The sequence below is a fragment of the Myotis nattereri genome, assembly GCF_964212035.1.
Source record: "Myotis nattereri genome assembly, chromosome: 4".
NCBI classification, from domain to species: Eukaryota; Metazoa; Chordata; class Mammalia; order Chiroptera; family Vespertilionidae; genus Myotis; species Myotis nattereri.
In genome coordinates, this window is record NC_138079.1 from 67995867 (window position 1) to 68067955 (window position 72089).

The 72089-nt window shown below is 43.0% G+C and overlaps 1 protein-coding gene and 1 pseudogene across 2 annotated transcripts; both read left to right on the forward strand.

Moving 5' to 3' along the window:
* Nucleotides 1-2979: 2979 nt before the first annotated feature.
* On the forward strand, nt 2980-3678 carry LOC308517622 (GTP:AMP phosphotransferase AK3, mitochondrial-like; the record flags this gene model as incomplete). The annotated part of the gene is made up of 1 exon (XM_081088839.1): nt 2980-3678. The coding sequence occupies one exon, from the start codon at nt 2980-2982 to the stop codon at nt 3676-3678; it is 699 nt and encodes a 232-aa protein (XP_080944965.1).
* A 1949-nt stretch (nt 3679-5627) lies between these two features.
* Nucleotides 5628-50847, forward strand: LOC308518519 (keratin, type I cytoskeletal 18-like; annotated as a pseudogene). The gene is made up of 2 exons: nt 5628-5704; nt 49596-50847. The product of its transcript is annotated as a keratin, type I cytoskeletal 18-like (transcript).
* Nucleotides 50848-72089: the final 21242 nt, after the last annotated feature.

Consider the following 72089-nt stretch of genomic DNA (forward strand, 5'->3'; position numbering starts at 1 on the left):
CACTTGGGCAACACTGGCCTATAATGCCCACTAGAAAGTCACCAACACTCACGCTTCAGTATTTCCCATGCGCTTCGTCCCCTGTGCTCAGAACAACTAGCCACCTAGATAAATGCCCGTTGAAAGTTTGCTGAACCAATGAATGAATGATGCTCTCACCTGCTACCCTACTTGCAGCTCTTAGCTCTGTTTCCTTGGATGCCTTAAACTACTAACTCTCCCTTAGGGAGTGGGCAAGAAATTAACTTAGAAATTTTCACCTCAAAATGATTAGTAATGTAAAACTAGGCCTAATCTGAGAAGCACTGCTATTTTTATTTTACTGCTCTGCCATTTGGCTTCTGCTACCGTAAAGAAATACCTAGAAAATGTCAATAAACTTTTGAGTTGGCATTGGACTTATTTTTTTTTTCTTTTGCTAAATGAGGTCAAATGTATTGGATGATAGTACTTGGCTACTGGTTATGTTTTTTTGTCTAAGAATCTCTCATCAGATGCTATCAAGACCAAGTTTCATAACCATTTTTCTCAAACAGCTTACGTGACGTCAGTTTGGAAAAGGAGGAAGAGGCGAGGTGGTTTCAGGAACCAGAATGACTCAGTGTTCTTAGGGTCTGACAGGTCCCAGCAGGCCCACGTGGAGTGTGCCTTCCCTATGCTACTCTGGAGCCCATGCTCTCCCACTCACACCTGGAGACAAATAAATGATACCCACTCTCTGCAGATAGGCTCTCTCTGGGATATTCTGGGATCAGAGTCTGGTACCAAATTAGATACCTCAAGTAAAGGTTGAATGTAAGATGTCTAGATCTATCCAGGATAGAAAGGCCTTGGTGGGATCCCTTTTTTGTATATAATTAATTATCCTAAAGGACAACCATAGCATGCAAATCAACTAGTATTATAAAAAATACCGTTTCAAATTATAACATCTTTTCTTTTCCCTTGGGTGCAGGATGTAGGCCAAATTTCTATGAAATATCCATCTATCTACCTTTTGAATCTTCTTAGGTATTCAGTGTAAACTTTTTTGGATACAGAAACAATAAAAGAGATTATATCACTATTTAAAGACTGAAAATAGAGAACTAATAAAAAAGAAGTCTGAGAAATTAGAGCAGCAGTGCTACTCTGCTGCCACAAAACACAAATACAGAAATTAGGCTTGTGCTCCCAAAATCTGTCTTCTGGAAATAGCTCTCCCTTGTTTATAGAATGAGAACAGCCCATCAGATTATTTTTATGGATCTTTTTTAGAAATGAAGCTGCCCAAGAATGGAAGAGAATGAAGTGGATGCGGGGTTGGTGGCTCAGCAGCCTCCAATTAGCATTAGCACCATGTGATGCAAAGCCTGATGCTGTATTAAGCCAGTGCAATCGGACTCCCCAAGACAAAGAAAGGGTCTTGCACAGCTCATGGAGTAAACGAAACCTAAAACATTTTTCCAAGGAAGTAATTGAAGCCCGTAATTATCATTTTAAGAATTTTACAAATGCAAATGGTCCAAAAACAAATGAGAAGATTCTCAATCTCACTCATACTGGAGGAATTAAATTTAAACAGTACTTTCTTTTTCTATATCTACTAGAGGCACAGTGCACGAATTCGTGCATGGGTAGAGGTCCCTCGGTCTGGCCAGGGGAGAGGGACTGCGGGAGGTTGGCTGTGGGAGCACACTGACCACCAGAGTGCAGCTCCTGCATTGAGCTTCTGCCCCCGGTGGTCAGTGCATGTCATAGCTACAGTCATCCGGTTGTCCGGTTGTCTGGTCGTCCAGTCATAAAGGTCGCTTAAGCTTTTATATATATAGATATACAAATGTATTTTTATTGATTTCAGAGAGGAAAGGAAAGGGAGAGATAGAAACATCAATGATGAGAGAATCATTGATTGGCTACTTCCTGCATGCCCCTACCCTGGGGACTGAGCCTGCAACGCAGGCATGTGCCCTGACTGGGAATCGAACCATGACCTCCTGGTTCATAGGTAGAAGCTCAACCACTGAGCCACACCGGTTGGGCTAACCAGTACTTCCTTACCTCTCTGCTGGCCTGTTGAAATAGCCTCCTGAGAGCTCCCCCTGCTTCTATTCTTGCAGACAAGCAATCTTTTAAAAACAAAAATTAAGTCATGTCTTTCCACTGCTTGAAACTTGGTTTCCCAGTTTACTTAGCAGGTATATTTAAACATAAGTTACATCACACTTTAACACAAACTGAACACAAATTATATCACTCTGCAACTCTTTGCAGTTATGTCTTAGAAATCTTTTCATGTTACCTTACAGAAATCTGCCTCTGTCTTTTTAGCTGCTGCCTGACATTCCACAGTACGGCTATGATTCGCTTATCCATTCTCTTAGCAGTGAACATTTCTGTTGTTAACAATTTTTCAGTTAAAAATAAGCTGAAGTGAACATCTTATATGTACCTTCTTGTTGGAAAGTGTTTGTCTAAGGAAGATTCTGAGAAGTCTTTTCAAAAAATTATTAGCCACTGCCAAGTTGCCTTCCAACCTAGCCGTGGGGACACCCCGGGGCAGAAACCTCTTTTCTCACACCTCTCTGCCCATATGTGCTCCGAGATGCAGTCTGGACTGTTTCACTGTCCATTCTTACAACTCGTATCATTCTTTAATTCTGGGAAATTCTTGTCTCCTCTTTAATTATGTCTTGAAATACTGCATCCCTCCATCCTCTTCATTTTCTACCTGTGAAAACGCTGCATCTTTATGCTGCATCGTGGGAGGATTTATTGTCTCAATCTTTCAACTCGTGAATTGGCTCTTCGGTAGTGTCTACTTTTTAATTCCATTTCCTCTGCAGGCTGCATGCTCATGGCGCGTGTCCCATGCGTGTCCTCGCCGCGCTGCCGAGCCTCCAGCCGGGAGTCGGGAGCCGGGAGCCGGGAGCTGGGAGCCGGGAGCGCGCAGGCCGGGCCGGGGCCCAACTGTCAGCGCGGCGGGCCTGGCTGCCAGCCATGGGGGTGGCCGAGCAGCTCCTGCGCGCGGTGATCATGGGCTCCCCAGGCTCCGGCAAGCACACCCTGTCATTGCGCATCGCCAGGCACTTCGAGCTGAAGAAGCTCTCCAGCGGGGAACTGCTCCGAGACAACATACTGAGGGACACAAAAACTGGTGTGCTGGCCCGGCCTTTCATGAGGCAGGGGGAGCTCATCCCGGACGACATCATGACTCCGCTGACCCTTCAGGAGCTGAAAAACCTCGCTCAGTACAGCTGGCTGCTGTGTGGTTTCCCCAGGACACTCCCACAAGCGGAAGCCCTGGAGAGAGCGTGTCAGACACACCTGGGGCTGCACCTGAACGTGCCCTTTGAGGCCATCATGCAACGCCTCTCTGCTCGCTGGGTCCACCCAGCCAGTGGCCACGTCTACAACCTCGAATTCAATCCTCCCAAAGTGGTGGGCGTGGATGATCTGATGGGGGAGCCTCTCATTAAGCGCGAGGACGACAGGCCGGAGATACTCATCAAGAGAATGAAGGCTTACGAAGACCAAACAAAGCCGGTCCTGGAATATTACCAGGAAAAGGGCGTGTTGGAAACCTTCTCTGGAACAGAAACCAACAAGCTCTGGCCCTACATACATGCTTGCCTGCAAACCAAAGTTCCCCATGCCCACTGGAAGCATTGGTTTTTCCATGAGGAAAAATGCTCGTAATTAGCGAGATGAGCATCTCTACCTCCCTTCATTGAGAAGTTCCTCCTTCTAAGACTCCACCATGTATGAATTCTTTGAAAATTATATTCGTATTATTTCTACGGATTTTATTCTGGGTGGTAAAGATATGCCAAATGAGCCAGATAGTAAGACTTATCTTTTGAAATTGTCTGGTGTGTTTTATCCAGCTATCTTCTATATGTAACTCAAGATCGTCAGAGATGGCGAGACTCTAAAAAAATTCTTCTAGAGCCAAATTCAAAGAGCAATTGGCAGTAATCTAACTTTTGTTCAGTAAAAATAGGTGTTTGATAAGGTTGCCATATTTTTCTTGGGGATGTTGCTGGTCTGAATTGCCCTCTGGCCTATTCCTAGTGAAGAGGGATAAGTCACTGGGTGAGATTTCAATGTGTTCAGTTCTGGTACCCCGTTCCTCTGGCAACAGCCAGCCTCATGACCCATGGCCATGCCTGTCTAATTTGGGCTCCCTACCTGGAGACTGACTCTGTCACTGCTGTTTGGTGCAAGGGTAGATGAAAGGGCGTCACTGGAAGATGAATCTCTGGTCCCTCCTGCAGCAGTGCCCCAGGGACCTACATGTCCATGATCCTTAATGCTCTCATGCTTCTGGTGTTTGCCATCTTTGGGGATGGAGTAGCCTTGGTGGCCCCTTCACCTTTGTGGCAATAGTCTTCTGTGTACATTGTAGAACGGGTTTTCTGTTTTTGCATCAATCCGGTCGACATCCCACACCTTAGGATTTATCCACGTTTCTGGTTCACTGGAAGTGTCACTTCTTCTTTAGGGTCTTCAGTTGAGGCTCTTGCTGCAGGAATGAAGAAGCTGTAGAATATACTTAGTCCACCGTCCTGAAAGGAAACTAGATTTCCCTGTTCACCCTCAGTATACAAAGTCATCAGACCTCTTCGAGCTGCCACTTTCAATTCTGGCTGTACAGCAGAATCATCTTGGAGCTTTAAGACTGAATACCCTGATAACTTTGACTTAGTTATCAGGGTGGGGGCTATGCTTATTGCTATGTTTGCTGTATTATAAAAGCTTCCCAGCTTTTGCAAACCACCATGGGATTACCTCTAGAGGGCCAGCCTTCAAAACAGGGTCCATCGGGAGCTCAGAACCACCTGGCAGTCTCACCAGTGGGGACTTTCATACAAAAGGCTCTGCCCTCCTTGTCACCTCTTTTCTCCCACACAGATATTTAAGCAATAGGTAGTTTATCATTATTGTATCATTAGTCATCACAATGTCTAACTAACAATTTTTCATTTGATCTGTGTTGCTCACCCAATGCCACATCAAATGTCATTCTAGTTACTGATTTTTAGAAGCTTGTTCAAACAGCCTTTCCTGTGTGGCTGGTTTTTAAATTCTCTGATATCTCTATTGTATTTAAACTCAGCTAATGATGTTCACTTCAAGTGTGGTGGTTGAGAAATCAACGAGCAATAAGATCATGATGTAGTTACTTTGTTTTCTAGTCTTCAATAGCTTTGGCTGGGTCCAAATTAAAAATCTGAAATATGCTTGTTAAATGGATTTGGAAGACGAGGTGACCCAAAACACAATGCATTTCTCTAAACAGCTACCTTTTATATTAGTGACTTACTTATGCTGAACTGGGAACCTGTTTATGTGCAAATTGTGGGTTGTCCTATTCTCCAATTAGGCCTACAGTCTAGATTCAGGCCTATGGTCTTGTGAGGTCCTTGCATATTTTTGGTGGTCGATCATCTAGACAACATTACAGCAGTGCCTTCTCCAGCGATGGGTAGGGAAACACCAGGTAAGCAGAATGAATATTGAATTTGAATAGAGTGCAGGTGGGGAGTCAGAATTAGGAAGAGAATTGGGGAAGTATGTGAGAGGACTTTGAATATCATGACATGGTGGCACCACCCTCCCTTCAGCAAGCGTAGAAAATTGTCATAATGTCAGGAGATTGGAAGAAATATTCAAAATTGGTGGTGGTCGTTAAGGACGCCAAAGGGGCTAGGATTATCGACAGGTAATCAGAATGGTGTGTTAAATGAAAAGGACGGCAGGCCACGCGGATACAGAATTTAGCTACTGCCAAACTGTAAGGCTTTGGGAATTTATCAGATATCCCACTGAGCCAGTGTTGCATGGGTGGCAGATGCCCACCCAATTGTGATTTTATGAGGAAGAAATCATGAAGTAGAGGAAATGAGGAGGGTGTAAGGTTAAATGTTGACGGGAAAGACTCTGGGATGAGAATAGAAAATCCATTATTGGGGAATTTGAGAGTGAAATAAATTAGAAGAAAACCTTTAGGACTAAGAAAGAAATGAGAAAATATTAGCAAGAGAAGTGATGGAATTGTGATAGGAGAAAAAAAGCCAGACCTACACTCAGAGGGAACATGCTCTAGTTCTGCCTTCTTAATTTTTTAAAATTTCTCCTTATAAAAAATGAAAAATATTCCTACTGCATTCCTTGAGCATTGAACATTGATGAGACCCATTAACTAGGGTAAGTCAAGAGGTCCAGGTAAATTACTTTGAAGCAAATGAAGTCTTATTGGGGTTTTTATCTAGCAAGAATAGGATCTACTTCCTGGAGTCATTACCATTTGAAATGGCCATTTCATGGGGCTATAACAGGTGGATACATTGCATAGGATATGCCTCCAAAAGTGATCATTTCAGAAATAATTTGGGAATCAGTGAAAATCATTAGCAAGTTTAACAATCCTAGAATCTTTCTTTTCTTAGTCTCCATGACATTGCTTTCAAAAGTTAGCAAATTTAAGCAATAAAGCAATCAAATGATATTTTTGTATTTATATGGAGCTTGGGCTCTGGGTTAGCTTTTGCAAGTGACAACAAGGCGAGATTCAAGCTATAATAACTATAGTCTGAAAGCAAAGTTTTCAACTCATTGTACTTTGTTAGTAGCTCTCTTGTCACTTAAAATGTCCTCATAAATAAAGTGGACAGGGATCCTCAGATTAAATTCTTAACTGGAAGCTGTAATGACTAGTCAGTCCCAAAGCGATACCAAGTGCCAGCCAGTGTTGCTGCTGAATGTGTGAGCACCAAAGGAGGAGAAATGTTCTAAAAAAAAAAAAAAAAGCAGCAATACCTAGCAACAACCCTAATCCCTTTCAGGGACACTGTTGTTCTATTTGGATGGCTTTATGCTTCTGGTCTCCAGCTGGATATGCAGTTTACCATTTTCTTTGCCTTAAGTAGAGCTTGCCTTAAACCATGATTTGTGGTTTCAAGAAAGTAAAAAAAGTCCACTTATTATCCACAGGTCCTTCCTCTTCTGATGATAGTCACTAAAAGGGGGGACACATTTTTCTATTTCATAGTTAATAATAATCTTAGAATCATCTCAGAAAACTCAACACAATGGCTAATACTTATTCCAGGATTAAAATGAGGGATATAAGAGGGCAGAGAGAGTGGTGATTGCCTAAAGCATGGGTGATGGTGAGGTGGGATGCGTGAGAGCCAGGAGGGATGCCAAGAAAATGGTACTGGCCCAACCGGCATGGCTCAGTGGTTGTATGCTGACCTATGACCCAGGAGATCATGGTTTGATTCCCAGTCAGGGCACATGACTGGGTTGCAGGCTCAACCCCAGTTGGAGGCGTGCAGGAGGCAGCCAATCAATGGTTCTCTTTCATCATGGATGTTTCTATTGCTCTCTTCCTCTCCCTTCCTCTCTGAAATCAATAAAAATATATTTAAAAAAATAAAAAGAAAATGGTACTAAAAGGGAAGCTGAAGGAAAACCCTCAGTCACATATCTGCCTAATGCAAGGCTAGGTGGTAATGAAATATTTCTTAGTCCAGCAAACCTTCCTCCTAGCCCACTATAGAGCAATCTCTAAAAGTTTTCTCTAACACAACAGGTACTTGCCACATGTAATCCGTGGACATGGCTCAGCATTTGCTGCACTGATATTTTGCAATACTTTTAACAACTACTTCTCCTTGCATGGCCACTGCTACTTCTGGGAAAGGGTGTCCATTCTGTGCTCGGATGCATTACAGCTGTGGCTTGCCTGGAGTTTGCTCATCACCACATGGCCTTTTCAAGTCAGAAGCCTTCTTTCATCATGTCTCACATGTGTTGGCTAATAGTCATGTGATTACCCTTTCAGTGATCTAAAGCAGAACAGCCAGCTGAGCATTACAGGCCCCAGGTAGATTTAGAACTTAGCCCTTGGTCCTACAATCAGCATGAGCCATTGGGTGAACACTCACGGGAACAGCACAATAATACGTCCACACAAGCGTATGTGGTGAGAGGAGGGTGCCATATCAGCAAATACATGTTCTAAAAATGCAGAAATCCCAAACATGTCTGAGTCTTGAACTGCATTCGTGAGTTTATGCATTGTTAGGTAACCACACACTCTGTGCAGTTTATTGGGGAAGCCCAGCCGCAAGTATGGGCCTGCTTAGTGCTAGACACCTGGTCAAATCTACTTGCTTCCAACTCCCTAAAGACACAGCGTACAGGGCAAGTGTGGGTCTTCAAGGTTGAGCTGCACCAGTCAGCTCAATGGGAATGCTTAATCTGACCCTTACAACGGCCATACGGAGCCTCACTGAGGCTTTGGATGAGGGGCACAGTCTCCCTGGGAATAAATTTGATGAGTTGCTATTATGTTTGGATTGCCCTGCCCACACTCACCAACTATTTTAGATAACACATGACTCTGACTCACAGAAAAGAGCAAAGAACTGCACCGTGGCTCTAAAACATGCTGCTCACCCACTCCCCTGGGCAAGAGCCAGAAAACACTCAGGTCTCTAAGTGCTGGCCGTGAGGACCCTGCTCTCTCTCTCTCTCTCTCTCTCTCTCTCTCTCTCAAGCAAGGTCATCAAAATTCACCAAAACACAAGCACACATTTAAAAATATCTCCTAAATATACAAATGGACAACTTGAGTAAGAATGTGGGGGCTAAAGAAATAAAGTAAAGGCCTTTTATAGCTTGATGTCTTCTATGATCTAGTAAGCTCTGCCCAGAGGCTGTGGGTGGGATGAAGCCTAAAAGTGTCTACATCAACAGGGGTTCTGGGCCACCAACATGCTAGATGCAGGGCCTTCTTAAAGGGACCAACAGCTCCAGGTGATGTCATGGAAATTAAGCCACACAGTCTGGTTTCATTCCCCATGGCATCTTGCCTTTGCTAGGTTAATTTTCAGAGGTTGTTTTAGTTGAGCTCCTTTGGCTACCAGGTCTGATGCCCCTCAAATTTGCTCAAATAAATTGTGTATTGTGTGGGGATAGCAGGCAGAAGGGACAGTGCACACTCTAGGTATGAAAAACCTTGGGAATTCAGGAATTGTTAACAACCAGACCTCAGCCAGGGCAGGAACTGGGACCCCTCAGAAGCCCTCCTGAGCTGAGCTCCCTCATTTAGTGCAAGCTCACAGGCTCCACGCCTGTGGGGCTCATACACATGAAATAGTGGGTCCAAAATGAAAACTGCACGTGTCCCTCAGGCTCAGGGTCAGAGTCTGGGTAACAAAACTGAGTAGTGGGGACTGTGGGCCACCTATATAAAGCAGAATTCTGCATTCATCTTGTCTCCTGTAAGTTTTCTGAAAGTTCTTTATTCACTCTGAGTAGAACCCCACAGGCAGCAGGTGAATCTGCAATGTGCCCATTAATGCTCCTGAATGGATACTCATGGGAACATATGTGCAGGTGAGCTCCAATGGTGTCTGAATGTATGCTTTAAAAATCTGATAAGACCCAAACACACCTCAAGTCTGGCTTCTATGTTATCACCTTAGGTAGTCATAATTCCCATGCAGTTTGCTCTGGAAGCTCATCCATTTTCAAGTGTGAAATATTCCATTGTTTATGTGTTGGCAATCATTTAAAATTTAAACACCTGTAAGCCAGACAAAACATGTTGTGAATTAGATATGTCCTGTGGGTGGCTGATTTGCAGAAGCTGGTGCCCTAACGCCTCAGCTTACATTGCACATATCTGTTCCCTTATGTTCCTTAACCATATTGGCAAATTCTATCTACATCTCCCAGTTCAGACTCCCTAAAGAGTAATTTAATTGGTTCTGACTTGGGTAGGAGCCATTTCTGGCCTAATCACACAAAAGTTGTAGGTGAGGAAGTAGGTGTGGCAGATAAACTGAGGAACCATTGTTGACATTTCCAGTTTGTTTCCTCTTTGGGTCATGTTCTTGAACTGAGAAGGGAGCAGAGGATTTGTCTTACTTGAACTTCCTGAACTTTCCTAAATAAAAGAAGCTGGCAATGATCAGATGCCCTGTGAAAATGGCCTAGCATGCTTAGAGGCGGCAATCTAACCCTGACAGGGTGCCTTCTCCACCAATTACTTCTCAGTCAGTTTCTGAGAACAGAGATGACTGTGGGCCATCACCCAAGCTTTTCCTTTGGCCAAAATTGACTTCTTTGTCTCTTTTCTTCATATTTCTAAACAACACCACTCTTCTTTACTAATGTTTGCTTGGAAATAGGTCTATGCCTGATTACCTTGCATATAGGAAGTTCCAGAATACGCTCTCCCTAGTGAGAAAAGGAATCGGCAGGTGTCAGTTTCTGAGGTGAGCTACTTGTCTTCACACTGTCCTTATTTTTTTTTTTTAATGGTAACAAGCTCTGGTAATGATGTATTTTTCTCTGCTTGCTTGACCTGATCATATAATCTGCATTCTGATCCAGCATTTTCCAAGTCTCTGTAGACTCCACTCAATCTGTGTATTATGAAAGACAACATTTCTGTCTTACAAAAATATCTTTTCAAACTTCACATTTCTGGAAGGTAGCACTGACATTCTTTGCTGCTCTACCCACAGCAGACACAGAAGAGCTCCCCTTGCTTTGGGATCAGAATGCCTAAGTATGGGTCCAGCTTGTCACTGATTGGCTGCTCTGAAATGTTTTAAAAACAGAGGCAATCATGGAATAAAAATAAATTAGGCTGGCTCCCTTAGGTTTGGGGGAGGAATTATAAAGCTCTTTGGAAAACTTTTGAATTATTTTACCTCTCTTGGGGAAATCTAGACCAGGAATCCATCCAGGTTTGGGAATACTCCTAAGAGCATGTATGTCTTTTTTTGGTCCCAATCTGTTTTCAACCCCAATATTTGGGATAATGACAAATTACTCAAAGACTCTAGAGTCAGCACCAAAGCCTTAGGTTATGGTCAGGGAGCCTCTAATCTCTAACACTTCAAAGAAGGGGGTCTCGGGAAGGATTGGTAAGCTCCTTTCTCCCTTTCACTTGCTACTGGGAGCTTAAAGCTTGGAAGTCTATACTGGTGTAGTGGACATTTAATTTTCTGTTGACTCTCTCCTCCTGAGTCTGATAACAACACACTCATTTTCCTGTGAACCTCCTCTTGAACTCTACTCTCCCACCCCCAATCTGGTGTGACTCTAATCAGGGGTGGGCAAACTTTTTGACTTGAGGGCCACAATGGGTTCTTAAACTGGACCGGAGGGCCAGAACAAAAGCATGGATGGAGTGTTTGTGTGAACTAATATAAATTCAAAGTAAACATCATTACATAAAAGGGTACGGTCTTTTTTTTTTTAGTTTTATTCATTTCAAACTGGCTGGATCCGGCCCGCGGGCCGTAGTTTGCCCACGGCTGCTTCAGGCCTGGGTACCAGGTCTGGGCCTAGAAGATCACAGGGGCCATGATTGGTTCAGAGACAGACACATGTCCCAAACTAGACCAGGAAAACCATAAAACCATAAAACTATAGAGAAAGAGGTACCTGACACTGGGGTTGCTGAGCTGGTGGGCAGAGCCCTTGGTAACATCTTTACCACCATGTAGGCAATGAAACCAGCACTAACAAAAGCATGGCTAAAGGAGAGAAGCAGTGGCAATGTCCTTGTACTATTGAAAGCCCTGGATCTAACTGTGCCTGAAATCACCCACCCAACTTCCCAGTTACACAGATCAATAAGTCCTGGTTTTTCTTTAAGTTGGCTTAAATGGGACATCTACTTAATGATTACAATGGTTGGGACAAATACACCTGGTCTAGTGACAACTTCCTAGATCCCATATTTCCCACATACTCCTCCCTTCATCTTGCTGATTTTATCAACTCATATTAACCTACATGAGATTCCAGCTTTACAAGGTGGAACTTGCCACTCTTTAGACCCAAGTTTTCTTAACATCCTATAGTAATCCTTTCTGGACCATGGGGTTGTCGGGGTTCAGATTTTATCATCAAAGTATGCAGCCAGCCGCTAAGGTTACTTCCCATAAAAATAACTGTCCTACAATTGAAGCACCAATTGAGCTGCTCTTGGGAGTTTCACCTTGAGATCCTTTGGAAACAAATGTCACCTTTTCTGCCATCTGCCTTGTGGTGCATGGCTGTCGTGCTGCTATCTCCCTGCTGTGTCCTCATCCCACTCTCATTAGTAGAGGAAAGAGTCAAAATAAACCTTTGCTTTCATTTGACGCCTGAGTAAATAAACTCCCGGACACATGCCAAGTACTGTCAGAGCACATGTGTCCTCACTCATCTGTAAGAAACACAACCTGCCGAAAACCACTTGGAGGCCCTGAGTGTTCCCAGGACTCTGTGTTCAGGCAGAATATCGGTATTGTCCCCAGTGCTGGTCACAGAATGCCTTCATGGCCCAGCCATTCCTGGGAGGTTCTTTCCTATGTTCTGGTCTCCCTCATCTTCTATAGGGGATCTGGGAAGACTTTGGTCATGGAGAGGCCATAACATTACACATTTATGGGAGGGGAGAAGCAGGAGGAAGGAGTAGGAGTAGGAGTGGGGGGAAGAGGGAGGGGAGGACAGGGACAGGGAGATGGGAGCAGGACAACACCACCTTTATTATAACCATTTAAATTAGTACAGACTAGAAATTAGACTGTACCTTATATGTTAAGAGAGTGATATCGAAGAAAATTTGATAAGTGAAAACTCTTTGTGCTATTAATTTATAAAATTAGACTTTGAGCAAATGTGTGCTACTGGAAGTAATTTTTTATTAATATAGAGAAAGACAGACAGTAGAGAGAAAATTCAATCTATACAAAAATATATACAGTGTCTAATAAAAGCCTCCCTCCACACTAACTCCCAAGCACTCTCTCCCTTTGGTTAACAGGTTTTTGTTTTCTGCTAGGGAAAAAAATATATATGTTTATATAAAAATTATATAAATAAATATATATACATATATATTTGTTTACACAAAAGAGGTCAAACCACATGCTCTTTTGTAACTTACTCCTTTTCACTCAACAGTATGAACTGAAACTCATTCAATGCAAACAACTCTATCACATTCTCTGAATCGCTGCCTGCTAGCCTGCTGAAGGCTCATTTGTGTAACTAGTTCCCATGCATGGATGCTTAGCTTATCTACAGTGTTTGCTCTTGCAAACAATACTATTTCTTGGTGTACATGATAAAATTCCAAATGAATTTTCTGAGGCAATGACTCAATACCCTTTGACATTTGGTTAGTTAATATCAAATTGACAGTGCTTTATTTATTACCAATAAATACTCAGTTGCCTATATCAATTAGCATTAAGGCTCTGGGCATATACATGAAAAATCTTATGTAATTTTGACTCACTCACATGAAGATTTATTCTCACTTTGTAAAATACATCCAGATAAAGACAGTTCGGAGAGTTGTCAGCGACTGGGCTCCTCTCTTCCTGCTCTGCCACATCAGGCCTGTGGCTTCCTTCCTCAAGGTCCCCTGGTGGCCCAGTATGCTTGCTGGAACGCTACACCTCACATCTGCCGTCCAGGAGCAGACAAACGAGAGAGGAGAAGGGAGGAGGAGACACCTAGAAGAGTCAGTTCCTTTTAAGGAACCTTCCAGAAAGTCCCATATAACATTCCTGCTCACATTTCATTGGCCAGAACTAAATCACATGACCACACCTCATGATAAAGAGTCTGGAAAATGTTTGGGTGGCAGTGAAGCCTGCCAACCAATTAGTATTAAGCTTCTGAGGAAGGGAAAGAGAAGGGGGCAACTAGCCTCTCCCACATCACTCAGCTTGATAACTTCTAAAATGCTGCTCCTTTTCAGTTTTTAGTGGAAAGAACGGGCTATGCGTACATTTAAAATAAACAAAAATGCTGCTCTGCAACTCCCACCTTTTTGTGGCTCTATTTCATCTCTCCTGCCATGTGCACTTTTGGATGTCTTCATCCTAGAGCAATAGAACGTTCACCTACAGGAGCAGAGACACAGAGCTCTGAAAACTTTCCTCACGCAGCACGCGGCTGGAATCACAAGGAAAGCACTGGCTTCATATATAAGGAACCAATAATCTGCTTTAACAAGTATCAACTCAGAGTCAAGCTTGTTTTAACTAACTCTTTCCCATTCCCCCCAATTTTTTTTAAAACTCCTATCATATAATTTCATCTATAAACTAGAGGCCTGGTGCATGAATTTGTGCACAGATGGGGTCCCTCAGCCAAAACCAGCTCTCCAGCATCCCCCGAGGGGTCCCAGATTGTGAGAGGGCGGTTCTTGGGTGACACACCCTGGAATCGGGCTCCCTCCTCTCTGGTTTTGGGTGTGTCACCTGAGAACCGCAGCTGCCAGGTCACTGCAGCTCGGCAGCTCCTGCATTGAGTGTCTGCCCACTGGTGGTCAGTGCATGTCATAGCGACTGGTCATCTGGTCGTTCAGTCACTTAGGCTTTTATATACTAGTATATATAAATAGATATATCAGCATATATCTCTAAAAGGTTTGAAAAAAAATACCACAATGCAATTATCATATGTAAAAATAGTAATCCCTTAATACAAAAAGTCAGTGTTTATCTTTGCAAATTTCATAAACCTTTTAACAATTTGCTTAAACCAAAAATCCAAATAAGATCCCTACATTGCAACTGGTAGATGTGTTTAGTCTCTTTTAACTTATAGATTTCCCCTCCATCTCCTGTTTTCTTACATTTAAAGGAAATTTATTATAGAAAATTTTAAACACATACAAAAGCCTGTAGGCATTTCCATTTGCAACTGGTGGTTTAACTGGTACTCAAATCTCCCCCCTTTTCTGCACCTTGGGGCTTCAGGAATGTCCTGGGTTTTGTCAAAGCCCAGTCTCCTGGTTCACATTCTCTACCCTTTCCTGCTGTGGGGGAGCCCTTTCCTGATCGGGTTCCTGCCTTCTGGATCTGTCCTTGCTCACATGCTTCAGCGTCCCTGCTTTCAGTGTGCCTTGGTTGCTAGTTGCTACCTTATGTTCCTAGATACCAGCTTGGCTCTCTCTCTCCCAGCTTTGAGCCCAACCCCTTTCAAAGTGTCATTTCAAATAGACTCCACACACCCATTTCACTAAGACACACACACACACACACACTGCCACCCTCAACGACATAGGAGTTCAGATATTTTTTCCTTAATCAGCCACATTAAATTATCACCATACCTCCTACTTCCTTCTGTCCTGACTGAATTTACCACCTAGTGAGACAGCAGAACAGATTAAGTGCACACACTAACAGTGTCCCTTCCCACAACCTGAATGCAAAAGCCAATGTCTAGCCTAGCCTGGGGACCTGGTATTTAGACTTACAGAGATTCCCCAGGTTGTTGAATAATCAGAATGTACTGTATTTATTGATGTATCATGTATATCCAAATGTAAGTTTAGGTTGGTGCCAAAGACAAAATCATTGTCTTGTTTCATCAGGCTTCCTGGATAGATTATACTCTTAAAATACTGGAGTTGAATTTGTCAGTAGCGAAAGCAGAGCTGACAGCAAGAGGAGCAGAGTGACTTGTTGACTTTGTTCACTGGCTCTGCTTTCTTCCCCTCCTCTGATCCCAAGTGTTCTCCGCTTATCTGTACGAAATGGTCTCCCAAAATAATTTTCTCCCCAGGGGTCTTTATCTCTGCTCCCTTCAACAGAATAAATGGATTTTTTTCCAGTGGCCACCGTTCAGCTGAACTTTCTGCCTTCCAGAAATAGAGCGTGGCTCTAGCCAGCTGATCCTGTGTTCTGTGAACTGCCCAGCAGGGAGGGGCAGGCTGCTGTGCCCGAGTCTTATATAAGACCCTCCACGGGAGGAGCAGTGCCAGCCGAAGCAGGAATGTGCCCGGCAGGGCCGCACAGCTGTCCCCGTGCTCTCCTGTCCCCACCATGTGAACGACTGGCCACTCAGAGTGGGTCGCTTCATCTCCTGTCATTGTTACTACAGCTCTGGCTGCTACTTTACTAGAAAATCCGAGGGAAGGTACCCTTCCACTGCTAAGTCCCCATCAGGAAAGCAAGTAGCCTTTGAAAGAACAAAGACCTTGTACTGGCTAGAGAACCAGGCCTGAAAACCCAGTCCTCCCTCAAACCGTTCAGAATAGCCCACTTAGAGTTGACTTGTGCTATGGTCCCACAGGGGGCAGTTATTTAGCCACAGACTCTTTGAACAGAGGTGCGGGGGCATGGGGGGTGCTTAGGAAGAGAGATTGCCTAGTGGGACGATGTTTTAACTCTAGTTAAAGGATGTTGGGATAAACATCTAATAGACATTTCCACCTCCCCAGGAGCACTCACATGGACCCAGAAAGGAAGGAGCTGGGAGATCAGCTGAAACTCACGTGCTTCTGCTCTATTCAGACACTGGGAGAACAAAATGGAAGTGTGGGGTTCTGCTCCAATATTCTCTTCCTAGCTCCCATTTCCATGGAAAATCAAGGAAGGTGATACTACAGATAACATTACAGATGCTATATCTGGCGAATGCAGATGTAGTTGAAAAGTTAGGTGACCTGACAAAATATTTTCCTCAAATGAATGCGTTCATCTCTGAGCTTCCATTCATTTGCCCATGTTATCTTTGGTAGGTTATTTTAAAATGTACAAAGAGAAAAGGTCATTCACACAGATACGTAGTCTTGCTGTTACAGTCCGAGCCACCAGACCTTGCCAAAGGAAACTGATCCCAGAGCCTTTCCCCTGCAGGCACAGATGGCAGCTCCGGGAGCAAGCTGCTCCCCTGGGACTGGCAGCAGGTCCTGTCACTCTTATTCAACTGTCTTGAGCATGTATGGTAGTGAGCAACTGCCAGGGATATCTTCACCTGCACATGTTAGAATGGCTCCTTTAACTCATACATAGTATCTGTATATGTAGAATTAAGGCCTTCTTCTAGACACCACATTTCAGAAACAACTCTTCATAGGAATCTATAATTCACTGGGGAAAAATATGACAAATAGGGCTAGAATAAGTGCAGGTATGTTTAACAACTGGCTCTACAGGGAAATAAAACTCTGATTTGTAGTGTTTGCCATTTTCCACAGTGTTAATATTCTCACTCCTAATTTCATTGACTGTGGAGTTGGGAAGAGATGCACAAAATGGGCTCTTGAAGGCAGGTCTGAGCCAGTGCAGACCGGCATCAACACACCACTAGCTGGAATCATTAACAACAAATCATTCCTGTCCCTTCTAGGACAGCTTACTTTTCCTAGACCAGTGCAGAACTATTCTTTTAATTATATTTAATTTCATTTATGTTATCCTCACCAAAAAAGGGGAGCAAGTCGGGCACTTTTTGGATCACTGTTGTGTCTTGATCTTGTCACTGCTCAGGACTGACTCAATTATTACTTTGGGATTCTGCTGGAGTCTGGAAAACTATGGGGTGACTTGATAAGAACCTGTGGACCCAAGAGAAGCAGACCAGCCCAATGATTGAGGATAGGAGTTACAGTCCAGACAAACTGGGTTCAAAGTGAGTTCTATGATGAAGATAAGCTAGGAGATAGGATTTGGTTCCATGATCTCTCCTAACCTCTCTAAATTGGATATTAAATAATAATATAATAAGCTCATTGGGAAGCTGTGAAGATAAAATAAGCAAATGTATGTAAAACATCTGGTGCAGCATCTGGCACACAGTGTTCCATAAATAGTAACTGTGATTATTATTATGGCTATTACTTGGCCTGGTTTCGATCTCAGCACTGTCACTGCCTCACTAATCTATGAGCCCCTTCCAGTGATATGATCAGGTGTCTGCTTCTTGTGCAGCACACCAGGGGCCACCAAGCAAGGCTCTAGAGAGCCCTAGGGTGGGACATCAGGGTATCAGCCCCTGTAGTCCCATAGGCAATCATTTTGTCTTTAGAAGAAACAGTACAACAGACATTTCCAGCAGTAAGACCATACACAGAGGGTCTTTGAAGTGGACACAGGAAGTTCAGGGCTTCCAAAGACCCCAGCCTGAAGCTGACTGCTGGATAGGAGCCTCCCCCTGCCCTCACGGTCTTCTGGCCCTGACCTTTACCTGATCTGTCTCTCCTCCTCCCTCAGGCCAGCTCTTCCCCTTCACCCCGGTGCTGAAGTCCCGTCCCAGCTTTCTCCCTAGGCCAGGCACAGGGGCAGCAACACCTTTCAAAGCTGCTCACAGTCCTTCCATTTATGTGGCATGGTATGGTTTTCAAACTCTTTTTACTTCCACATGTGTTCTTATCTTATCAAAAGTCACTGAGCAAGGCAGGACTGATCTTATGACCCTTACTTCACACAGAGCGGTGAGTGACTGAGCCAGAGGTCAGACAATGTTTGCGGCAGAGCTGGCTGGCCCTTGCTTTAGGTCTCTCTCCCGCACACATTTCCATTATGCTAGGCTTCTAACCAAAAGCCCCATTTCCCTAGCAAGCCCCATGCCAAGGCCTGTATGGTCAGGATGATGAATTCTATTAGCCCTCCCTGGTCTGTGACTGAACAGACTGTTCCCACAATACCTTTGGCTGAAATACCTCTGAGCGTGACTAGTTTTATGGGATGGGAGCACAGCTGAGGCCCCTGTGCTTCCCTAATGGACTCTCAGCCTTGGGAGCTATGTAAAGGCTCTGGAATTCTCAGGGGAAGATCACTAAGCAAGCAGTGACGCTGGGAAGGCCTGAGGGACGACCTAGCCCAGCATCTCACTGCACTAATAAGCCAAGGCAGAGAGCCTGAGTGACGCGGACTGAGTCCTCTGACGGGTTGGCCAGTGGCTGAAGGGGGCCTGGCATCCAGGCCTCCTAACTCCTTGTGCATTGCTCTTTCACCCTAGGTCAAGGCTGTTTCTTAAACTTCTAATCCTCTTTGAAAGCTTGAGTTGTTGTTTAAAAATGAAAAAAAAAAAAAAAAAGAGGCACAGTCATAAACCCAAATATGGAAAAAAAATATATAAGCTCTTTTTTTTCCTATTGCAAGATCTTGCTGTTTCTTTATTCGTATGCTCAAGGCAAAGAAGATTAGAAAATGTCAATTAAGGTAAAAAATATTTTATACATAAAGTACTACACCTTTAACTGTACTGCAGTATTTTTCTTTACTATATGTAAGGTCTAATTCCTAAACAGTGAGATTTCCTTTTTCAAATGAGACCAAATGTCTGAGTGAGTAGCATGAACACCATGCTCTGAATGTTTTAGAATCCTTCTTGGAATTTTCTTTATAATCAATAGCAGTCTTTTGCATGTCTACAGTGAAACGGTCTTCTCTCTTGGCAAAATTGGATTCTTAGTGCCCTCTCTAGCAAAGGCAATGAAAAAGACTCCATTGTCTTCCTTCATCTCTCCACTGTGCAGATTCAGAGAATGTGACCACTTATGTGAACCTGAGGATTCTGCCAACTGTGAGAAAGTCCATCGATCTTGGAAAACCTGTTGTCCCTAGATGAAGGGAGACTAAGAGCTGAGCTTGCTCATATCATCAAGAGAGTAGCTCAGTCTTCCTTCAGAACCAGATAAATCGTTCCAGGGAGGTGTGACAGGAAGTCCCCTTCCTTCCTCCTCCCAACCTTCCCGACAGCTTGCTGATGTCAAAAGTTTCTTTTAAAAATGGTTACATATAGAAGGGGAAGGCTGAGACTTGGCAGGGGAGAGATTATCAAAGTAGTGAACCTTTCATTCTTTAATAAAAGATTTTTTTTAATTAAAGGTAAACACCTGGCTGAGTAACCTAGTTAAGGGAAAGAGTAAGCCTTCATACAAACAAATTGTGCAAAGGACCCATGTTCAGAGCCTTCCTGGTTTGGATGGTATGAAAAGGTGTAGAAACCAGGAGGCGTGTCAAATACCTTCAAGAGAAGGAAGGATGTCTATGGGATGTGAGCAAGAGCCCATTAGGGCTCTTTTTCTACTAGTTTACCCAGGACAAATGTAACAGCGCTGACTTATTACCTAACAAATGAGGCTGGAGCTCAGGTTGCCTCAGTTGCACAGAGGTTTAGCTCCTGCCAAGCCTCTCCAGCCAATTTTATGTTTTTAAGTTAGTTTTCTTTTTGTTTCCCAGATTAAATAAATTTTAGTTCCATGAAATCTGGGTTGCCAGGTGGAGGTTCTGAGTGACAGAGTTACATGTGAAGGCCAGTCTGATGGGGTCATGGATGAAAATGCTTAGAGCTGCTCCTTTCACTTGGGTGTGCAAGAAGGACCACGTCTCTATATCCCATGAAGCCCCCTGATTTTCACTTGAAAGCTCCACCCTGCTTGGATGTCTGTCTCTCTCTCTCTCTCTCTCTCTCTCTCTCTCTCTCTCTCTCTCTCACACACACACACACACACACACACACACACACTGCCCTGAGGATGGCTGCCCTACCCATGCATGCGGCACAGGAGCTGCTTCCAGGACTGAGAACCCCAGAGCAGTATCCCCATCTCCTCAGGCACATCACACAACCATCTCCCTTGAGGACTGGCCATTTCCTTGGGCTCTTGAACCAAAAGAGGGCACATCCCCTTCCCTAAACCCCACAGACCTCTTTCTCCTTCTTCCACAGGAGTATTTCCTCTTCACTACACAGCTTCATACAAGCCACTTGCCTCTTTTCTTTCCTGTAATTTTACAATATTTTTTTTTGCCTACTCTACCTGGAGTATGATAATTAACCAACCAAATGTTAGTTTGCCTTCCCATGGGGTAGCAGGCCCTGATCAGAAACTCTCTCAAGAAGAGGGGACTTAAGCTGTTATAATCCAGAAGAGGAAGCCCTTTATGAATTTAGATGGGGCATAGAAGACGACTACAGCCAAGGAGACGACAGGTTGCACATAAAAGGTGTTCATTTCGTCAAGGGCACATGCCCAGGTTGCGGGCTCGATCTTCACTGATGTTTCTCCCTCTCTCTCTCTCCCTCTACCTTCCTCTCTAAAATCAATAAAAAATGTTTTTTAAAAAAGTGTGTTCATTTCATGCTAGATCTCAGGGCCAGTGAAAAACTCTCTAAGGGAGTACCTAGCACTTTACATGGTTGGCCCAGCTATAAACCAGGTTTGTTTTTCAGCCTCATACTTAGAGTGTCAATATTTGCAAAAATGCTGCAAATATCACCTCAAGGAAATGTTTACTACTGTGCCCCTGGCCTCATTTTTATTGTTTGCTTATTGTTTTTCTTCTCCAGATTCATTATAAACTCTTATCAGGTGGTTGATAGCCTGGTGTAGAATGATAAACTGTTGTGCAAAAATAGCCACACTGCCCCTCCTGTTGTCCAGAACTGACCGAGTAAACCTTGACCTCTCCCGGTTCCCTTAGTCAGCAGGACGGGCAGTCCCAGAGGGCAGGAGAGCTGGCCCTGTGCGTGTTTACGCAGCTTCTGTGCAGTGCTGGCCCAGCTGCACTGCAAATAGAAGCCAGCATAAAGAAAGGTGTGTTCTCTGTGCGAATAGAGATCGGTGCTGCTTTTGTGTTTGTTTTTGGTGCATGGTTTCCAGTTCACTTGAATCCATTTCACATTAATGGAACAAGCAAGTGCATAGGGTGTCTTGTGCTCAAAGACATGATGAATTAGATGCAGTGATGAATCAGACCTTTGGGGAAGAGTAAACCTCTCTTAGGGTTCTTCCCAAGGGCTCTCTAAATTCTGTGATACAATTCTAGCTGAGTGTCTGCCCTCCTGAGGAGTTATAGCTTCCAGGTCAGGTTTGTGTGCCATAAACTCACCTAAACAACACTCTTGCTAATGATTTTTAAATACCCTTAATGTTGCCCAGCTTAGTGCTAAGCATACACGAGGGACTGAATAAATAGTCCCCAATTGACTCCACCTCTCTATCTCCAGCTTGTTAACAGCATACCCAAGAAGAGAAATTCCTCCTGAATCAACTCGCTACTAAATCTAGACAGCATTTCAAGCACACTTGGGCTTCCTATCACAATCATTGTTTTATGTTTCAGGAACCCACTGATGCCTGTCTCTGTATGTAACCATCTGACATTTCTTAAGTCTATTGCAACAGCACCACTAAGTTTACCCAGGATGTTTACCATCAGTTATTCATCATAGCACATCCATGGGGCAGGTGGCTGTTAGCATTGGCATTTTATGGGCCAGGAATCATACTCCTGATGACACACAGGGAATCTGAGACAGAACCATGACCAGAATTCTAAATTCTCAGGGCTGTCTATGACCCAAGACAACAAACGCTACTGACTTAGGTGACCTTTCATTATTTTATGATTGATCCATTATTCAAAGCACTACCTTCTCTAGAAAGCTTTTCTCAATCATTCCAGTCCACAGTGACTCCTTCCTAGGGCACCCTCTCCAAATGTGAGAAATGGTTCACCTGTCCAAATTTCAAATGACAGACTAGGAAACAGAAGCATGGTGAAAATGAGACTTTTAATCATACTCTTGAGAGTGGGCGCCCATTGTACAGGATCACATGTGCGGGACATAGCCTATTTATTTAGGCCCTCCTCCAGCTCCTCACTGGCTGAGTACTCTTTGATCACCTATTTCCTAATAGGTTTCCTAGGTCTTACTGTCTCCCACAGGGTTATTTTAAAAAAATGGGCTGGGGCCTTCTCTAGTCTCTTTCACCTCCCTTTGTCTAGGGCAGTGGTCGGCAAACTGTGGCTCACGAGCCACATGCGGCTCTTTGGCCCCTTGAGTGTGGCTCTTCCACAAAATACCACATGCGGGCACACACATATAGTGCGATTGAAACTTCGTGGCCCATGTGCAGAAGTCGGTATTTTGTGGAAGAGCCACACTCAAGGGGCCAAAGAGTCGCATATGGCTCGCAAACCACAGTTTGCCTACCACTGGCTAGGGGAATCTTCCTAGGACATGTGCTATTAGCCACTGTGTACCGCTGTCATCCTCTCTCCCCACCCCCACATCCTGTTTGCTCTGGGGAAATTCAGCATCAGCCGCCTGGCCAAATGCTGTTTATTTTCCATGAAGATAAATCAGAGGCATATTTTTTACACCAACCACTTCCCAAACTCCTAACACATTTTATTTGAATGCTATCTTGGTCTTTATCACCCCTTCTTTATATGAGCAATAATTTCCAGTGGATTACATTACCTTCCCTCTGGAGTATTACCTCCTTGAGGATACTCTTATTTTCATTCCTCTACCAGGCCTAGCAGCGTGCTTCTTCTCAGATGGGGCTGCAAATGCCCTGCCCGTGGCCACCACTACCCTGAATGGCTGCTGACTAAGGGCCATAAAATTCATATAAAACTGAATCAGCATGTGCTCCTCCGTTTGACCCAAAAAAGGACACATGGATAACTCATCCCAGGTACTGCCCCCGGGTGTTCTCCTCTGACCCAAGCAGGTAACAGCAACTGCCTCCTACAGCCCTCGAAGAAGTCGTGCTGAGCAGACACCATCTGGGAACAGCCCTCTTGGTCTCACAAGTTCATGCAGAAACAGGCTCATGAGCTAACCTTGAAATGATCACCCACAGATTGTCAGACTGCCCTGGGGAAGTGGGCAGCAAGACAGCGCTGAGTAACAGCCTGCCCTGTGCTCACACCAACAAGCTCAAGAGTAAGTCCACCCATCTACCCAGCACTTTCCCATTTGATCTAATAATTACAGAGAAAACAAATCACTAAAACAAAAGAAAAATGTTCAAATGTTCATTGCAGAACATTTGAGAATAAAGAAGAGTATAAAAAGCTATAAAATTATCCATTGCTCTCATGACCCAGAGATAAACATGAATGTGTTGTATATTTCTTTCTAGTCCTATTTTCTATGTAAAAATATTTTTCTCTTGTAACTGAAATTATAATTTTATAACCTTTTTTTTTTTTTCACTTAACAGTGGCATTTCACTTAGCATTTTTCATGTTATTAAGAGTTCCAAAAACATGATGTTAACGCAGGAGTAGGGAACCTTTTTTCTGCCAAGGACCATTTGGATATTTATAACATAATTCACGGGACATACAAAAATTATCAACTTAAAAATCAGCCGGCTACATGGCCAAACATTAACTCACCCATAATGCCTTGGCAGGTCTGCACCAAATGATTTCTTAGGTCTTATATGTTCCCCAGGGCTGGACGTTCCCCACCCCTGTGTTAAGAGCTTTATAACATTTCCTACCATGGAGGTACTTTGATAATTTAACTACGCTTATATTACTATGTCATTGACATGTCATGCTAATGTTCCTACAGGGTATGACTGGGAAACCCTCCCTAAATAGTCAAATAGACCCTCTTCCTGCGGGAGAAAAGAAATATAATTTCTCATGCCAAATGGATCAATCATAAAATAATGAAAGGTCACCTTTCAAATACATAAAAGTGGTCAGTGTGGCTGACCCTATCCATGCTCCATCAGTATGTCCCTTACCTATTCACCTACAGTGATGGCAGACCCCTCTCCCTGCCCCCTGACAGCTTCTCATCTAAAGTACCAGCTGTTTTCCTCTGCCTGGGGGTTTTCTCCAGGATTCAAAGCCCCCAGGGGCAATTCTCAACCAATGAGGGGAGGAGAGTTAGTGGTTAACTATCCCAGCTTCCATGACCCTCCCTGGGAGAGGTTTGAAGCTCAGTCTACATGGTTACTTGAAGATTTTCTGTAGGATTGAGCGGTAGGTGCCCACGGTGGTCATCCACTATTGGCTTTCTTCCCTTCCCTGTCTTACTATCCCCACTTCTTCAGGAGTGCTTCTTGGGGTCTACCCCCAAATAACTAGCCAAAATCAGTCTTGGTCTCTGGGTCTTCTTGGGGGAACTCAAACAAAATAGTCACCTAAGCTTATCTGAGAAAGAATATAGAGGGGGAAACCCAATATTTCACAATTGGCCAATAAGTAATGACTATCCATGCACTCTCTATGGAAACTACCTCCTATATTGCAGCACTACCAGAAAGACTGTCTGAACCCTCCTTCCTTTGTGAGCCATTTTGACTGCCTCCCACCCTCTCTGCAATTCACATGATTTTGAGTGTAAACAGAATGCCAGTCCCTATTTCTTCAGTGTCATTCTTTCCAATACACACATTGTTTGTCTTTAGGACTATTGAACACTCCTGTCACCTTCACTGGTTGTTCTGCAAAGGATCTGGAGACAAAGTAATTTGAAATGTCAGTGGATTTTAAAAGACTGAAGTGTCTGCTAAATCCAACCAATCGGTTAATAGTCTTTGTTTATACAGCTGTGTCTTGATATAAACCTGCAGCAACAGTCAAGTACCACATAAATAATTTACCAAGGAGTGCTTGAGGCCAATTCATGAAGCAATTGATGTTTTAAATAAATTAGAAAGCCAAAGAGTCTTTGAAACCTCAAGCTGTTTACAAAAGAATTGAGATTCTCTTTCTGCATACAATAATACAAACCTTTTGTACATTTCTAGAACATTTTCTACCAAGAACTGTTTTGTATTCTAACGATTGAAGAGTTTATGGCCCTTTTCTGCTCCCCAGTTCTTCGGAACCTCATTTCCCACCCGAGTATACTTTTTCCTTCTTCAGTTCTTGCTTTTTATGCTACTTTAAAGACACATTAAAATTTTTAGAGGCTAAACTATGGTAGATTTCCCTACTGATACATAACTGAAAACCAACACAATTCTAAATCACAAAATGAGTAGAAGATGACAAAGTCCTAATATTTCCTATGATAAATATTTTAATGATTTTTGAAGTATCAACTGCATTCCAAAAATATTTCTTCTCTTTTCCTTCAGCATAGACCAAGTTTGCCTATTCAGTAACCCCATCAGTGACACATCTATGATTATGAGTCAGTCTGTAGAATGATGAAGTGAAAAACCAACTGGCATCCCAGGCCCCATATTCAGCTACACCTTCTATATAAGCTAACAGCCAAAAGATTAAGAATTAAGGGCTGCCTCAAATTTGGTCCTCTGCTTAGTATTCAGACGTGTGGTGAATTTATTTTTCAGGTAAGTAAATCATCTCATCCAAAAAGGCTATTGTGATGCCAGAGCCCCCTCAAATGAGGATGTTACAGTGAAAATGACATTAATGTACATATCACCAAACAAATGTCCCCACCAGTTTCTCTCCCAGCTTCTGGAAACAAATTGACCTTAAATAGCCACTGGACAGGACTGGCAGCACAGCCCATATATCAGCACTTATGCTGGCCAAGCCCTCAGCTGGGTTTGCCATCCAGAGGATGAATGGGAGCAGACTGTCCAAGCAATTCAAGTGGCCTGAGATAAAAGAGTCCTCCATATCTCAGGACTTGTAGTTGACACGGAGAAAAACCTGACTCAATCTAGCTCAAGGAAAAAAAAAAAGAGGGAAGGAGCTTTTGGGTTATGTATCTGGGGAGTCCTGGGTCTTCAGGAGAGTCCAGTGAACTTTAGGTAAGGCTAATCCAGGGGCTCACACAGTGCCACCAGGCCCATGCTCCCGTCTCTTCTCCCTCTGGTTGTGGTTGCCCGGAAAGTTGGAGGCTCCACAGACTGGAGCCTCTCCTATCCCCTCCCCAGCTCCAGTAGCCTTGGGGCTGCCCTGTTTGATGCAGCTTGCACCACTTGCCCATCCTTAGTCTCAGCATAAATCTGGAGAGAGGCGTGGTTCCCCGAGAGATGCTGGGCAAGCAAGAAAGCAAGTCCACTGTGATGTCTTATCCCTCACTTAAAGCAGATGTTGATTGAAAACAGCAACAATATCATGTATCTTTGTGTTGAAGCAGCCAGCATAGATCCTCATCTCTAATAGGTGCTCATCTCTATTTGTGCATCAGTTGATTGACTAGCGCAGAATAAAACCTGGGGTTTCTTTTAAGCACAGGCCATGCATGGCAGTCTGTGAAGACAAAGTACCTCACCAAAGGGCAGAACTTACACACACAGGCTCTTAGTGAATCTTTGTAGATGTCTGCCTATCTTAGAAAGCATGTTAACTTCAAACAGGAAACCCTAAGGTAGAAAGGGAGACCCCACTCCATCTATATCTAGGTTCCCAACAATGGAGAATAGCATTTTGAGGGGTGAACTTGTGTAGAGGGGAAATGGGGAGCTACTTGCATAATATTCTAACAACTTCACAAGAACTTTTAAGTCCCCAATTTCTCCCCAGAGAATCAACCAAAGCCTGTGTGGTAGAGTATTACAGAAAAAACACTGGGATGCATTCTAGCCACTGCTCTGCTATTAATAAGATGTGTGATTGTCAGCAAATCACTCGGTTTCTCTGAGTATTTGTTGCCTCATCTATAAAGAAAGGAATTCATTCTCTGCAAGCTCTGGCATTCTGTAACCCATAACTTACTGAGCTCTGAAGAAAAGGACTGGCTTCCAACCTGGGCAGCATATTAGAAATAGTTTGAGAGCTTTAAAAATAACTCCGATGCTAGGCCACAACTCAAGACCAATTAAATAAGAGTTCCTGGTGACAGGAACAAGCATCAATATATATTTTAAACCTCCCCAGGTAATTGTGATTTTAAGCCAAGGTTTCACTATCCTATTTCATTTTTTGATCTTTTAGAAGAGTGAGTGGGTGGGCCTCATCTAATCAGTGGAAGGACTTAAGAGCAAAAACTGGAACAGGGTGAAAAATGAGTCCTGGCAAAGGACCCCTCCCAGAGACCCTGCTGCAGCCAGGGCGGATGGCCCTGCCGCGCATGGCATCTGCATGCGCATTCCAGTTGCTGCATTAGCAATGGTCTTTCATTGATGTTCCCAGTGTTATCTGCACTCACCACATTTTCAGGGCAACTTTCCAGAGTTAGGGTGTTATTATTTTTGGTGCTGACTTCTTAGCATAAATTGTTTACCTGAAGCCATCTCAGCCAAAGGACATTTTTCACTATGAAGAGAATAGGAAACTTCAGGGCACTCCACATGTTGCATAACGGACTATGAAATGAGAGGCACCCAAGTGATAGTTTAATCATTTCCCTTCTCTTATGTAATAGCACATATTTTTGTTCAATTACATGAATCATCAAATTTGCTGTAACATCAGAATGCACTGAAAAGTAGGGGGAAATATATCCTTGGCAATTAGCTGCCTTTTAAAAGAAAAAAAAAATAGTTAATCAGTTGAGCTTTCTGTGGTTCAATAGTGCTAACCAGCATTTATGTCACGTTCAATGACAGGTTGGTCTGTTTCATTGAACCTTTCTTCCCAGGGGAAAAAATTGCTCTACAATTTCGTGATCACATCCATACCTCCTGCCACATAATCCCATGTTCCATGCAAGCCTGCCTCCTACGTGGAAAGGCTTGCTTCTCACTTCTGTTGTTTGTTCCTTCTTGTCTCTGCTTTGTGAGCTATGATGCCCTTTCAAAGCAGCAAGATAGAAATAACTTGGGTTGATGTTTCACAACGTTACCTTATCTTCATGAAACACCATTCATCTAAAGGATTCTAAAACATAACTGATAGAACTGAAAAACCTGACATAAATGAAGTCAATGGACAGGTGAGCCCTCCTCACTCCTCAGCCCCACCCACTTTCTCCTCAGCATTAAAACAAGGAAACATGGTGGTGATTAGATAAAAACAAATGTCAGTTAACCAAAGTTAGCATCTTTAATTTTCTTTAAAGAGGCTCAGACTCTTTGTGTAGGGAGGATCCTGGGTGGGTGGGTGGGTGGGAGGGCTTACGATTATTTTGTATGGCTTCAAACCCAGTATTTCCTGTACTTCAGTGTAGATAGCACTTCTACACTACTTCTTCTACAGAACACTTCCTGTAGTGATTTCCCATAATAATTTGGATTTTGGTTTCTCTTCATTAACCACATTGTCTGATAACACCAAACTTCATTCCCACAGGGCAACCCTTGCCTGGGGTTGAGTAGAAGTCACCCCTTTTCAAAGGAGTTTGGGTCCCTAACTCTTCATTGTCTCTGCCATTCCTATTTCACTCACTTCAGTTACCTTTACTTTTCTGGGATCTTATATTCTATTGCTCTCACATTCCCTGAACCACTCTGGGGGTTTTAAGAAGCTTCTATTAGTCAGGGTTTTCCAGAGAAACAAAACACTGTAGGATGAGAGAGAGAGAGAGAGAGAGAGAGAGAGAGAGAGAGAGAGAGAGAGAATTTAAGGAATTGGCTCATGTGATTATGGGGGGCTGTCAAGTCCAAAATTTGTAGGGCAGACTAGCAGCCTAGAAATTCAAGTAAGAGTTGGTCTTGCAATCTTAAGTCTGATTGCAAGAAAGTCAAGTCAGGCAGGTTTCTATGTTGCAGTCTGGATGCAGAATTCCTTCTTCAGTTTTTGCTCTTAAGTCCTTCCACTGATTAGATGAGGCCCACCCACATTATGGAGGGCATTCTTCTTGACTTAAAGTCTGCTGATTGTGTCAATCACATTGTTAAAAAGTACCTTCAAAACAGCGTCTCACCTAGTTTTGACCAAACAATTGAGCACCAAAGCTTAGCCAAGTTGACACATAAAATTAACCATCATGGAGCTTCAAGGAACAGGGCCCGTTTCTCAGGAAATACAAGGTTAATCACCCCTTACTTCCCTTTCAACTCTCCTCCTTGCCTAACCATAGGGCTCTTTATCTAGTAACAAGACCAGGGAGCCTTGTATTCCTTCAAAGTTAATGATGATACTCTGAGAAACCTTTTGTCTGCTATAGTACCCCTTCCCTGAGACAGGACATACTGCAAGGCTGAGCTGCCTGGGTGGGGGAAAGGCCTGGGGTACAAAGACATATGGGAAGCCACATCCTCAAGAAGTATTTCAGAATGTCACCAGCCACTGAGACGTTCTAACTGTGTTCATCAGTGCTGTTACAGCTGAGCCCTCTCTTTTCCTGCCCAAGTGATAGAGTTTTCTTCTTGGCTGTTGTTAATTCTTCAACACTCATTTATTCTTAAACATTTTTGTGTCCTGACTTCTGCTTCCCATCCCCACCTAACTGAAACTGCTTGTTGGAAATTTCTTGATGATTCATTAATTGGGCCCACGATCTTTGGCCTTCAGCTGCATTTGGGGTTGTTACCGCATCTTCCTTTCTGGCTCTTTTTCTTATGCTCTATTTGTGAGAGAATCTTTTCTATCTGGCATTCTAAGTACAGTATTCCCCAACAATCTGTTGTTGTTATTGTTGTTGTTAATCCTCACCCTAGGACAGTGGTTCTCAACCTGTGGGTCGCGACCCCTTTGGGGGTCGAATGACCCTTTCACAGGGGTCGCCTAAGATCATCCTGCATATCAGATATTTACATTACAATCATAACAGTAGCAACATTACAGTTATGAAGTAGCAACGAAAATAATTTTATGGTTGGGTCACAACATGAGGAACTGTATTTAAAGGGCCAGAAGGTTGAGAACCACTGCCCTAGGATATTTTTCCATTGATTTTTAGGGAGAGTAGAAAAGAGAGGGAAAGACAGAGAGAAACATCGATGTGAGAGAAACACATTGATTGGTTGCCTCCTGCAGGAGCCCAGACCAGGGCGAGGGCCGGGGAGGATCCTGCAACCAAGGTATGTGCCTTTGACCTGAATCGAACCAGGGATCCTTTGATCCACAGGCCAATGCTCTATCCACTGAGCCAAACCCTCTTGGCCCTAAGGATTCTTAACAATCTTATCTACCCTCAACTTCATCATCTTGATAAAGAAGATTCCAAAATATTTATCTCTAGCTCCAAACTGTCTCATAAGCTCTAGATTAATATTTTTCTCCATATTTAAGATCTCTCCACTATATCTCATTATGTTAAAAAATCATCGTAAAAAAATTGTGTGTGTGTGTGTGTGTGTGTGTGTGTTTCTGATACTGAATGCTCTATGAATGTATCATATTTTCCAAATACTCAGGGTTTCAACTTGAAGTTGAATGGCATTTTCTGGCCATTGTTTTGCCCTGGCCCCCACATACACCTCATTTCCACGCACTATTTATTCTACCAGTATGTTGCCTCACAGTCTGTCACACCGGCCCTGCCCATCATGTTCTCACTGCCACCATCCTGGCGAAGAAGGCCTTCTCATCCCTCATTTCCTGTCTTGCAATGGCCACCTCACTGTCCTCACTCCACCCGCAGATGAGCCTCCCGGTGCTCCTAAGCACTTGTGGGGTTCTCATTCCCCACCCCTTTACTCAGGTTCTTCCCTCTGCAATGACCTTTCAGGAATTGCCCTTGTATCCAGAGACTTTACTCTGTGCCATTTTAGCATTTCACCATATTGCCTTGTAGCAATTTGTGCGTCTCTAGTTTACCCATGTGACCTTCATTTGTCTTGGAAGCCCCTGTAAAGGTAAAGAGTTTACGTATAATCTGAAAGGGCAAACAAGCTTCACCCACCAGTACAAAGTGTTGCTCATAGAAGGAGCTTCATAGATATTTGTGGAAGGAAGGAGTGTACATTAATCTTGCTTCTTCTCTGGAATTTAAACTAAGGGTAAGGACTTTGCCTCACACTCTTGTATTCTCATTCCCATTCCTCATTCCGTTTCCTCTTTCTTCTCCTCTGTTTCAAGTGAAAGCAAGCCAAGACCCTAAACAAAAACAAGCTTTCATCCTCACTCTCCTTAAAGAACAAATTGGAGCAACTATTGCCAGCCCATCTCAAGCACGACTATCTCCCCAGAACAAACACTGGAGCATTTTACATAGCCCAAAGGCCCAGGGACTCCAAGGGAAAATGAAGGGGATTTCCCAAGTTAAGCGAGGCTTCAGCACTGCTGGTTGCAAAAACGTTTTCAGATAAAATGTGAAGACCTCTGGATATTTTGTTTATAAAAAAAGATAAGGGACTCCCCAGAATCTCCCAGATGATTAACTGAATCTACCCCTTTCATCCCGTTACCACCGTACTATAGACTCAGCCTCCATAACAAAACAAGACAGTACAGTCTTGAAACAGACTGACCCTTCGGCGTAGCAGAAATACTAATGGTGACTGTGAAATGTAAATTGCTGGGTGCAGCCCCAGCTGAGATAAGTGAAACAGGGCAATTCTTTAAGTGGAAGCATGTGTTCAATTAATGTGTCATCAAATTCCTCAGGTATTACTGTAATCTATTCTTTTCTCAAAGCCAGTCTTTTTTGAGAGAAAATTATACAAATGCACATACATAGGTTAAGATTTGACTATGCTTTTCTTCCAGAATTTTTATTTTTTTAATTTTTTAAATATATTTTTTATTGATTTCAGAGAGTAAGGGAGAGGAAGAGAGAGATAGAAAAATCAATGATGAGAGAGAATCATTGATCAGCTGCCTCCTGCACACCCTCCACTGGGGATCAAGCCCACAACCCAGGCATGTGCCCTTGACTGGAATCGAACCTGGAACCCTTTAGTCCGCAGGCCGATGCTCTATCCACTTGGCAGGACCAGCCAGGGCCTTCCGCAATTTTTGAGAAACATAATTAGCTACATCAGAAGCATATTTCCTAGGTCGTTTTTAATACAAATGAAGGGTGAGCTGTAGTCACCGTGCAGGTGCTTTGGCTCTAAAGAGGCAGGGGCTTTTCTGGCCTTAGCCTGACCTGTGGCCAGACAGACATTTACTTAATACAGGTTTCTAGATGTATGTGTTATTAGAAAGAACTAGAAGCCATGCAGTTGAGCAGGCGTTGGAGGAGCTAAAGGTCAACGATTTAATCCATCAGAGCCTCTGCCTTGCGTGTGCCTCGGGGACCTTTCCTGGGGGTGGGAGCAGGGTGCTGGGCACTCAGGCTGGCCTGTCTGAGGGGCACTAGGAGCCAGGCATGGGCAGACCCACAAAGCCCTGCTCCCATGCGCAGGTACCTGGTGACAGTAATGACAGTAATAAAAACAATACAAGCACAGGCAGTTTCAGGCCTCTGAGGGGCTGAGTGCTTCTCAGCTGGTGCTCCTTGCTTTGAGACACAAAGGCCAAGTGCTAACCTGCGTGGGCGTTGCTCAGCACACCCACCCTCTCCCCAAACTGCCCATCCCCCAAATCCACACTATATTCAGGTCTTGCAGCCAAGAGACTGGGCCCTGCCTGTAGGAAGGCTTTGTTCACCCAGCAGAGATCTTTGCTCACCGTCTTGTTCTTGGCCATTGCACACATTCCTGTCTGCCCTGAAGGGGACTGCAGCACCCCTACCTTTAATACCTGGCTCCCAGTCCTCACTCTGCACCTTCCAGGCACCACTGTGACTCCTCCCAGTGGGCTCCTCGGCCAGGGACTCGCTGTCCTACCTCAAGGCTTTATTCTTGTTGACAGCATAGTGTAAGCATCTTCTCAGTCTCTTGTGGTCGGTATGTGCCCTGCTTCTCTCCTATTGGAAACAGTGAGCTCCTTGAACCTGTACTTCAGGTATTTTCATACAGCGTGTTTTTAAGGGGCATCTGAAAGTACCATGGAGAAGATGGGGTGGGTGGGAAGACAGGAAGAGAGAGGAAAACATGGTAAAGAACCAGCTCATCTACACTAATAAAAGAGAAACATGCAAATTGTTTCTCTACTACACTCACCAGCCAATCAGATGAGTATGCAAATTAACCCAACAAAGATGGCGGTTAATTTGCATACATAGGCGCCCAGTGGCCTGGGTCCCGGGAACATCATCCTAAGAAATGCCTAAAGAAAGTTGTCATTTTTTCATGGTGAAGGCACTGGAGTTTGTGTTGATGAAAAAACCTTGGTGTCTGCAGTGACTGGCAGTGGCTGCAGCAGCAGGGTGATGGGGCTGGTGCCTTCCCCTGATCAGCTCAGTTGCCTCCCACAAAGGGAGGCCAGACTGCGGCTTAGACCCGATCCCCAAGGGGAGCAGGGAGCAGGACTAAGCCGTCAGTAGGACATCCCCTGAGGGCTCCCAGTATGTGAGAGGAGGCAGGCTGGGCTGAGGGACCGCCCCCCCCCCCCCAGTGTGCGAATTTTGTGCACCGGGCCCCTAGTTTCTTTTCATAATTTCCTTCAAGGCATACAAGAAAGATTCATTCTACCCATTCCCCAGATCGGTCACTGAGGCCCGCAGACTGCAATGAAATCAACCACAGACCCTCTGTGGGTGGGGCCTGGACCTGCACCTAGACTTTCAACTCAGAGCTCTTCCTGAGGAAGATAAGTTGTCTTATGTTCCTTTGACCTATCTAGATATTTCCCCAGAAGCAAGATGAAGCAAAAGAAATAGTTCTATCTGAAAAGGAAGAAACTTAACCAGTTAAAACTCCTCTTTCTGTCATTCATGGTGGAGGTACCTGAAGAGTGCAGCCAATGGGCCAAATGAAGCCCTTTTGCTCAGCAACCCTCCTCCCCCTGAGTCTCGGTATGTTTCTTTTTCTCCTGTAGGAAGAGTCCAGAGGTTCCCATTGCCTCACTCAGCCGCCAGCACTTGCTGCGTGCTCATGGGTGCTCAGAGGCCTGCTTCCAAATTCCTGACCAATGAAGCCACCCTGGAGATGTTCTAAGCTGTGGAATGCAAACCTATTTTGCTTGGCAGGAAAAATCTGCTATTTTGTACCTTATTTTCATGGCTCTAGGAAAATTTTAAGAATGACAAAGTTACTCCCACACCTATCCCCCTCCCCACAGAGAAGAGGAGGTGAAGGCTGGGCTCATTTTAATTTTGTCTCGTAAAACAAAGACATAGGCAGTTTCTTGGACAGAATTCATACCAATAACAAGAGGAGAGGGGCATATTTGGGAAGAGCAAGGTCTGTGTTAGGAGTAAGGGGAGTTAAGGTGCAATTGAATTGTTTAATCTTCCCTGGGCAGGGCCAGAGCCTCCAGGCACTTGGTTGCTGCTGAGTGGGAAAACTCTATGCCTTTGGGGTGGTTTAAGGTCTCCAATATTACCCTGATGTTGGAATTAGGCAGCCGGTGCCAAGACCTCACTCTTAGAAGCCAGGTCGAACCAGGCCTCTTTCTAAACAAGGCCAGGGGCAGAGCAGAGCAGACACCAGAATGTCTGCCAATTCTTAGAGTGGTGTATCCTGGGGCCACAGGACTCAGTCAGCCAGAGCATAGTGGGAAGATGACCTGGGGAATCACCTGCGCTCCAAAGTGTGAGGCCCTGAATTCCACAAAATTCCCAAGTCATTAAAACAACCTTGGGCAGCTTCTCAATCCTCCAAGCAATTACTCCACTGCTCAGCTCAGGAAACTCCTTACTTTATACCATATCTACATTTGGGGGGACGCACTCTTTCCTGACCAGCTCCTGTGGGGTAACAGTATGTTCCAAAGACTGGATGAGCTGCCTGGGTGATGGCTCAAGGGCTAAGGATTTGGATTCTGTTCAAAGGCATATAGCCCTAGGAAGCCTCCACCTGGGCTGGCTGGCAGGGGCAAGTTTGTTGAATTTCATTATTTGAATAGATGATCTATTAACATGTTTCAAAACTCAAAATGATATAAAAAGTTGCATTGAAAAGTCTAACACTGTCTTTCCTACTATCACCCCTTCCATCCTATTCTCCACCACCAAAGTATTGGTTCTTCACTATTTCTTTATGCAAATACAAGCAAATATGAATCTATATTCATTTCCCATCCCTTGCACAAAATGTAGCAAACTAGTTACACTGTTTTGTATTTTGCTGTCAATCATTTTCTGTCAGTTTACTGCCTCATTCATTTTTGTAGCTGTGTAGTGTTCATGTGGTTCCATCACTGTTCATTTAACTGTCCTATATAGACGGTCCCTTAGGCTGTGTTCAATCTCTGCCATTATAAAACAGGCCACAACGGACAATCTTACACACACATCCTGGTATATGTAGGCAAATATGTGCGTAGGAAAATTCCCAGAATTGAGATTGCTGGATCCAAGAGTCAATGCAATTATCATTTTGAGGGATATAATGCAATTGTCTTCCATGCAACTGGCCTGTTTGCCCCTCACAAGCATCATAGGAGAGTGAGTGCCTGCTTGGGAGAGGAACTGTTTGAGGACAGATGGGCCCCTGTGCTGGGGGCAGCCCTGAAGACCCCTCTGATAGAGAGGTGCTAGTGGCACCCGGAGAGCACTGCAAGAGTCAGGGGGTGCCAAGTCCACTCAGCTTGCTCTGGGTCTCCGAAGTGCTCTGTAGCACGATTGCTCCTGCGATCCCCCTTTCAGAAAGGAGCCTTGATGAAGAACTCAGATCTGATTTGACATCCTCAAGGCTGATTTTTTGAGCCTATGAGACTTTTGGTGTCAGTGGCTGGAACCCTGGACAGTGACAGGAGGGTAGTGGGGACCACGGAGAGAGAGAGCACTGGCCTGGGGGTCTGGATTCACGTGTTCTAATTTCACTGCCTTTCTGAGACCTAACTCGCTCTCTGAGCTTCAGGTCCCTCACCTGGGCAACAAATTAAGTCAGGAGAGTCCAGGGAATCAGATCATGGGGATAGAAGCCCCTCACAATCTGTCAAGTACTCCTCAGCTGTTGGGGTTATTATTGCTGAAAGGCAATGTCCAGTCAGAATGCTGAGACCTGTGGATCAAGCAAGGCAAGTGAAGGAAACACAGGCTGTGAGAAATCAAGTCACATGGGTCCCTCAGGGGTAACCTGGGTCCTTTGCAGAAAATACATGTGCCAGCCTATTCTACACATTGAAGACAAGCCCTGTGATTGGAAACGCTCTGACTCCTTCCCCAACACATCTTGGCCTTTGGCAAGAAGGACATTCTGTTTCTTTGGGGTCAGAGACTAACTCATTTCCCTCTTCAATGCAATGAGCGCAAAGGCCAAAGCCAGTCCCCTTTACCAAGAAACCACAAACAGCGCTGAGAGCGGCGCCCTTCTGGACCGGGAGGTGGGGAACATACATCTATGAATATTCATTCACTGTGCATTTAGGAGTGTTCTGTGTAAAGATCCTTTGAAAACTGATGAGAATTGGCATAAAAGGGTTTGATTAATTCCTGAGTCAGCTGGCCCCTGCCCGAGAACACATGCAATGGTTGTCATAGAGAGATGGTTTACAAAGCACATGTTTCTGCAGATGTGTGGGCTTGCACTGCAACGGTCTCCCACTCTCTGGAAAGCACAACATAGACTCCGGGATGGGGCTGGGCTCTTAAGAATTAAGCCACAGATCCAAAACCCAAATTCAACTTCAGCTCCCTAAGGGAGCATCCTCCCTGCTCACATTCCCTAAGATGTGAAGTCTGAGTATGAGGGACCTCTACCTGAAACTGCCGCCTCTTCCTCTTTGCTCACTGAGCTCCCACCTGTCCTAGACGGACCATCTCAGCCTCCTGCCTCCTGTGAAGGCTCCCCCAGCTGCTCCCTCTCACCGGGATGCTTCATTCTGCAGTCACCGAACTGCTGGCAGATGCCTCCCATTTGAGAATTAATTACACACCTTGCCACCTTGTCATGTCTCCCTGCATTGTTGGCCTGTTTTAATAATGAGTTTCATTATCATTATTTAACTTCTCACATGTTCTTTCTCGTTCATTCACTCCCACACTCATTTACATTCAGCGAACCTATATCAAGCAGTAACATACCTTGACTAAGTGCTAAAGATGCAACAATAATGATGAAAATAATAATAATGTAATAACACTACAACAACAATATTTACAAACAACAAAATAATAATATTTACTGAGTTCTATACTCTAGCGTCTGGGCTAGACTCTACCTCACTTAATTCTCACTACCACCCTTGGAAGGGAGGTTTATTATTATCCCTATTTTACAAATGAGGAAACTCAAGTTCAAAAAGGTTCATTAATTTACCTGAGGCTACATTTATTACGTAGTGACTAATAGCACTGTCCCCCAGAAGTGAAGGGAAGAGCAACAAGCATATCTTGCTACCACACAGCTGCCCATGGTCTGTCCATGGTCTCCCCTGCCCCTGGCTCTGCCTGCCACCTCCCTTTATCTGGCTCCCAGTCCAGCCTTTGCCCCTGAGGTTGAAGAGAAGACATCTGGTCACCTGAGCTTGACGTCTTCTCAGCTAGAAGCTGTGAGTCCTCCCTAAGGCTTCAGATGGCTTGCCCCTGTTCTCTGGGTCAGTCAGAGGGCATAGAGGTGAGGTGGAACCTGGTGACAATGCAGAGAAGATTGCATTCCAAATTTGAATCCAGGACTGAGTAGAGAAAAGTTCACAGCAGCAGTGAGGAATTCTTGAGGAAAAGAGAAATAGACTTTCCAACAGTGTCTGTGTCAACAAATTCTGCGGGCAGAATTGTAGAAAGAGGAATAAGGCATGTGAAGGGGGAGGAGGCATGAATTAAAATCCATTTGTTTTGTAAAAGATACCATTTACTACATGTCAGTGAGCTAAGCGATTTACAGATATTATCTTTTCTCCTTACAACACCCTGTGAAGTAGACAATTCACGGTCTCTATTTCAGAGAGGAGTGTCAAGGATTATGTAACTTTCCCCACTCTATGCTGCTGGTAAGTGGCAGAGCCAGGACTCAAACCAGCTTCAGCTGAAAGAAAAACCCATGCTCACAAACCGCCACAATGTACCACCTCATTCATTCGTTCATTCACTCATTCATTCATTGTTGTAATAAGAATTTACTGAGCACCAGTACTGAGCCAGCCAAGACTTGTGTTACACATTGAAAATACAAAGACAAGTAAGACACAGTGTCCTTAAGGAGCTTACAGGCCACCAGGGACAAAGTCCCATCAACATCTCCATGTAGTACCACCCTCAGTTGTAAACACTAGATAAGCAGAGCTAGGGGAACAGTGGAGGGCATGCTACAGAGGTAACAAAACAGCAAAAGTGAGCCTGAAAGAGAGCTGAGATAGCTCACAGTTGGAGGTAATTTTGTCCCTCAGGGGACATTTGGGAATGTCTGGAGGCATTTTCACTTGTCACAGGAGGGGAACAGGATAGCAGAGGGAATGTGCTACTTTCATCAAGTGGGTAGAGCCCAGGGATACCCCTAAACATCCTACAGGGTACAGCACAGTCCCACAATGAAGAATTGTCTGGCCTAATTTTCCTGCTAAAAAGCAAGTTGAGAAATTGCTTTTGATATTTAATCTGGACCAACCCTTCATTTTGCAGATAAGAAGGCTGAGACCCTAGGAGGTTAAGGAATCTTGAATCTAAGTAGCCAGGGCACGCAGGACTTACTGTTGGGCAGCTGAGACCTAGCAGAGTAGAGCGTGGTGGTTCAGGCTCTGGAGACAGACTGTCTGGACTTGAATTCCATGTCTGCTTCTTACTATTGCACGTCCTTGAGCAGGTCACTGAACCTCTCTGTGTTTTGGTTTCTTCATCTGTAAAATGAGGATAAAGACCTCACCTAGGACACAGTGTGGTTGTTCCAGTTATCTGTTGCTGAATGCACACCACCCAGACACTGAGGTGTAAACACTCGTTTTAGTTTGCTTATAAGATTGTGGGTCAGGACTTTAAACAGGCTCAGCTGGGCAGTCCTTAGATCCACGTGGTGTCACCTGGGCTGGCTGGATCCAAGATGGCTTTTCCTTTTCCATGTCTGGTGCCTCACCAGGAACAATTCAAGGCTAAGCTTAGCTGGCCCCTCTGCCTATCCATGGAATCTCTGGCCCCTCCCTGTGGCTTCTACAGTGAAGTACTCAAACTTCTTAAATGGTGTATAGCTTCTCTGCAAGCATGTCAAACTCGCTGCCTGAAGGCCGCATGCAGCCCACAACGAATATTTTTGTGGCCCAGACAATATAACGGTATGTAATAAATGTTTTAATTAAAAAATTTTGTAACTTAATTTTTACAATATCCTGTTATACATAATTATTAATAACGAACTACAACATTTGCTAATGACTGGTTACTATAATCATGTTGCATTCATTTCCCTTACATACCTTATTTGCAGGTGCATCATTTCTCTCCACTAATACTAGCAGCAAATATTTTAGCAGCCAATTTCCACGTCATTAGTCTTGGACTGACTTGTTTGGTGAGCGCAACAGGAAATATTTCGCTTTCAGAGAACAACAAAAAAAAATAGGTTTATTTGCGTTATGCTTATTAATTTGTGCAGTTATTCAGTGTCTGGTAAGTTAATATTCAAGAAAAAATTTTATTAAAATGTTCTATTATTTTATGTTAACGATTATTCATTTATTTCAGCCCTTTGTATTCAGCATGTACCTATTAAGATAAACCTATGTTTCTATAAAAATTGAAGCTTTTGATTTTTTGCAGCCCACATAAACTTAAACCTTGTTTATTTGGCCCGTGTTAGCCTTTGAGTTTGACATGCTTGTCCTAGAGTGAGCATCCAAGAGCAAGTTCCAAAAGACAGTTTATAACAGGCACCTCCTAACTGCCACCATATTGTATTGGTCAAAGCAGCCACAGAGCCTGGCCAGATTCAAGGGGAAAAGCATCAAAGACTTTGTGGCCATTACAAATACACCTTGGTGGCTGTGGAAATTGTGTTAACCCATATAAAACACTAGAACAGTCCCAACATGAACAAGCACTGCACATGTTTGCTATGGTTGGCATCACCTTAGCAGTGGTAGTACATCCAAACGCCTTGCTGGCAAGATCAGAGAAGCAGGACCTTTCACAACAGACTGCCTCCCTCCCTCCATAACCCTTCCAAAGAAAGTGGGGGTTCGTGCCAGCAAGAAGATATAATCCGGACCTGATACCTCAGCCTAGCATGGCAACTCTGGTCAAGGGCAGCCGACGACCTGATGTGGCTCCTGAGGATGACTTACAGGTAAGGGTAAGGATTGTGCCCTTGCATAGAACAGCCAGTTCACCAATCTGCTGCCCTGACTCACCATAGGCTTGTGTTGAACACATCTTGCTATGATCACCTCCTTTGTAAGACCTTCTTCTGCTCCATGGTTTCCAGGTAAAGCCTTCAAGAAAAACAAAGATTGCATTTTCCAACTGTCTGTTGTCCTTTATGGTAAAATATTTCCTATATTTTTCTTTCTTCTCATCAAGATGAATCTATAAAGAGTTGAGCATGCATGCATGCATTCATTCATTCTCACATTTAAAAACATGTGTTAAGCACTTACCAGTACTGTGTAACAGGCACTTAGCTACACTCCAAGAGTACAAGTTGAACAAGACAGACAAATCTTTGCTGATATGAAGCTAATACTTTAATGGAGGAGCCAAATGACAAATAAGTAAACAAAGAAGCAAATGAGCGAGAGACAGATTCTGATCACTGCTCCAAAGGAAGGGGCCACGACAGAAGGGAACGTGAGGAGTCAGATGATAGTTTTGGAAGGGCTCTTTGAAGAGGTGGTATTTGAGTTTTCCAGCCTCTTAAAAATCCAGGGAAGAGAATTCCAAGCAACATGGATGCCAAAGACAAGGACACTGAGGTGAGAAAGAGCTTAATGTATCCCAGGTCCAAGGTTGAGTGTAGAAAGAAGAAAAAGGTTTATGATAAGGTTCAAGTCTAGGCAGGGGTCAGATCCTGCTGGGCAAACTAGCCTGGAAACCAAGTGAAAACCAAACTGTAAAGGGAATTTATTGGCTCAACTGAAAAGTAGAGGCATAGCATGGGGTTACACTGGCTCCAACAGAGTCAACAGGACTTGGTCTTTTCCATGTCTTATCTCCTTTGTTCCGAGAGGGCTTTAGCCCAGGAAGCCTTTGCCCATGGATGAGTTTCTGTAGCTCAGGCATACATACATCATCTTTACAGCCAGCAGTTCCCAGTGTGCTAGCAACAGTCTTATTGGATCAACTCAGATGTGTTCATCTCTAGATCAATCTTTGTGACACAGAAAAAGAATATGCTGATTGTCCATGTTAGTATTACATACTGACCCTCTGATACAGGGAGTGAAGTAGAGTCAGCCTGCCAAGATCACTTGCAGTGAGAACCAGACAGTAAGTGGCATTTAATCTGATAACAGTTCAAAAAGGTTATTTTGACTGCTGGGTAGAGAAAGTTTGGAAGGATTGAAATCAGAGAGCTATTACAGAATGGCAAGTGGGAGAATGAATAAACGCATAATGCACGCTCAACTCTTCATAGATTCATTTTGATGAGAAGAAAGAAAAATATAGGAAATATTTTACCATAAAGGACAACAGACAGTTGGAAAATGCAATCTTTGTTTTTCTTGAAGGCTATTACAGAATGGCAAGTGGGAGAGATTGGTGCCTCAGACTCTGGGTGGCAGCAGTAAGAGTCAGAGACTTGTGGACAGACTTGAGATTCTATTTCTGATGGAGTGGAGGTGGGGAAACAAGTGAAAGAAGAAGTCAAGCATGATCCCCAGGGTTTTGGCTTGCTCACCTGGATGAATCATGATGCCATTTACCAAGAGGAGAAGGACATGGGAGGTGGAAGACAGGGACAAGTGAGGAGGGTAAAAACCAAGAGTTCCATTGTGAATGTGTTCAGTTTTAGATTCCTGTAGGAGATGTTGAATAGGTAGTTGAATGAACAAGTCTGGAATATAGAAGAAAAGGAATCATTAGTAGATAGACATTATTTAAACACGAAAGACTGAATGAGATCCCCCAGGAGAGCATGTAGATAGAGAAAAGAAGGGGGCACTCATGCTACTTCCCCAACAATTGTTCCACACTCCCCAAACTGTTTTACTTGGGTTTTAGGCAAACATGGGCTCTCCTACCCCTAGACTGTGTGTGTGTGTGTGTGTGTGTGTGTGTGTGTGTCTATGCATGTGCCATTCCCTCTGCCTACAATGACTTCTGTTCTCTCCCCTGTACCCCCAAATAAGGATCAGCTCAAATCTCCCATCTATAGCAATCCTTGCCTCTGTTAGCTGCATTGCAAATGTCAGCCTCTTTGCTGCCTATAACTTTCTTTTTTTTTTAAATGTATCTGGCAAAATTTATTAGTTTTTGAATAAAATACAAAATTTAGTATTTAATAAGATACATCTGCCTTTCTTTCCTGCACTTATGTGTGGGGGGTTTTTTGTTATTGTTGTTGTTTGCTTCCTATAACTTTCATTGTCTATTCACCACACATTTGGCATTTACAAAACACTGTCCTCTGTGTGTGCATATCTCCCTCAAAAAGATTATAAACTCTGAGAAGGCAATCTACAAACCTTTATGCTCCCAACCTGGCAGACTGCCCAGATAAAAAGTTAAAACAAAGATCTGTTCGTCAATGACAACACTCACTCATACATCGTTTTGGTAGTTTTTGTTCCAGTGGCTGGGAATTCATCTCAAACTCCTATGCTTGGTGAGACAGCAGCTCAGCAAGGGCGTTTCAATCAATGCCCTGAGCATGAGGCAGCAATTGTCCAATGCTTTAAAATAGTTATGGCAAATAAATGCTTGTGGCAAATAAAGAGTACATGACTCAATCTATATTGAAAAGAACCAGATGAAAGTAGTTTCCCACAGAGGGAAATCAAAGATTTAAAATGAGCACCTAGGAAGCACTTCAACTGTTTCTGCATCTATTCCTGAATAATATTCCACTTCATCGGAACACATCTCAGTGTGTTTGTGCCCATTTAGCACCCCCGCCTCCCTTCCCAGCAGAGGTTTCATAACTTACAGTCCACAGTCATTCCAAAATGTTTCCAGGTGGATTCTCAAGCTCCAGACAGCTCAGTCAGCACCGGGGATGCTAGGGAGCCGCACTTTTTCAATTTTTCTGGTTGAACTATGAAACACCTCCCCACCTCACTTCTACCCCAAACTACCCCTAAATTATTCCAAGCTGTATTTGTCTCAACCTGGAATTCCAACAGTCTCCTGCTCTTTCACATGCTCTCCATCTGGGCATCCCTTGATCAGCTATGCAGAACAGAGCTCTCCAATTAGGCAAATCAACCTTCATTCCCCAATTCTCTTTAAAGCTGCAGCAAGCACACCCACAACGACTCCAGTGACCACACTGAAGAGAGTTGAGCTGGTCCGATGCCGTTTCCCAAAGACAACTTTTGCTACTGATTAAGTCATATCTGCCTGTTTTCCAGAGCTCATATTATTTTCCCTTTTTGACACATGACTCACTTCAAAACTAGTATCACTTGAGTCTGCCAGTTGAATGTGACCCTTCATTTTTGTTTCTAGGATGTCCAGCTGCACAACAGATGCTGTGCGGTGGAAAAGGACCCATTTTAGAATAGGCTTTCTGGATTGACCACTTACAATTGCTGCGTGTCCTCCAGCTAGTGAGTCTGAGTCTGTTACCTTGCACACAAAAAATGAAGATTAAAAACACTTTGAAGTACGGATGGGCATACCCCAGTGGAAGACCACTACAATCAAGAGAGTATTACAACAAAGTCATAATTTTTTTGCTGGTGGAGGATCTTGCCTTCAATTTGAAAACAAAAAAACAAACAAACAAAAAACTCAGCATTTGTGAAGTACAATAAAGCAAAGGGCAATAAAAACGAGGCATGCCTGCACTGTTGTGAGGATTAAATGAAATGGCATAACAGAAGTGCTTGGAATTAAACCTTGCATAATATAAGTAGGGGCTCAGCAAAGGATAAGTTGACCCATGTGAAATTGCCTTTTACATAGGTCCAAAATGACCAATATTGACAATTTCACATGGTTCAACCAGCCATTAGCCTGATATTTAAGCATTGAGGAGCTCAGTGTCCAATTGGCTGGAATATTGAGTACAGAGGAGGTGAAACCTCAGAGTTGACTCTTATTTAAATCATCAAAGATTTAAGGAATGCCAGCACCCTGCTAGGCACTTTAAATTCAGGGAGATTTTCTTGACTCTGAGCTGGCAGTTAAGCAAAGCTAATTTAAGAGCCAGGATAACTATGTGGTTAGGAGTCTAGACTCTGGGGAGTGATTTCTTGAGATCAAAGTCCAGCTCTGCTACTCACCAGCTTTGTGACCTCGAGTAACTTCGTTAAACAATCTGAGTCTCAGTTTTCTCCATGACATGGGATCACACAAGGTTGTTGTTAGGACTAAATAAGTTAATGTATGTAAAGTTCTTAGAACACTGAAGTGTTAGTTATCATTAACTTGATTGAAAATAGGTGGTTTGGCCTGATAAGCCCCATGGACAGAAATCAGAACCCGAACAATGGAAATCAGCCTCGCCTTCTTGATCAGCCCCAATATAACAGCTGGGACACCCGTTGGGAAGCTCAGGAATGGAGGATGAAACCACCCAGGAGAGTTCAGTGAGAATCCTCCCAGCCAATGGCATTGCATACTCTCTCCTGGTGTTTCAAGGGAAGGGCAGAGAACTTTGTAGTTACCCAGAGCAGAAATGACTAACACATGCCCTACAGAACCCAGTGAAAAAAGATGATAGGAGATGAAAGGGAGGGGAAAGAGCTATCACACACCAAGAAGGAATATACTCTGCTCATTCTGGTGGGAAATGAAAACATTATTTGAATCCCCCATTTATTTAGAAACTCATATTAATTAGGACAAAGACATTGTAAGGAAAATGATAATAATGTCCTATGGGTTTTCTCATAACCACTTTTATGTATATTATTTGACTACACACACACACACACACACACACACAGTCAGGTAGGCGAAGCCAGCATTCTATTTAAAGATGAGAAACTGAAGGATCAGGGAGCTTAAATGACTTGCTCAAGCCTACCTGGACAGTAGGTGATGAAGCTGGAATTTTAGTCCCTTAAAGGCAGGGCCATGTTTATCTTTTTTCTTCCCAGCACCAGGCACCCACCTCACATTTATTGAGCAATTGAATGGGGGTGGGGAAAGGCTATTCCTAGAAAACAGACTCACTTTCTCAGGCTAGTTCAGGCTCTCAGTCTAATGACTCTAATGCTCATACTTTGTAGAGTCCTGAACCTGTAGTTGGGCAGTAATTCAGAGGCATCTAAAGGAGGCAAAAGAAAGAGTTTCAACAGTGTGTGCTAGGACAGATTAGGTATAGTACACATAATCAGCATTAAAAAATGCCCTTCTCCGTAACTCTAATAACAGGTGAGACTATCCACCCGTACTTCTCAGGCTGCCATTTATAATCTATTTGCACATCTGAAAAATGAGGAGATAAAGCTTATAAGCTATATGCTGTATACATTTGCTTAGTAAATACACAATTTGATTTGCCCCACATCTCATTAGGGAAAGATCTGGCAGAGCACTTAAAATCTCAAGAGGGCCCGGCTAGTGTTGCTCAGTGGTCGAGCACTGACCCATGAACCAGGTGGTCATAATTCAATTCCTGGTCAGCGCACATGTCCGGATTGTGGGCTCAATCCCTAGTAGGGGGAGTGCAGGAGGCAGCGGATTAGAGTCTCTCTCTCATTGATGTTTCTATCTCTCTATTCCTCTTCCCTCTCTCTCTAAAAATCAATAAAAACATATTTAAAATCTCAAGAGGATTTTCAATAAACATATTTTCTTCTTGGACCTCTGAATGCAAGAGAAATCTGAGGTTGAGACTAGGCAGTCTCAGCCCTTGCTTTGGGTTTTCCCTTAATGTAAAGGATATTCCCCCTCCATCAAGATGCAGGGAAACGTGTAATTCTAAGTGTCCAAGTCTTCCTACCCCCCACTTCTGTTTCAAAGAGTTTTTTGGGACTCTGAACTGATGGTAGGATAAGATGAGAGGGTGGCTCTCCAAATGGAGCATGCTCAGTGGAGGAGTGGGGAGCCGGGAGGCATCACGACTCTCTGGAAGATAAATGGGCTCTGCTTTCTGCTGTTAATGGTGGTCCCTCAATGTCTAGGAGGAGAGTGACATGTATAGCAATGCCATGCTGATACAACTTCCACTGGGTTTCCTGGTTCTGGTAACAGACATTTGCTACCAAGGGATAAATATTTGCAGTTTTTATTTGCTATCTCTGTAGTCAGGGATTCTAATCTGTTTGTGATGAGTGGAGAAAATCCTCAGGGTATAAATTTATTTAACTTACCTTTGCTCTCTTGAATCCTTCAGAATTTCCTCTTTATCTTTCTGCAAAGTTGCCCACAATGTGGAGTAGGATGTGTGTTTTCCTCATTCTGCAACTTTAGAAAATTTTATTCTTTCATTTCTTCCTCTATTCTCTTGGTCCTATCCTTATGAAACTCTTATTAGAAGGCTGTAGGAATTACTGCATCTGTTTTCCAAGTCTCTTAACTCTTCCCTCATGTGTTTTTCTCTTTGTCCTTTTGCCCTATGTTCTGGGTCAAATTTTCAGGTCAATCTTCAGGCTCACATATGCTTTTTATTCGTGTCATTACTGCTCTTCATCAGAGTATTTTTAGTAATGAAGCCAACATAAGAAAATTGCAAAAACTTGCAGAAGATCATAATGATCAAAATAAATGGAGATACTTACCATGTTTGGATATGAAGACACTGTAACACAGAAGTGGCAATTTTCAAGTTAACCTATAAATCCAAAGCAATCCTAGTAAATTGTCTTTTTAAAAAAATATATTTTATTGATTTTTTACAGAGAGGAAGGGAGAGGGATAGAGAGTTAGAAACATCGATGAGAGAGAAATACCGATCAGCTGCCTCCTGCACACTCCCCACTGGAGATGTGCCCGCAAACAAGGTACATGCCCTTGACTGGAATCGAACCTGGGACCCTTGAGTTCGCAGGCGGACGCTCTATCCACTGAGCCAAACCGATTAGGGCTAGTAAATTGTCTTTAACAGACAAGCTATCTAAAGTTTATTGGAATATGTTTCAAGAATGAGGATTTTATCTTCTCTTCTGCTTAAGACTCCACTAAATTGATAGTTAAGGAACTACATCAACAAAAAGAAAGTAGAAACCTGTATAAGACAAAGAGAATAAAGAAGATGAAAGCAGACAAAAGAATTAAATGCAATTTTAGAAGATAGGACCAGATAGAGGAGCAGTGAGTGATTTCACATGGCAGAGGAAGCAATGATCTAAGCCACCCGGAGGGGCATAACCACTAATAAGTGAGCCAATTCACCTGGTGGAAAACTGTGAGATGCTCAACTTTGGAGACAGTAGGTACAATGAAAGGCTGGGTTGAGCTGAGGAGCTAAAAACAGACATTGTTGAAAGTTTGCTTTTGGAGTAGTCATATCCTTCCCTCTCCTCACAAAGTAAGGCTACTCATGTCCAAGTCTAATGACTGAAGAGTTATATTCTGCTGGGGGCTAATTCCAGCAGGTCATAAAGTTCATAAAATGTTGATGGAACTTGAGGCTTCAGCAGGGCTGAATATTACCTGCTGCTGGAATAGCTGAAAGCATTTCCCCAAACCTGAAAATCTGCATATATTATTGCCTGCTGCCAGACAGCTGAGGGCAGTTTCCCCAACCTGATAATTTTACTGTTTACCAGGCCTTACCTTTGATATGTATATCTGCTTGGCTATAGGGCAAAAATGTGTGAATAAAAAACCCTGGGTCCAGAGATTCAGAGAGACCTTAGTTACTAAAGCCAAGCTTTCCTGGCTCCCCCATGTATTCCAAATTTATATCTCATGTCAAGTCTCTTTATTAAGGGTCCAGATTCCTGAACCCTTCTAGATGCTGAGTAAGACCCTGACAATTTTTTGTATAATTTAATGATGAAGGCCAAGACTTAGGGATACCCAGATGAAGGCAGCAGAGGGGAGGCACATGGAAGTCAGCAAAAGAAATGCAGTCACCTTTTCACAAATTGCCCTCCAGGCTGACAGACACATAAAGAATATCAGAAGATTCTTTTTTGACAAACTAAATGTCCCTAAAGAAAAAACTTCCAGTTTTTGGGTTTCTCCCTCCATCTCTCTTTCCTCCCTCCCTCCCTCCCTCCTTCTCTCCCTCCCTCCCTCCCTCCCTCCCTCCCTTCCTTCCTCCCTCCCTCCCTCCCTCCCTCCCTTCCTTCCTTCCTTCCTTCCTTCCTTCCTTCCTTCCTTCCTTCCTTCCTTCCTCCTTATGAACTCCCTGCTAAAAGGAGCCTACAGGTCAACAAGTCCTGCCTACTCACTCAGAGCCTCCAAGCAATATTTTGGAGGCTCACTCTTAAATATGAACAGAAAGCCAAGGCTCCCAGGCAACTGAGGAAAACTGCAAACATGAAAGAGAAAGATTGTCACAAGAATAGAGAAGGATATTTAAAAATCTACAACCCTAGAGAAATAAGTGAAGTGAATGTATTCTTATACCCAGAAGTAGAGGTTATGTAAAAGGATAAATAAAAAAACAAGAAATAAAAATTTCTTCTGGAAATAAAAATTAAATTAAATTAAAACATTCATTAGAAAGATTGAAGAATAAAGTTGAGGAAATCTAAAAACTAGCACAAAAAGACATTAGCACAAAAAAAATGGAAAAGAAAACATAATTAACATAAAGGACGAATCCAACCAAAATGATTTCTTAAAATAGAGAAGTGAGAAAACAGAGAGGTGGAAAATATGAAAGTAAGATGACAAACTTTTTTAGCAGTAAAACAAAAATTTCTGGATGGTAAATGTCTTTTTTATGCCCAAGAAAATGGATGAAATAAAATCCTTATAAAAGTATATAAATTGTGAGATGTCAGAGTTCTGGGGAAAAGAGAAAATCCTAATGGTTCCCAAAGAGATTGGGCGGGGGCGGGGCAGTCATTTGCAAGGAAACAGGCATCAGGTAGGAATAGGATTATTCAACAGCTACAGTGAATGTTAGAGATCAATAAAATAGTGCCTTCAAATATTTGAAGGAATGTTAAGGTTCAGTCTAGACTTCAAATCCCAGCCAAATTATGACTCCAAGGAGTGGCTAGAATAAAGACATTTTCAGAAGGGTAAGAACTCCAAAATATTACCCATTTCTTCTTTTTAAAAGACACTGGAGGAGGAACAGCATGAGCCTGAGTCTTGGCTTCTTGCCTTCCTCCCTGGATAATAAGTTTCAGCACCAGCTCCACCTTTTCCACCAACTACTGGACCCTGGGCTCCATACAGTCACCCAGCCACCAGGCCCAGCTGGCCAGCAGTGTGGCCAGAGCCTATATATGCACTGGGGACTCGGGCTCGCAGGTCTCCATGGCCCACTCCACCAGCACGTGGGGCGGCTAGGGGTCTAGGGTCCTGGCTGCAGAGATGGCCTGGGGTCTGGCAGGCATAGGGAGCATCCAGAGAAAGAAAGAGACTATTCAATACCTGGAGAGGGTGAGTAGCCTGGAGTTTGATAATAGAGGAGATTGGAGAACAAAATCCAGACACACCTGGAGAAGGGACCCCAAGTCAGAGACTAGGGGGCATTACTTCAAGATCCCAGAGGACTTGAGGGCTCAGGTCTTTGCAAGTTCTGTCGGCAATGCCTACATTATTTTGCAGATTGACAATGCCTATCTTGCTGCTGATGACTTCAGAGTCAAGTATGAGATGGAGCTGGCCATGTACCACTTTGTGGAGAGAAACATCCAGGGTTCCAACAGGTCACTAATGACACCAATATCACTCAGATGCAGTTAGAGACAGATCAAGGCTTTCAAGGAGGAGCTGCTCTTCATGAAGAAGAACTACAAGGAGGAAGTAAATGGTCTACAAAACCAGATTGCCAACTCTGGGTTGACCGGGGAGTTGGATGCCCAAATATCAAGACCTCAGCAAGATCATGACGAACATCCATGCCCAGTATGACGAGCTAATTTGGAAAAACCAAGAGGAGCTAAACAAGTACTGGTCCCAGCAGATTGAGGAGGGCACCATAGTGGTCAACTCACAGATTGTCAAGACAGGAGCTGCTGAGATGATACTCATGCAACTGAGACGTATGGTTCAGTCCTTGGCGACTAACCTGGACTTGGTGAGAAATCTGAAGGCCAATTTTGAGAACAGCCTGAGGGAGGTGGAGACACGATATGCCATGTGGATGGCACAGCTCAATGGGATCCTGAGCAGCTGGAGGCAGAGCTGGCTCAGACCTGGGCAGAGGGGCAGTACCAGGTCCAGGAGTACCAGGCACTGCTGAACACCAAAGTCAAGCTGGAGGATGAGATTTCTACCTACTGCCTCCTGCTGGAAGAAGGGAAGGACTTTGATTTTGGTAACAACGTGGACCACAGCAACTCTATGCAATCCATCCAAATGACAACCACCTGCATGATGGTGGATGGCAAAGTGGTGTCTGAGGGGCACCCCTTAGGGGGGCAGTAGGCCAATGAAAGTTCAGAGATCATTGAACATTAAAAAAAAAAAAAAAGCAATTGGAATATTTTCAATTCTCTTAATGGCAGGCTAAATCAATCCTTCCATTGAGGTCAACTATAGGAAAAATTACATAACATATACCTATTTATTTAATACTAGAAGCCTGGTGCACAAAAATTTGTGCACTGGCGGGGCGGGGGAATCTCTCAGCCCAACCTGTGCCCTCTCACAGTCTGGGACCCCTCAGGAGATAACCACCTACTGGCTTAGGCCTGCTCCCCTGGTGGCAGATGGCACACCCGATCCCGCGGTGCCTGCCCCGTCTCCCCTGGTCACACACGGCAGGCCCAGATCCCGTGCTGAGGTGGGTGGCGGCTCGGGATCAAGCTGCTGCCTGCACAGGGCGGGCGCAGCAGGAGCTGCCTGCAGTATGCAAATTTAATGGCCATCTTTGTTGGGTTAATTTGCATACTCTTCTGATTGGCTGATGAGCATAGCGAAGGTACAGTCAATTAGCATTATTGTCTTTTATTAGTGTAGACTAGAGGCCCGGTGCATGAATTTGTGCACCAGTGGGTTCCCTTGGCCTGGCCTGCGGGATCAGGCCAAAACTGGTTCTCCGACATCCCCTGAGGGGTCCCAGATTGCAAGAGGGTGCAGGCCAGGCCAAGGAACCCCACCAGTGCATGACTGGGGCCAGGGAGGGACGTGGGAGGTTGGCCCTCTGGGGAGGGACCGAAGCAGAGCTGCAGGGTGTGTCTGGCCCATCTTGCTCAGTCCCAATCAGCTGGACCCCAGCAGCAAGCTAACCTACCAGTCGGGGTGTCTGCCCCCTGGTGGTCAGTGCATGTCATAGCAAGCAGTTGAGCAGCCTTAGCATATCATTAGCATATTACGCTTTGATTGGTTGAATGGTCAACTGGATGACCGGACACTTAGCATATTAGGCTTTTATTATATAGGGTTATATATGTTTAAGTATGTATAATATATAATATTTTAAATATACAATTAAATATATATTTTATAAATATAAATACAATATATATTTTAATTTTTCTTAAAAGCATCAAAGAGCTGATAAGACAGTGAAGGATTTTCATGCCAAAATTTGGATGAATATGAGAAGCAAGTACTCAAAGCTGCCTTTGCCCCACTCAGGAAGAAACAGCTGCAATGTGGAGCTGTGGTATTTGGCAGCCTCACTGGCAAAACAGATAAAAGGGCCTGCCAAGTGGAGAGTCTGATAAATACTCACACACTAAGTTGAGGTCCTGAAGAGTTTTACTCTTAGAGCAAGCTTCCCAAACCTGTCTGCACATTAGAATCACTGGAGAGCTTTTAACAATTCCAAAGTACAGGCCACCCCACAGAACGATTAAATCACAGTCTCTGGGGTGGGACACTGGTATCGGGGTATTTTGAAGCTCCCCAGGCAATTCCAAGTTGCAGATGAGTTGGGGAACCACAGCGGTGAGAGTGAATGGGAGGTAACTTTGTCCTCACATGGGTGACTCAGAGAATCTCAAGTCTGGAACTTCAATTACAGTGGTCCCTGCATGTCAGCTGCAAATGAAAATGCTCTGTGGGGCATTATGTTCTCATCCTTGGCCTCACATTATTTCTACAAATAAAATTTCAAATGCAGTGTCATAGCATAAGGCCCCTATGAGTGGGGATAAAGACAACAGACACAAACCCACCAAAGCATACAACTAGATAGCATAGCATGTAATTTCTTCTAATGCTTTGTGCTCAATCTAGAAAATTTTCTAAGAAAAACTGCAAGACAAATACTCCTTCCAGATCCGTGGTTGGCAAACCACAGCTCTTGAGCCACATGTGGCTCTTTGGCCCCTTGAGTGTGGCTCTTCCACAAAATACCACGTGCGGGCACACACGTACAGTGCAATTGAAACTTTGTGGCCCATGTGCAGAAGTTGGTATTTTGTGGAAGAGCTGGTATTTTGTGGAAGAGCCACACTCAAGGGGCCAAAGAGCCGCATGTGGCTCGCGAGCCGTGGTTTGCCAAGCCGCAGTTTGCTGACCACTGTTCTAGATTATGGTATGAAATAACTTCATAACTCCAAGGCAATATTGACAATTGAAAAAATGGAAGTGATTAAAAAAAAGCATCCCTATATATCATCCTATCTAATAAAGATGGAATGTGCAAGTTGACCGTCACTTCACGACAAAGATGGTGGCGCCCACAGCCAATAAGGAGGAAATATGCAAATTGACACAACAAAGATGGCAGTGGCTGGGCGGGACACTTGTGTCATTGCCATGGCGACAACACAGGTGTTTTGCCCTGCCCTGGCCACTCCAGGCCTCTGGGCAGTGCGCGAAGGCGGAAGGCGGCTCCCAGCCGGAGCAAAGGCGGAAAGGCGGTGCCAGCAGCCAGGGGAAAGAAGGCCTATTCTTGCATGAATCTTCATGTATCGGGCCTTTAGTTAGTTATAAGAACTGTCGTGGGCGGGGGGGGGGCGGGGGGGGGTGCAGGGAGAGGGGTGTAAGCACTCGGAAAAATATTTCCAGAAGCATTTAATTAAAAATAATTGCTTCTTGCTCCAATTTTTTTTTTAAGCCACAATAGTAAGACCCATTCCCCCCCCCCCCCGCCCCCCGTAGGGAAGGAAGAGATCAACAAAATCAAATTGAAAGCAATAGAAAAAGAGGAGACTCGAGTTTTTATATTACCCTGGAAAAGCCACCTAGATATCCCAGATTTTAAGAAGCATGGGGCCTAAATCTTGACATCTCTTTCTCCCACCTCACAGTCATTTCCATTTCTTCCCATACAAGACTTACTGCTTTTAGCCAAGCATTGTGTTGGGCCTTGGGGATGTGACAACCTCAAGTCTTTGTTAGCACAGAGAGTGGGAGAGAGATCAGCCAGATAAGCCAGCAGGCAGTTACAATTCAGAACTCAAATGCAGAGGTGTGTGCAGAGTATGAGGAAGCCTGGAACTCAGATCACTTCCCAAACACACCCATTATCCTTCCAAAGATGAGAAGCCACAAGAAGAAACAAAATCTAAAAGCATTGTCACTTGTGATTGCAAAATAAATACCCCATGATATCACTCGGACAGGAAAGAGTGAGGTGGATTTGGGAAGGTGAGTGAAGCACGCAGCCATGCTGTGTGCACAGATGGCGGAAGGCCCTCAACAGACCAGCCAGGACCTCTGCCCCAGGCCCCTTCCTTCCCCTCCGCACCTGGCCCCTGACCTCTGTGCCTGTCTGTACCAGAGTCCTTGTCCTGCTGCCTCCGGAGGATGCTGTAGGCTGTGCATGGCTCTGCTCTGCTGGAGACACCCCTGCACACACACACACACACACACACACACCAACTGCTCCCACCACTCAGCCCTCCAGGGACAGGACACTTCTTTCCTCCGGGTGTTTCTATACCCAGCCCAGGCCTTCCCTTCATTCTCCACACATAACAAATGTCCAGGCAATATCATCTGAAGAATCTGCACCTACAAACCAGAGATATTGGACTTCACGTTCCAATTCAAAGAACAGCTTCCAACGAGTGCCAAGAATCAGACCTGCACCAGGTCCCTTCGTTTCCCTCCGTCTCAGTGCCCAGGCTGCTGCCACTGTGGCCAGGAAGCGCTCCAGGCCTCCTCAGAGCCCAGGGATGCAGTCTTTTCTCTTATTTCACCTCTGAGTGTCCTAAAAGAGAGATGATTATTGGTCCTGGTTCACACCTTATGTTCCAGTATAATTATTAACAGTTTCCCCATTTCACTCCCCAAAGAGCCCAATTTGGATATTATGTTACATGATCACCTTGCCCAGGAATCACGGGCTAGGAAGACCGACAGCAAGACAACCCATTCCTTTCAGGGAAACCATCCCCAGTACCAAGGGAATGATTGGGCCCCATAGGACCCAATAGTAGTCAGATGCCAGCTGTCTGCAAGTGTACATTCACCAAAGCGTGGCTCAGTCAGGCTTACATAATAGTATGCATGGGACATCGGTAGTCCAACCCAGGTTGCAATATGGCAAGATCAATACTGTCCCTTTTCAGTCACACTTCCAGTAAGAGGTGAGTCCTCTGCTAAGTAGGAGTCCAAATAAAGTCCAAGTCCAGCCTTGTTACATGACGTTCAGACAGTCAAGCCAACTTTCACAGGACAGTTCGTACAGGATGGCTTACCTCCAGTGACAGGAGCCCCATGTGTTAAATGACTAAGCAATTTTAGCTGATATACAAGCAACTTAATATATAAAGTAATCTCGGGTCGAGCTACCAACTCTATTTGAAGAGAGAGGCAAATATCAGCTCAGAAGTAAGACTCTGTCCACAATACTTGGGAGTGTATGGCCATATCCAGAGGCTATTGATGAGAAAGCTTATGCGCCCACAAATGAGATCAGTGAGGAAACTGGGCTTTGGCACTCCCGCTTCACCCTCAAACCCAGTCAAACTGAATCAGAACGTGACCTGTGGGAGCTGTGAAAGAGCAGGCCCAGGGCCCGGTTGCCGTCGGCTCTATTTGCCATGTTTCTTTTTCCTATTCACGTCTCATGTCAATGTTTATGTCACAACTGTTGATTCTGCTCCGCTTTCCATGCCTCCTGTCTTGGGAGACAATTAGTGAACAAAGGAACATCAGCATGTCCGGGCTGCCCAAGTGCCTCGCAGGCTGTGTGCAGCTAAGCTTTCAAGACAACCCTGCACTCAGCTCATGCCAGATTTAAAATCTGCAATGCCAGCCTGGAAGTGGCATACAGACACCCTGTGGGTGTGAAGCTCTCCAGCTTTCCCCATATGTCTAAATCTACATGGAGTTTCTTGCTTTCTAAGTCAAGTCAGAAAATTTAGACCTGAGTTCTAATTCTAGCGTTTCTTCTAAATAGCTCACATCTATGCTCTAGGCCTCAGGATCCCCAACTGGAAAATGCAGTGGCTGGTCTGGGAAGTCAGTGACTCCCCTTCCTACTCTGACATCCCGTGGAACTACACTTCTCGTGTCAGTTGTCATCTGGTTGTTGGACCTCAGAAAATATTCTCTCGGGCCTTAGTTTCCTCACTTGGAAAAGTGGTTCCAATATAATAAGCGCCTCCCAAGTAGGCTGTGGGTTTTAAGTGGGACAGTGTACACAGACACATGCAGCAAGTGAGTGCATACAGTAGGAACTCCATAAATGTTTTTGCACCATTTCCTTGATTCTCCACCCATGAAAGCTGAATAATACTTGCCAGTCTATCTTGTGAAAATTTAAATGAGCATTTTGGAAAGAGATGGAAAGTGCTTTTAATTTAAAAAAAATAAAAAAGCACATGCAAATGCCAGGAATTATTATAATTCAAAAATGGACTAAAATCAGAGTTTAAGACGTGCCTGATTAATTTATTAAACAAACTAAAACCATAAACAGGGCCATCTGCTCAAACCCCTGGATTTATCTCAGATGGGATTGAGAGAGAAAGGGCAAAGAAGGAATCAGATGGTTCCTGGACTTGCCCAAACCCAGGCCATGAGGCACCACGGAGACTGAGGGAGGGATAATAGTGAGAGAGTGACTGCGGGGGTGGGGTGGGGGGGTGCGGGGGGGGGAGTAGGAGCTGCCAAAGCCCAGGGAACAGCTGGGAACAGAGGTGATGACAGCTGAAGCAGAGGGGTTATTTCCGAACTGCTCACTATGCCTCAAAGAGCGCTTTGGGGCTTGTTAATATGAGGGGACCAACTGAGGGAGAGGGAATTTTGCTTTCCTTGATAAGAGCCTTCTTTGCCTCAGAGGGGAATCATCACATACAACAGGGTGCCTTTTTCAGCTTACAGGTCTTACTGAGACCCAGCAGCCAGACCCTTAGGTAGTGGATCTTCTCTTGGGGCACAGAGGGAAGCAGGAGCCATGGGCTGGTCAGAAAGATGAAGCCCTTGGACGGGAATCTGGGCTTTTGGCTACAGTGATTTTTTTCTAAAATATTATTATGAAAAATCTCAAACATACAACACAGTTGAAAGCACTTTCCAGTGAATATTGATATGATCCACCTGGATTCTATCATGATCATTTTACTGTAGCACATCCATCCATCCATCCATCCACCCCTCTATTCATCCATACTCCATCTGAGTTTAGGTGCATTTCAAAGTAAATTATAAGTCTCAATACACTTCCCCCTAAATACTTCAGCATGCATATTATTAGCTAGAGCTCACTGTCTGTTCACAGGTCTTTCCTTCTGATATAAAATTTAAATACGATGAAATTCACAAATGCTAAGTATGCAGGTGCTGTGTTTTGACAAATGCATTCACCTATGTAACCCAAACCGCTATCAAGATAGAGAACCTCCAATCATCCCAAGGTTGGTTCACAGATTTGCCGTACGACCTTGGACAAGATATGTTTAACTTTGATCCCAGCATGTCCCAAACTTTTCTGATCATAGAACCTTTTCCAAGTACCAAGTTCAAACATTCCATCTTTAATCATTAAGCCTAGATGTAATGTTAAATACCATTTAGTTCAAGCCCCCATATTATAGTCGAAGAAACCTGAGGACTAAAGGAAGACCATATTGCCTTTATTTACTGCCATATCTCCAGTTCTAAGCATAATAAATGATACATAGAAACACATTATAAATATTTGTTTAATAAATGATGAATAAATTAACTGCTGTATATTAATCATTCCACGGACCTAGCTCTATACTAGTAAACTCCATTGGATATACCTGGACTACTCCCTTCTCCCAGCGCAAGTCATGTTCCCTCTCATAAGGAACTAATCAGTTTCTCCCAAGTCATGGTTATTTTTTCTCCCACCTCCCACCCCCACTAGACTATAAACACTAGGGAATACCTGCTCACCTGTTTGCAGCTTCTATAATGTCTAGCACAGTGCCTTGCACTTTATAGGTGGTTTAAAACATATTTTAATATAAATTCAAACAAGGAAAGATGGTCAACTTTTTGCTCATGTATCTTACCTTTCCCTATGCCTACATTGCTAAAGTGCATCTTGATATTCCTAGATGAGTAAAGGATAGTGGGATGGGGTCAGAAATAAAGGGGGTATTTGTGATATGAGAAATAATAGCTGAAGGGAGAAGAAAGGAGGGGAAAACATGAGGAAAAGGAATAAAGAAAAGGGGGAGAAAGAGGGAAGAAAGGGAAGCGATGGGGTTACAACCTTATATTATGATTAATGAAATAGATTTGAAGTCACAGTTATTAAAAAACAGTTAAAATTTCCTTCTCTACTCACTTTTCTCTGCCATATTGCATTTGATTACTTCTACTGCCCAGGCTTTTTACTAAAAGTTGAAGGATCTGATAGTGGTACTTCATATTTTGATTCTTATGGCTCTTGTTCATGAGTCCTCCTAATAGACCTGAAGGTATTAGACAGTGATGAAAGCACCCCTATTTAACAGATGGAGAAGCTGGCACTGCAATGGTTGGCCAGCTGGCACCAGAGAGTAAGGTGTCAGCAAGCTCGACCTCAGGTCATACCTAGTAAATGGACCTGACTCCCCAGGGTCTCAAAGAGCTCCAGTCAATTCAGAAATCTCACAATCCCTGGGTCAAAGTATGTCCTTTAGTCCCATGTGTTATCAGGATGTGTCCAAAAGAATTTTTTTTCTTTCATGAGTGGCTCTGCTTTTTCTATCACTAAATATGACATCTCAATGGCCAATCATTGTTTCATTCCATTTGGCCCAAAGAATAAATGATTTTCTAACCTATGTACTAAGAAATATTCCATTAAAATGCCTATCAAGTAAAGTCAAAATTTAAGTGGGAAATAACTGAGACCTCTATTAATATATTTTAAAAATGACATACCTACTTGTAGAAATGAAAGGGTTCCATTGGTTGGTGGGAAGGAATAGACTAAGAATAAGTAGTCGCTTTAGCCTTGACAGCATTAACTTCATAATAATATCCAGAGAGTAAGTCATTTTCCCATTCCCTCACCTGATCCCCTTCGGGGAGACACAGCATCAATGAAGTTGAGATTTGCATGGGCCTTATAGGTAAGAATAACATGTAGTGAGAAGTATACTGAGCCAGGGATTAGAAATCTGGACTCTGTTCCCCTTTCTTCCAATAATTAGTTGAACTGTGGTAAATCCAACCCCCATTCTGGGCCTTAGTTTCCTGGATAATAATCTTTATTATTCCTTCTAGCTTCTATTTTTCAATATTCTAGGCCATCTGGTTTAATCTTCCTGCCCCTAATTCAACAATTTCTCCTAAATACTCTAATGTAAACATACTCCTCTTAGCTTAGACCCATGAGTTACAGAGAGCTCTGTTTTCCAAGGCATTTGCTCTTTGTTAGTCCACGTGTGGGCTTAGAATCTCTGTAATTTCCCCTTGTTGATTTTACCACATCAGGACTTCACTTGGTCATAAGCAGAAATGGGTAGGGTGCTACCTCCCCAAACAACAGCCATATCAACAGCCAAAATACTTAGTGTTTTTTTCTAGATTACTTGAAATACTCTTTTGAGCTATCTACTGGGATCACAGCTAGGATACACAAATTAATTTTGGGAACTAATTTTAAAGATGGACTTTGGTCAGCTGGAGAGGTGCTAGCAAAGGCAAGAAGGATGTTGAAGTGTCTGGAAAGCTTTTAATAGTGTGAAAGAAAGTGAAGAGGTTAAACTTAGAAAATAGAGGCTAGATAATGTCTTTCACATTTAAACAGCTGCCATGTGGCCAGATAGGTCTCTTGTTCTGTATTATTCTGCTGCACAGAAGTGTATTTATTGACAAGGAGAGATGTCTAGAATACACTAAAAAAAAAAAAATGACAAGCAATAATAACAAAGAAAAAGATATATGTTATAAAATGTTAACAAAGATGACCGCTGGGCTTATTCTTACATCTTTGTGTTGTTTTTCTAAATTTTCTTATGTGTCTATAATAAGCATGAATTCTTTGTGTAATTTTAAGAAAATAGTTAATATCACTAAAAGAAAATATAGTGTCAAATATGCTTTTAAAGAATTTGGGAAGATTGGGAAATACATTAAAAAGTCCTAGAAAGCAAAGCCCTATGTTTGTATGTCAGTGAGGCAACTTGAAGGGTGGGGTGGAGTCTACAAGATGCCAAACCAACTGGTTAGTTGACTAGCTTTTATTCAAAGAGTCATTTGGTTGAAGGAAATGCCAATGATCTCTACTCTAGCTTCCCCAGCCTGTGCCGCACTGGCCTCCAGTCAGTCCCACTTCGAAACCCGTCAGCGTCACCTCTGGGTCTCCCCCACTTGAGGTCTGGGCATCTGCATGAAGCAATGAGGAAACACCATGCTCCAGGTGCTCGGCCAGGTCCCTGGCAGGTAACCATCTCCCACAGGTGAAGGTGAGCCAGGAGACTTCAGGGTAGCCACCCACAACCAGTCCTCCCTGAACCATGAATAAGGCATGGGGCCCAAGGCAGAGTGAGTGCTGGGAATAAATGCACAGACAACTAATTTCCTCCTGCTTGGTAAACCAATCTGATGACTCAATTTTTTTTTTAACTTGGTTAAAAAGTGCCCACGCAGTAAGAGCAGCCAAGGAAGTATCAGTTCTGTGTTTTCTTTTGCAGTTGCTACATTTTCCAGTTGAAAATTGCTTCCTTATCTACAATGTCCTCTCTGCTTCATCACGCTAGCTTTCTTGCTTTACTGAGAGCCCTGGGATTCCCCATGTCTCTAGAGCAGTGATTTTCAACCTTTTTCATCTCATGACACACATAAACTAATTACTAAAGTTCTGTGGCACACCAAAAAATATTTTTTGCCGATCTGACAAAAAAAAAAAAGGTATAGTTTTGATTGATTCACACCGGGCTGTTATTGTTGTGTTAGCTGATGTCATTTTTTTACTTGACAATCTAAGGGAAAAGAGGCATTTCTATACACCAATAGTGAACTTTCAGAAAGAGAGATTATAAAAACAATCCCGTTTACCATCGCACAAAAAAATTAAGCTACCTAGGAATAAACTTAACTAAAGAGGTAAAAGACCTCTACTCAGAAAACTACAGGACGTTGAAAAAAGATATAGAGGAAGACATAAACAGATGGAAGAACATACCGTGTTCATGGATTGGTAGAATCAACATCATTAAAATGTCCATACTACCCAAAGCAATCTGTAAATTCAACGCACTTCCCATTAAAATACCAACGGCATACTTCAGAGATCTAGAACGAACTCTCCAAAAATTCATCTGGAATAAAAAAAGACCCCGAATAGCTACAGCAATCCTGAAAAAGACCAAAGTAGGTGGGATCTCAATACCAGATATCAAGTTGTATTACAAAGCCACTGTTCTCAAAACTGCCTGGTACTGGCACAAGAATGGGCATATAGATCAATGGAATAGAATAGAGAGCCCAGAAATCGGCCCGAACCAATATGCTCAATTAATATTTGACAAAGGAGGCAAGAACATACAATGGAGCCAAGATAGTCTCTTCAATAAATGGTGTTGGGAAAATTGGACAGATATATGCAAGAAAATGAAACTAGACCACCAACTTACACCATACACAAAAATAAACTCAAAATGGATAAAGGACTTAAATGTACGACAGGAAACCATAAAAATTCTAGAAGAATTCAAAGGCAACAAAATCTCAGACATATGCCGAAGCAATTTCTTCACTGATACAGCTCCTAGGGCACTTGAAACTAAAGAGAAAATGAACAAATGGGACTACATCAAAATAAAAAGCTTCTGCACAGCAAAAGAAACCATCAACAAAACAACGAGAAAACCCACTGTGTGGGAAAACATATTTGCCAATGTCATATCTGATAAGGGCCTAATCTCCAAAATTTATAGGGAACTCATCCAACTCAACAAAAGGAAGATAAACAATCCAATCAAAAAATGGGCAAAGGACCTAAATAGACACCTTTCAAAAGAGGACATTCAGAAAGCCAAGAGACATATGAAAACATGCTCAAAGTCACTAATCATCCGAGAGATGCAAATCAAAACAACAATGAGGTACCACCTCACACCTGTCAGACTGGCTATCATCAACAAATCAACAAACGACAAGTGCTGGAGAGGATGTGGAGAAAAAGGAACAATTGTGTACTGCTGGTGGGAATGCAGACTGGTGCAGCCACTATGGAAGACAGTATGGAGTTTCCTTAAAAAACTGAAAATGGAACTCCCATTTGACCCTGTGATCCCACTTCTAGGAATATATCCCAAGAAACCAGAAACACCAATCAGAAAGGATATATGCACCCCTATGTTCATAGCAGCACAATTCACCATAGCTAAGATCTGGAAACAGCCTAAGTGCCCATCAGTAGATGAATGGATTAGAAAACTGTGGTACATCTACACGATGGAATACTATGCTGCTCTAAAAAGGAAGGAACTCTTACCATTTGCAACGTCATGGATGGAACTGGAGAGCATTATGCTAAGTGAAATAAGCCAGTCAATGAAGGAAAAATACCACATGATCTCACTCATTCATGGATAATAGAGACCATTATAAACTTTTGAACAATAATAGATACAGAGGCAGAGCTGCCTCAAACAGATTGTCAAACTGCAGCGGGAAGGCCGGGGAGGGTTGGGGGGCAGGAGGTAAGGGGGTAAGAGATCAACTAAAGGACTTGTATGCATGCATATAAGCATAACCAGTGGACATAAGACATTGGGGGATAGGGGAGGCTAGGGGACTGTCTAGGGCGGGGGGATAAAATGGACACATATGTAATACCCTTTGTAATACTTTAAGCAATAAATTAAAAAAAATAAAAAAAATAAAAAAAGATATTTTGTAAAGACCATATCTATGGGCAAATTCTCTTTTTTAGGATTCCACTGACCCCACTTTTATAGACAAAACAGTTTTCAGAACTAATTTGCAGAAAATCCTGATGTCTAGAAAAAGAAAGAAAAAAAAATGAAGTGGAAAGGGAATCTATCAAGAAAAATCAGGGTGCTAATCAGAGAGCCCTGAAGAACAAACATATATAGCCCTCTCTTAAGACTCATGACTTTTCCATTCATAATAGCTGTTCACTCTGTGCTAGATCTAGAAGCATGACCATTACCAATCACACCCAAAGGAAAACAAATCTCTAGCCAATACTAATTTTTAATATACCCATCCATAAGATCAAATCACTCTATCTTCCTACTTCTTTCCAGATATCCCCAAACCCCACCCCAAAAAAGTCTTCACTACCTTGGTACTTACACAAATTGGCAAGAGTACTAAGAAAGTAATCATAGACTGTCAGTTTAAAAATCTCTCAGATGGGCAACAGAGTCCTTTTAAAGTGGCAATGAAGAGAAACCAATTCTAGGATAGGAATTGATAGGGAGGACTTATAATCTGATAGATAGAGCACCTGAATTAATCTGAAAAATAATCATATTATTTTAAATCTTAGAACACATATACTTAAGTGAATACAGCATTAAGTTTCTTATACGTGGGTAGAGGGTTAAGTTTTAAGTTCCTCTCCAAGGCCTGTGCTAAGCGATTGAGGAGGTGACTCAGCTGTGAATCCAGCAAGCAGAACATATAAGCAGGGTCAGACCAACCCACCAGCAGTCAAAACATCATCTCATCAACATCATCTCATCACCTGATGACTAAAGGACAATAGCTGATGTCTGTGGACCTCCACGGCTGCCTACTCTCTAGCCCAGGGGTGGGCAAACTTTTTGACTCGAGGGCCACAATGGGTTCTTAAACTGGACCGGAGGGCCGGAACAAAAGCATAGATGGAGTGTTTATGTGAACTAATATAAATTCAAAGTAAACATCATTACATAAAAGGGTACGGTCTTTTTTTTTTTAGTTTTATTCATGTCAAACGGGCCGGATACGGCCCGCGGGCTGTAGTTTGCCCACCCCTGCTCTAGCCCCTTCTCCTTTATAATTCTTTCCCCTAAACCTTGCTGTAAGACAGGATTTGAATGCTTGTAAGCACCCTGTCTTCTTGGTTGGCTAGCCTTCTCAATAAACACCTAATAAAGGGCATCCCAAAATTCATGCAAGAAGTAATTTTGATAGAAAACACAGGTTTATAATTAAAAATTGTAATTTTTTTATTGATTCATAAAGTATACAGTATAGGGTTATGTATGGAATAGCATATCGGGTAAATGGCCTCCACAGCTTTGCTGGCACATACGCACTCTTTTGTTGAAATTTTCCATGACCGTTTTGCATAAATGTGGCTGAATTTTGTTGATACAGCGCTCAATTTCCTCCTTCAAGGCATGGGTGGTTATGAGCTTGTTGGCATAAACCTTAGACTTCAAAAAACCCCAAAGGAAAAAGTCCAACGGCATTAAATCACATGATCTGAGCGGCCAATTCTGATCACCAAAGCGGGAAATTACACGACCAGGAAATGACTCAGGCAGTAATTGAATTGTTTCTTGGGCTGTATGGCATGTGGCACCGTCTTGTTGAAACCACATGTTGTCCACATCCATATCTTGCAATTTAGGCACAAAAAACTGGATTATCATGTCGCGATAGCGAGCACCATTAACTGTTATTGCCTGAGCAGCCTCATTTTCGAAGAAGAATGGTCCGATGATGCCTCCAGCCCAAAATCCTCACCAAACAGTGACACGTTGTGGATGCATTTGTTTCTCAACAATCACTCGTGGATTTTCTGAACCCCAAATGTGACAATTTTGTCGATTAACCAAGCCATCAAGATGAAAATGAGCCTCATCAAAATTCAGCCACATTTATGCAAAACGGTCATGGAAAATTTCAACAAAAGAGTGCATATGTGCCCGCAAAGCCATGGAGGCCATTTACCTGATATGCTATTCCATACATAACCCTATACTGTATACTTTATAAATCAATAAAAACGTTTACAATTTTTAATTATAAACCTGTGTTTTCTATCAAAATTACTTCTTGCATGAATTTTGGGACACCCTTTATGATTTAGCTTTCATTATTGGACACAGCAACAGGCAGCCCAAGCCCAACCGGGGGTTTCCCAGTAACATATTGGGACCCTCCTGACAACAATACCATTCCAGACACATGCCTGAGATCCAAGGCAGGATGGGGGGTGGGGGACAGCAGAAAAGAAGTTGAGAGCATGAGAGAATCCTCACTAAATAGTCAGACATCATAGGCTTCTATGTCTACTCCTTAACTTATAAAGAGAGAGAGAGAGAGAGAGAGAGAGAGAGAGAGAGAGAGAGAGAGAGAGATCGGCATTAAGTGTGCCAGAATATTATTTAAAGAAAGCTTTACATGCACATGGATATACACAGGAGGGGAAGAAGACTATCCTTTAGAAACATAGAAACTTTTGTGTCCAGATTTGTAATAATGACCAAGACATTGTTCAGTAGAAAAGGCAAGTTGCTGAACACTGTGGTGAGAATAGTACCCGCTGTGTGAAAATAAGGAGTAATTACATATACATTCATAATTGTGCATGTTTAAAATATATCAGAAGAGTATTTGAGTAAACTGGTGAAAGTGGTGGCAGGGGCTGGACGTTGAGAAACTAGGAATGAAGGGATGCTTTTCACCACTTTCTCTGGTGCAGTTCCTCCTGAAAGTGTTGTGAAAGCAAAGAAAAAATTTGAAATGCACTGGTTTATATTGCACCACAGATCTACAGAAGAAGGGAACATCCACATATATTTATTATTTATTCAAAACTGTAGATGGAGAAAGAGGGAAACGCATTGCACAGTTAAGCCAACAGGAAAGTAAGCCACAGTGCTGGGGGTTCACAAAGACGACCCTGACCCTTTCAGAGAACCCAGCCTTTACCCACCCTCCTAGCAGCGAAGTCTTGAGCAAATAGGATCTTTTAAAAGAAATCATCGAGAAATCCTGATTGCTTGATTGATGTATGATTGAGACCTGGAATTTGCTTCAAAAAATTTTCGTTTTGTTTTGTTTATTTATTCCTTCTGTAGTAGAAGCACAAGCATCAGCAACATGACTTTCTAACCTTTGGAGAAACAATGAGATGTGGGTGAAGGAGATTCTAAGAAGCCAAGAAGCACAAGAAGAACAGCACCCAAATGCTTTCATCGACTTCTGGAAATGTCTTAAACATACTCAGGACCATGGAAGAGCAGATTTGCTGAAGAGAAAGGAAATTTGAAAACCATTATGAAAGGGAAAACTTCCATGCCTTCCAAAGGGGAATTCAACTTATTGCTCTATTAACTAAAGACTACTCTAGAATTGCAAAATAAGGAGTTGCAAGTATATTGTTGACATTCTGAATATATCTATATTATATTTTTAATAGTAAAAAGGAAAGAAAGATATCAGCTATTTGAAAGAACATATGAACCCTCCAACATTGCTGGAATAATTGTTTTTAAAGAGTATGCTCCTCTCTGTTAAAAATGTGAATTGAGGAATAAAGGACACTTGGTGTGTGGACACTTGATAAACAGCATCTGCTTTAATCCTTCCAGCCACTCAGTGAGGTAGGTACTGTTATGCTCCCCATTTGTCAGATGAGGAAACAGGCACCAAGAGGTTAAGTATTTGCCCAGAGCCACTCAGCTGGAGCAGAGGAGCAAGTTGCTCCATTGGGAGTGGGCTGGGAAAGGCGTGCTGATGCGGGGGTGAGGAGACTCAAAATCTCCCAGGTGCTCCTAACCTCACTTCTATTGGGGCCAACCTAATTTCACACATGGCCTGAATTCCCTTGTGCTCAAATTAATTTGTAAGATTGTCCTACATTTTCCTTCAGAGAGTGACTATGTGAAGGCTCCTCGTCACAAGGCCATGAACATCTTTCCTAAGTGGGAACTGTTTCCGCTAATTAAGGAAGAAGAACACTGGAACGAGTCTCTAACTCACCTTCTTTAGCTGCAGCTATGAAAATGGACCCTGGAGATTCAAAAGAAGAGAGATGATAAAAGGCACGGCTGGGGCACCATCCTTTAACTGATTGAGAAAGGTGTTTTGAACATGGCTTCTGTCTGACCCAGAAATAAGGCTTCTACAACTGAAATTTGTTCAGATACTCATCATACATATTGCTGCCTCTTCTCTCTCCCAAAGTGCCTCTGGAGCCACAGAAAATCTCAACTCAAATATTCCTGAACACCTCCTCCCTTTGGCAAAGGATGACCAAAGCTGTCTAATTTTAGGGTCTAACAGTTGGCATGCAATTAAAACTATATTTATTATGGGCTTCAGGGGAGAATAATTTATGGTAAATTAGGATCATTGCAATACAAACATGCTCCCACGGATCAGGATTTAACTATGCTCAACCAGGGACAGTAAGAACTCTGCCATTTTTACAACATGAGGCTTCTTGTTTCAAAACAAGCAAAAGATCAGGCACTTCTGGTCCACTTTTTAACATCAATCCCAGTGCTGCAGGGGGGTCCTGTCAAGACTATATTTCAGCATGGCTACTGATCTGAGATCAAAGGAAACTATAAACAAGAAAATGTATTCCCCTTTCTGAAAAGAAATTTATTATTGTTTATGTTCGAAAATCAGACTGAGAGGTTTCTTTGTTTGTTTTGTTTTGCTTTAAAAACTTTGCTGACCAGAAATTTAGGCTGGGATAGATGAGTTTAATTATACTGGTTTATTTTGTGATATTGATTTGCTAAAAAAAAAAAAAAATAGAGTGAATAAATGCACACCTTATTATTTAAATGAGAGAAAAGGAAAAATAAATAAAATAGCTTACAGTATGCAACCATCATTCTCCTGAGAACAAAGTTACCATAATACTCTTGGCAATTCAGGATCACCTTTTATTTAGTTTAAGAGTTTTCCAACCTAATCGGAAGATGTTTCCACCTCCACCACAGCCACTTTAGAAAAAGATATAAAGCATATAAAAATACACAAAAGTATGTGTCCCTCCCAAATAAAAAACTATAACACAATGTTCTATGTGGAGGCAAGACATTTGGTTTTTGAACTTTTTATGTGTGTGTTCTGATATAGAAAGAAGTCTAAAACCTAGAGCTAGGATTTAGTTTTGCAGCTCTATTATTTCATTTAGGTTCTCCAAATAGAGTACTTTGTTATTGGTAACCTGAGACTACATTCTCTGGGTTCTGTTTCTGCTGCTTTTTTATCCTGCCCACTCACTATTAGGCATTGGCTCAGGCATAAGTACTTACACATGATTTCTAACTAGTACCTTTATGGCCAAACCCGTTCAGCATAAAGAGAAATGGAGAGCTGATAACTATCCCTGAACACTCATCCAACTGAGAACACAGAGACCCTCTCCCAGTTCATGTTGAAACCTAATCCCTAGTGTGATGGTATCTGGGGGTGGGGCCTTTGGGAGGTGGTTAGGCAGAGCCCTCGTGAATGGTTTGAACAGGCTGACCTCTAGATGGAATCCATATCCCTTGCTTCCTGGATCCACCTACAAAAGAGGCTGGGTCTCCAGACTATCCAAAAATTACCTAGTCATTGTTGCCTCATAACTTACAGAGCCGCGATAGCAAGGACAAAGAGAAAAAAATCTCCCGAAGTACGTACAGAAGGTGGGTTCTCGGCCTGACCCAGATGTGCTTACTGCATGGAGGACAGGAGTGAAAGGAGAACGCATCTACTGCGAGGCACAGGCTGGCCAGGGAGAAACCTGCCGGAGCTGAGCCATCAGATACTACTTCTCCTCGAGTAAAGGATAGAGAGGTGGCCTGCAAATGAAAGATCGCTCATGGAAACACAGTCTGGGGAGTAGGAATTTCTCCATCAATTTAAGGTAATAAAAACACTGTTTGTGTGAAGGGCTGAAAAGCAAGTTGACTAGTTTATCTCTAGAAGACCCCCCTCCAATCACAACTCAATGCTGGAAGAAATGCAAGCTCAGTGAGGGCATCCAACCCCTTATTATTTTACATGAACATTGCTCACATTTTACTGGTACTTATCTTTGCAAATTAAAGCACACGTTGCCCTGCTCCCATACCCAACACCTATTCCACTTGAACCTGGTTATGTAAGCTAATGATCTTCCTACTTCTCCTGTCTTTCCTGTCATTTGCAAATTAAGTTGCCTTTCTCTTTGGTGGCTTTATTATCCTTCTGTATCTCTGCGACTATTGTGCTAAATTGTAGGTTCTTCATTTCAACCGAGGTAGCAATACGGCAGTAACAGACTTACTGTGCAGAATGACACCATGTTGAAGGTGCTTAAAAAAATGGTAGAGAAAAGAAAAAAACCTAAACACCCACTCTTTCTTCCATCTTCTCAAATGCACCCTCATCATTCCCCATGTGTTGAATGCTAGGCTAGGCCTTGGCCCTGTTAAGTCACATGACCTTGCAAGCCTGATCACCCTGGCCTGATCTGTGCCTTGTGTTTGATCTGCACATCTACCATTTCTCTTGACAGCAAATCACAAGTGAAAAAAGTGTCATCTTAGTTAATTGTGAACATTTCTGAAAACAGAAAAGCAACTGAAACTGAATATGGACCTTTTTAAAATGTATGACATGTAGTTGTTATTTTAAAACACATATAAAGAAGATTTATAGGAACAAGGGCAGCATTAGAGTAAATGAATATCTGTATCGCAACAAAAGTCGACCTGAGAAAGTCATGGGAACTGATGTGGCATCTAAAGCCATTTCTAAATATGCAGATTCTTAACACTACTATCTTTGAAGCCTTAGCTATCACTAGGCATTTTGCAAAACAGTTAAGCCAAGGTTTTATTAAAACCAGGGTTTGTTGCTCTGGCCAGTGTTTCTCAGTGATTAGAGCATTGGCCCATGCACCAAAGGGTCATGGGTTCGATTCCTGGTCAAGGGCACATACCTGGGTTGCCCATCCCCAGTTGGAGCCTGTGCCAGAGGCAACCAATCAATGCATCTTGCTTACATCCATGTTTCTCTCTCTCTCTCTCCTCTCTCTCTCTCTCTCTCCCTCTCTCCCTCCCTTCCACTCTTTCTATAAGTCAATGGGAAAAGTGTCCTCTGGTGAGAGTTAACAAAAAAAATTTTTAAACCACCAGGGTGTGTTACTAAAAAGATAAAATTTAACTGTTTCAGCTAAGATTCTTCTATTGCAAGCAATAGAAACTAATACCACCTAACTTAGCAAGAAAAGGGATTTATTGACAGGATATGGGAGGGGGGGTGTGATATTCACTAGGGAAAAGCTAAAGAACCAAGTCTCAGCAGGGACAGGAATCAGGCTGCTCTGGAATCTAGGTAACTGAAATCAACAGGGAGTCACTTTAAGATGTCATTGTTGAGTTTAACGAGTTCAGTCATTTTTGTTTGTTTGTATTAAATCCACAGAGATGGTGCATCTGAATGCCCTGCCTTGGTCAATGTCACATTAAGACTGTAATCACTGGGAGAGGGGTTACTCTATCAAACAAAATCAGAAAGTTGTTATGAGAAGACAAGAATGGATGACGCTGGGCGGTGGGGTTAGGGTTTGGATGGTGCAGGGATGGATAAAGGTCCACTCTAGACCACCAATGATTTACTGATGGAAGACGTTTTCATCTTAGTTGTATACTTTTAAGTATTAATTTGATGACAATGAGTAATTTAATACACTAAGAAAAGTCTCTTTATGCATTGGCTTAGCAATCAGGGACAGCAACTTTGCATGGTGATTGTCTTGAATTTGCACCAGAGGGAATATCATATGTCCCCTGAAGGCATTGTCTTCCTTTCCTGTTAGCTCACAAATTCTTTTCATCCATTTCTCATGGTGTGCAACCCGCACATTTAGTTTGTGCTTCTTTTTTTTTGTTTTATAGCTCCCATAAGCTAAATATTGTTACTCTTTTCTTTTTTAACTTTTGCACTATTGTTATTTGGGGGAGAAATATATACTCCAAACATGGATGGTCAGACTGCCTTAATATCTACTCCCATGAATCTTTAAGGAGGGAAACATTTTTTTAAAAAGCCATTTTCATTGTGGATTTCATATTTATGTTCCATGTGAATCAAAGTCATTTACACAGTTCATTTATTTATGCCTATGGGTTTTTTTGTTTTCTTTTTCAAGATTCTAACAGATACTTTCAATATTCTACGTAAACCAAATCATTTCTGGTGGTATGTGTATGTGTGTGTTGAGTGTGTATGGATGGATATTTTTTTTCTTCTTTAAGAGTCTGACAGCTAAGGAAATATTTCCTGTTTCCTTTTTGAGACAAAATTAAAATAATGATTTAAAACATTTTGAAGCTCAATTTTAAAAATCCCATCATCACTCACAAGTGCAAATATACTGCCAGTCACTGCCGCTGTTTCTAGGAGTGAGAGAAATGACTGGGTAATCATCAGCAGGTTGCCTTTTGTTTTATAACTGTTAAGAAAGTGACAAGTTGCCAAGCATTTGTTGAGTTCTTGATTCCTCATCTTACCCTCACACTCGTCATTCAATCCATCAACAATCCTTTAGGAACTTCCTCTAAGCATTAGCCTATATCCTTCCACTTCTATTTTCATTACTATAATCCTAGGCCCAGCTATCATCATCTTTCATCTAGACTATATAGTAACAGCCTTCTAAAATTTACCAACTTCCACTTACAACTAATTCTCCAGACAGCAGCCAGAGTTATATTTCAATAACATATAGCATGTTAATTGTAGGTCAGAACCTCTAATGCAATGGTTCTCAACCTGTGGGTCGCGACCCCTTTGGGGGTCGAACGACCCTTTCACAGGGGTTGCCTAAGACCATCGGAAAACACATATATAATTACATATTGTTTTTTTGTGATTAATCACTATGCTTTAATTATGTTCAATTTGTAACAATGAAAATACATCCTGCATATCAGATATTTACATTATGATTCATAACAGTAGCAAAATTACAGTTATGAAGTAACAAAAATAATTTTATGGTTGGGGGTCACCACAACATGAGGAACTGTATTAAAGGGTCGTGGCACTAGGAAGGTTGAGAACCACTGCTCTAATGGCTTCCCATCAGACCCATAATAAAATCCAAACTCCTCCACACGGCCACCAAGGCCTGATGTAATGCACCTGTCAACCTCTCCTACTCACATGTTTTGTCCGTGTCATTCCTTAAATAACCAGGCTGGAGCCCACCTCTGGGTCTCACACTAGCTAGTCTGTCTCAAACACTCTATCTCCTGAAGGTTGGATAGCTCTCTTTCCTATTTCTCAGGTCTCAGTGCAGATGGCAGGTCCATGAAGAGACCTGAAGTGATCACCCTTTCTAAATTGCCACCACAGTCCCATTCCTATTCACTCTCCATCCCTCTATATTGTTC